Source organism: Lottia gigantea (assembly GCF_000327385.1).
Source record: "Lottia gigantea unplaced genomic scaffold LOTGIsca_10, whole genome shotgun sequence".
NCBI classification, from domain to species: Eukaryota; Metazoa; Mollusca; class Gastropoda; family Lottiidae; genus Lottia; species Lottia gigantea.
In genome coordinates, this window is record NW_008706747.1 from 4656402 (window position 1) to 4728490 (window position 72089).

The 72089-nt window shown below is 35.7% G+C and overlaps 6 protein-coding genes across 6 annotated transcripts in view; 4 read left to right on the top strand and 2 right to left on the bottom strand.

Annotated features, from left to right (window-relative positions):
• The window catches only part of LOTGIDRAFT_185010 (hypothetical protein), a 5744-nt gene extending 2258 nt beyond the window's left edge, over positions 1 to 3486 (top strand). The window contains exons 8-15 of the mRNA XM_009046298.1: positions 99 to 307; positions 600 to 735; positions 888 to 995; positions 1410 to 1560; positions 1867 to 2035; positions 2360 to 2575; positions 2740 to 2854; positions 3095 to 3486. Of these exons, the coding sequence (XP_009044546.1) occupies positions 99 to 307; positions 600 to 735; positions 888 to 995; positions 1410 to 1560; positions 1867 to 2035; positions 2360 to 2575; positions 2740 to 2854; positions 3095 to 3303 (1313 nt within the window). The 3' untranslated portion in view covers positions 3304 to 3486. The remainder of the gene's footprint in view (positions 1 to 98; positions 308 to 599; positions 736 to 887; positions 996 to 1409; positions 1561 to 1866; positions 2036 to 2359; positions 2576 to 2739; positions 2855 to 3094) is intronic.
• A 2116-nt stretch (positions 3487 to 5602) lies between these two features.
• LOTGIDRAFT_109339 (hypothetical protein) lies at positions 5603 to 11985 on the top strand (the record flags this gene model as incomplete). The annotated part of the gene is made up of 13 exons (XM_009046299.1): positions 5603 to 5677; positions 6222 to 6293; positions 6760 to 6864; positions 7066 to 7125; positions 7424 to 7528; positions 8239 to 8344; positions 8666 to 8746; positions 9126 to 9334; positions 9803 to 9938; positions 10229 to 10375; positions 10740 to 10926; positions 11302 to 11470; positions 11734 to 11985. The coding sequence occupies 13 exons, from the start codon at positions 5603 to 5605 to the stop codon at positions 11983 to 11985; spliced, it is 1704 nt and encodes a 567-aa protein (XP_009044547.1).
• Positions 11986 to 14403: 2418 nt separating this feature from the next.
• Positions 14404 to 19318, top strand: LOTGIDRAFT_109602 (hypothetical protein; the record flags this gene model as incomplete). The annotated part of the gene is made up of 12 exons (XM_009046300.1): positions 14404 to 14478; positions 15188 to 15259; positions 15502 to 15606; positions 15947 to 16006; positions 16211 to 16315; positions 16567 to 16672; positions 16878 to 16958; positions 17222 to 17427; positions 17776 to 17911; positions 18126 to 18384; positions 18680 to 18848; positions 19073 to 19318. 12 exons carry the CDS (start codon positions 14404 to 14406, stop codon positions 19316 to 19318), a joined length of 1620 nt encoding a protein of 539 aa, XP_009044548.1.
• Positions 19319 to 31440: 12122 nt separating this feature from the next.
• LOTGIDRAFT_205996 (hypothetical protein) lies at positions 31441 to 46129 on the bottom strand (the record flags this gene model as incomplete). The annotated part of the gene is made up of 12 exons (XM_009046301.1): positions 31441 to 32889; positions 33305 to 33451; positions 33788 to 33952; positions 34256 to 34393; positions 34649 to 34792; positions 35234 to 35426; positions 35714 to 35915; positions 36408 to 36477; positions 36869 to 37021; positions 37410 to 37798; positions 39348 to 39396; positions 46105 to 46129. The coding sequence occupies 12 exons, from the start codon at positions 46127 to 46129 to the stop codon at positions 32735 to 32737; spliced, it is 1830 nt and encodes a 609-aa protein (XP_009044549.1). The 3' UTR covers positions 31441 to 32734.
• A 1855-nt stretch (positions 46130 to 47984) lies between these two features.
• Positions 47985 to 52402, bottom strand: LOTGIDRAFT_211838 (hypothetical protein). The gene is made up of 10 exons (XM_009046302.1): positions 52343 to 52402; positions 51585 to 51722; positions 51123 to 51347; positions 50805 to 50870; positions 50506 to 50564; positions 50125 to 50186; positions 49758 to 49838; positions 49469 to 49534; positions 49057 to 49166; positions 47985 to 48778 (listed from the first exon to the last, which is right to left on the bottom strand). The coding sequence occupies exons 1-10, from the start codon at positions 52360 to 52362 to the stop codon at positions 48670 to 48672; spliced, it is 936 nt and encodes a 311-aa protein (XP_009044550.1). The 5' UTR covers positions 52363 to 52402; the 3' UTR covers positions 47985 to 48669.
• Positions 52403 to 64556: 12154 nt separating this feature from the next.
• LOTGIDRAFT_109468 (hypothetical protein) overlaps positions 64557 to 72089 on the top strand; it is a gene marked incomplete at both ends in the record, with an annotated part of 12103 nt that continues 4570 nt past the window's right edge. Inside the window, 13 exons of the mRNA XM_009046303.1 lie at positions 64557 to 64872; positions 65360 to 65460; positions 65794 to 65968; positions 66782 to 66939; positions 67371 to 67603; positions 68032 to 68177; positions 68548 to 68657; positions 68758 to 68901; positions 69119 to 69194; positions 70066 to 70197; positions 70440 to 70621; positions 71381 to 71440; positions 71628 to 71807. Of these exons, the coding sequence (XP_009044551.1) occupies positions 64557 to 64872; positions 65360 to 65460; positions 65794 to 65968; positions 66782 to 66939; positions 67371 to 67603; positions 68032 to 68177; positions 68548 to 68657; positions 68758 to 68901; positions 69119 to 69194; positions 70066 to 70197; positions 70440 to 70621; positions 71381 to 71440; positions 71628 to 71807 (2013 nt within the window). The remainder of the gene's footprint in view (positions 64873 to 65359; positions 65461 to 65793; positions 65969 to 66781; positions 66940 to 67370; positions 67604 to 68031; positions 68178 to 68547; positions 68658 to 68757; positions 68902 to 69118; positions 69195 to 70065; positions 70198 to 70439; positions 70622 to 71380; positions 71441 to 71627; positions 71808 to 72089) is intronic.

A 72089-nucleotide genomic window follows, 5' to 3' on the forward strand; every position in this document is an offset into this window, starting at 1 on the left:
TCAGGAGGAACAATGGTGTATGATGTTTAGTCGCATTAATAGAATTTGGCTATTTCGTCATTCCAATTCGTCCTCGATACACTGTTGTATTTTTTCAGCTTTTATTAAAGTCGGTGGAATGGAAGCATTATTCGAAAAGTACATGAATTCAGCTCCGAATGTTACTACGTGCCGAAACGTTACTATGGGTTACCCGCGTGAGGATGCTCTACACATATTCCGAGATCCCATTACTGGCGACATCCCGTGGACTGGGGCTATATTCGGGCTGACACCTATGGCCATTTTAGCTTGGTGTACTGATCAGGTACTTGTTCTTTCTTCAACATAAAAGCTTTAAAAAGATTTCGAAGAGGTCATTATCATAAAAGCTGCTAATAAAATAAATCTGAGGTCCTGTGCGACAGTGACGTCATAACGATTTAATGGAATTGCAGGAACCACAGACGTCTGACTGAAAAAAAAAATGGTGCTATAAGTGTCCCAAATACGCATAAAAAGTTTAGAAAACCTCTTTACAATCCCTTTAAGCTCTTCAGAAGACTGACTGAAAACTGGAATTGGAATTGGAAATTTTGAAATATGGTCAACACTTTCAGGTGATGGTTCAAAGAGTTCTGGCAGCTAAAACTCATTCCCATGCTAAAGGTGGTGTTATTTTTGCTGCGTGGTTAAAAATTACTCCATTTTTCTTGGTGATTCTTCCTGGTATGATAGGACGAGTTCTCTTTCCTGGTGAGTAGTCTCAGCAATAAAATTATGCAGTCATCAGGGACTATACCTCTTTTTCTAGGGGAACATATGAAAAGTTAAGAAACCTTTTTACAATCCCTTTAATGTTTCTAACCTTAGTATATGTATATATATCAATGCCTTTCTTTTATCAGATGAAATAGGTTGTGTAGATCCTGATATTTGTATGAAAGTCTGTGAGAATCCCAATGGTTGTTCCAATATAGTTTATCCAAAATTAGTCGTAGAAGTACTTCCCTCTGGTATGTAGAAATGTATCCGGTAACCGGGTAACACAGGCTCGTCCATAGCTTACCGATTCTTACAATGAGAGCACACTGCATTTGATGATTTGGCAAAATTGCAATGATTTTGGACTTTCTAACCTTTGCATTTTGTGAATGTTCGTCCATTAAATTATGCCGTACGATCTTCATAAACTGTACACTTAATGGTTTACTCGAGGACGTCTATATTTGTAAATGATTCTGTCCTGGCAAAAAATTCCCTCATTGCACACTGCATATAAAACTTCGAAAAAGCCCTGCCATTTCTATTAATGCCTATGATCTGAAGCTTTTCCATCCCTGTATTTGCCGTTTGCATTGATTTACGTAAAGACCCAGTTTCATGTTTGAATTTACAATGTACTATTTTAATATTTTGTCCCCCACCAGGTGTACGAGGGTTGATGTTAGCGTGTATGTTATCAGCTCTAATGAGTACCCTGACGTCAGTATTTAACAGTTCTAGTAGTATGTTCACTCTAGATCTCTGGACCAGATTCAGACGGAAAGCTTCAGAAAGAGAACTTATGATTGTTGGACGGTAAGTCTACAGTCTTTCTGTCGAGAGCCCTTATTGGCTGTATTCCATGATACAAAAAGGTGGATATTAGAGTCAAGGTATAAGACGATGTTGGTAATAGCTTGGCATTGAATTGAATTGATATTGTTCGAGGCTTGTTCTGTTGTGGCCAGGCCCGTAGCTAGCCCAATATTTTGAAGGGGTCTCATCTATAGCAACTCAACAATACATAATTTTCTTGTTATTGAGTTTAAATGCCTGGTGCCTGGTGAGCCCTCGCGACAATTCTGTGTCCCTAACGTCACTATGATACTATGTTACTTTCAGGGTATTCATCGTTGTTTTAGTGGGTATCAGCATTCTCTGGGTACCGATATTAACAGCTAATCAAGGGGGACAACTGTGGAACTACCTTCAAGCCATGCAGGCGTATCTTGCTCCACCATGGGTCGTGGTTTTTATCATGGGTTTGGCTTGGAAGAGGACTACAGAAAAGGTAGGCATGGTCCGATTCTTTTTAGAATTAGATTACACTTTCGTTTTTATTTCTAATATTTTCGTCTCCACTGTAATCTAACATGTTTTCTAACACAGTTCCGTTCGAATTATGTTACTTTAACTAATCAAAGCGTGTCTTAAGGAGCCCCTTTCTTGTTAACGTTGACGGATTCTGAGATAACGAAACCCAATGTAGAGCAATACGACGGCCTCTTTTGGTTCATAACAGTAGGATGTAAAAATCCCTTTTTCGTTAGCACAATACAGAAAAGTAAGGCGTAAAACATCAAATGATTTCATTTCAATCTGTTAATTGTTCCAGGGAGCGTTTTGGAGTCTAATGGCGGGTCTAGCTGTCGGTGGTTCTCGTCTAGTGATAGATTTAGCCTATCAGAAGCCATCTTGTGGAGATGATGAAACCAGGCCGGCAATTCTCTATAAAGTACATTTTCTCCATTTTGCTGTAATTCTAACTGGAGTGGTGTTTATTGTTTGTGTCGTCGTCAGTTTGTTTACCCAACCACGGGACGAGATTAAGGTAAAGCAAGTTTTGCTTTGTTTTTGTCTGAAAAGTCGTTTTTGCTTGATCATAGAGTATCCCCTGGTGTATCTTCACAATGTCAAGGTATTGCAATTAATGCAAACATCATGGCTTCGCGTGAAGCATAGCTAGTTTGTCATGTAACCTTTGATGAATTTCAGCTTCGAAGAGTCACGTGGGCGACCAGACGATCAGAACCAAGGGAGGTAAGTGATGATGAAGATGATTTTGATCATGCTGGAGACGAAGACGTCGAGGAGAAGGAACAGGAAGTGGGTAAGTATGGAAAATCACATGCTTGTGAATTGTTCAAATAAAAAAGGGCGGGTGGGGAGAGGAGTGTTTCTGAAACATTATTTAAGGGTCCCAAGTAGAGGCCATAGAATTGTTGTGGGGTGGGCGAGGACGTGGAGGAGAACTCTCCAGGCAATTGATCATTATAAGAAATTCGAGACCATTAAAATTTAGAACTGCAGACGTCAATTCTAATTCATTTGGCCCTGAATTCTATTTCAGAACCCAAACTGACTGTAAGGCAGCGTATTTACAATATTCTGTGCTGTTACTCGAGTTTTAAAGGAAAAGCTCCGACCAAAGCAATGGAAGAGGAAGCCACGAAGCAGTACAGAGGAGTCCACGAACCAATGTGGATTAGGCGTTTCTTGGATTTTAATGCCTTGCTCGTCATGGCGTGGACAGTATTTCTGATCGCATTGTTTGCCTAATGTCTTCGCAATACCAAGCTATAACCTACTTGGTCCTATACCTTGACTCCAATAGTCGCCTTCCATGCTTTTGTAAACGATTTGATTGGATGGTACGCTACCAAATACAGCCAATCAGTGCCCTTGATTACACGCGTAACTAAACTGTTCACAGGCTTGATAATAAAGTTTATTTACAACGAATAGACCATAAACATCAAAACCATTCCGATAACCAAAAATCTCGTCCAAAGTATGACAAAATCGGGAGCAATAATTGTATAGTGGTGGACTCTCAAGTGAGAAGTACCACGAGGTGTTTCAAAAAGAGTAGGCACTAAACCATAGGTCTAAATCATGAGATACGTTTTCTCACAGAGTTGTCGGTCCTGTAGTCTCTTTCCATTATGTATAGGTTAACGTAAAGCCAAAAATTGACGAGGTACGTACGGTATAGGATAATCGAGACAGTACGGGATCCGGGCTCTATGCAGAAACGAGCCGCTTCTACTATTTTCTGTAAAAACCTCGTCTATTCCCACTTTTTTTTATTCGGACAGAATAGAATTAATTTTATAGGCCATTATGTCCCAATATATCGAAGTATACTTATTGTTTTTTTTGGTTTTTTTTATCAATATATCCGTCTTCATTAGCCCACCTGGTGCAGAAAAGTAGATGTAAAACTCAATTCATTTAATTTTTTATCAGTATTTGTTTTTGTAACGAACTAACGCCATTGTTGAACATAGTGAAACAATTGTTTAAATTGAATTTCATGTTTCATAAAAGTTCCAATACATTTCATTAAGCGATTATAACCTTGCATCTGATCGTCTATTTATAAGGGATACGGTCCACAAATTCGGTCATAAATGGGATTGTAAAGAGTTTTTTCTAAATTTGATAACTGATAGCATCTATTTCACAATTCCACATTTCAATCAGATATCTGATATTTTTCTGAAGATTCAGTGATCTTTAATGAGTCATCTTTTTTGAATATTCCAGTCGACCCAGCTGTACATCGATAGGGATAATCTGGGAAAAACTAATGCTATGAGGTTTGACAGCAAGTAGAAAGGATCCTTGTGAACCTAAGTTGTTATCCTTGTAAAATCAATACCAATATGTTTGACCAAGGAACAGCTGGTAGAAAGGATCCTCGTGAACCTAAGTTGTTATCCTCAAGGACCATTACTACTACGCTTGCTCGCTACCCTGAATCGTAGATCTCGCCATGAGATAACACTTATTTTTTTCCGGTTTCCACCTGTCAGTTATATAAGTAAGACATGGAAAAAGCGTCTAGTCGTTTTGATGGGACAATAATGCGAGGCCCTGTGCTACAGGCTGTGTAGGCTACTGTGTACCTGTGTCCCTCGACCGCTGAAAATCGAAACAGATTTGACTATCCTGTACACCGCATGAGTCATGTGAAATAACTGCCGGCGTAAACTTTATAATTGGGTTATTCAATTCGATTAATTTTGCTCGACATTTTTTATATGTTATTTGACTTATTATGAAATGCGTCAGTTTGAAGTTGGCCTTTATTGTGTAATTTGAAATAATCAAATATGCGCATTTCACATTCTGAAAGTTAAAGAGAAACAAAAACGAAGTATTACAATTTTCTCCACAGTTGGAAAGCGAATATGCCCTAGGCTATTGCTGCTGTCGTGGTAAAATTGTCCTCTTAGCACACTGCATGTAATGGTGATGCGAGTGAGGGTGCAGGGGGCTTGCACCCCCAATTGTACCCCCGCTGCGTTTTTAACAAATTTGAAAGTATGTCAAACTCAAAGTGCACCAAAAAATTCAATTTTTCAGAATCTTTTACAGACTCTCCATGAATGACTTGCGACTTTGACGCTTCCAGAGAGTTGTCGCGTTTTGAATCCAGTCTCAACAGTTGTCCCCCTACTGAGTCAATCTGCGCCGACATTGACTGCATGGAATCTCCCTCGACTGTAATCGAATCAGATGCTGCTAACAGGCGTAAACCATTATTTAACAAAAACACACTTAAAGCTTGTTTTAAGATTTCAGAACATTCGTTGTCGTTACCGTATATTTCCGGCAAATATGTAGACAGCGGCCTTGGTGCGTCTACAGAGCTTTTGGTGGAAACGCCAAGCTGCCGGTCACAACTCTCTCTAGCCATGTCGATGTCGGTATTTCGGACTATCTAATGAACATAAATTACATACACGATGTACATGTGCCGGAAAGTAATTGCCTTTAATTAATTCATTAATTTGAAAACTCGGAAGTTTACTGTAAGTTTTGAGGATACGGAAATAAAAGTTCAGCAAAAATGACGGAGCTTCATTGGGGTGATTTGGTTGTGATTCTGGGATATTTTGTGCTATGTATACTGGTCGGTTTATGGGTGAGTGGCATTGATGTTTTTTTTTTCACAACCACCCAGGGGAACTTGGACAACAGGTTCATATCTGGTCCCGTTATTTTTTACGTTTACGCTAATCTACGATATTTTGAGAGACGAGGTCCGGTACTTTTTGTCGTGTTCATAAAACGCAAAAGTTCGTAGTAAAATTTCTGTCATATGAATGGTATACCATTGCTAGTGGCTCAGCTACCATATGGACTGGTTACACCAAGGCCACGGGCCCCCGTCTGGAAATAATATTAACTAGACTGAAAATCTTTAATTCTTCCATTACCAGGCATTACATTGACTTACAGGGTGTCTCAGAATGCAATTGTCAAAAATAAATTTCCCGGGGGAAGGGCCCCAATCCACTGAAATCCACTCATTTAGTTGAGCCACAGATCATTGCATTACAGACTTCCTTAGCCAATCAGATCACTAGATATTGTTTTGAATTGAAGTGAAGTTCTCCCATCCCATCACAGATGTACACGCACAAGTCCTGCATTCTTTATCGAATTATATTTTTTTTGTGTTTCAGTCGTCATTTAAAGAAAACACCGGAAGTGTTAAAGGCTATTTTTTGGCGGGAAGAAATATGATATGGGCTCCAGTGAGTAATTATTTCATTCCTTCCTTCCTTCATCCATCGATTCTTTCGTTCATTTGTTGGTTCATTCTGCCATTCATTCATTGAATCCTTTTACCATTCATTCATTCCTTCCTTCCTTCATCCATCGATTCTTTCGTTCATTTGTTGGTTCATTCTGCCATTCATTCAATGAATCCTTTTACCATTCATTCATTCCTTCCTTCCTTCATCCATCGATTCTTTCGTTCATTTGTTGGTTCATTCTGCCATTCATTCAATGAATCCTTTTACCATTCATTCATTCCTTCCTTCCTTCATCCATCGATTCTTTCGTTCATTTGTTGGTTCATTCTGCCATTCATTCATTGAATCCTTTTACCATTCATTCATTCATTCATCATCATCATTTAATAGTATTCAGATCATTCTTTCATTCATTTGCCAATTAATTTAGCGGTGCATTTTTTTTAATCATTCATTCTTTCAGATCGGTGCCTCGATGTTTGCCACCAATTTTGGAAGTCATTTCTTTGTGGGAATGGCGGGTACAGCTGCCGCAAGTGGATTGGGCGTGGTTATATATGAATGGCATGTGAGTATTTAAATTCTTTGGTCGACATCACCAATGCCAATTCTAATCGGGAGCCAAAATGTTCATGCATGAGTATAAAAGGACCAATGATATAAAATAAGACGATATGGAGTTTGTAAATTATCTTTGAAAAGATTGTAAGCCAAACTAGAGGATGTAAAAGAGTCCTTTTTATATTACTTATTTATATATCTATTGTAGGCAATATTCATGTTAATTTTATTAGGCTGGGTTTTTGTACCAGTGTATGTCGCCAGTGGAGTAAGTATTCTTCAATTGAACATTTCTTTAAAAGGTCTTCTAAAGATGGTTTTATTAACGTTATCTGCCTGCAGAACTAAGGGAAAGAGCCTTAATTTTATTGGAGAAGTGATGTCGATATGCTTATATAAAGAGCCTATATAAAGAGCTTAAAAAAAGACAAAAAAGATAAGCTAAGTCTTCTGAAAAGATTTATTGGTGATTTTTATTTTTAATTTTTGTCGCCAATCCCAAGGGTTTTGGTCACCCCACCCGACAACCCCGGAATTTACGGGTCATCTGTTAATTCTATTTACAGGTATATACAATGCCCGAGTTTTTGAAGAAGCGGTTTGGAGGCAAGAGACTTAGAATAACTCTGTCGGTGATGTCCATCTTCTTCTTAATAGTACAGAGAATCTCTGTAAGTTCTCTCTTTGATATGCACAATGTAATTAAAATTAGACCAAACTTTCGTTCCCCTTTTATTAGCTCTTATTTTTAATATAGCCAAACAGTTGGAGTCTAACGACAGCCCTCTTGAACGTTAAACTTATAAAAACCGCGTCACAAAATACCTGAAGTGACTTTAGCTAAACTTTGCTGGTTTTATAAAAGAATTGGAGAGTTATTTAGATTAATTTCGCCGTTAAATAGTTATTCGCATACAGATGTTACCAAATTTAATATGCATAGGTATTGATTTTTAAAGGCGTATTATAGTGGAGATCCTGATACAGGCCAACAGTTATCAACACTACAATCAGACTATTCATATTCCATTCGGGTTACCATTTTTGATAACTACGGTGGTAGCCATATGGGTCATTTCAGGGCAACTAGACATCAAATTGCTCCTCGCCATTGCTGCTGTCAAATTGCCATTGCCATCAGTACACTAGAGAGAATGGGATTCTATTGAGACGTTGTGCTGGGTGGGGGAAGGTACAGAGGTCAAGCGAGTCTTACTACCTCCCTCCTGTCAAAATAGCGACGATGCCATTATGTGGGAGTTGGGGAAACATAACCTTTTAAATTCTTAACGTATCAGTGTCATTGTCCATTCAATTAGTCGCCAAAAAGTAGAATGAAAATCTCCCTTGTATTGCATTTTATTCTAATCTCCATTTCTAGGTGAGTATGTATGCTGGAGCTATCTTTATTCAACAATCTCTAGGATGGAATATGTATTTATCAATCGTCAGTGTAACTCTTATCACAGCCGTTTATACTATTATAGGTAAGATTCTACGTCATCAGCGGGATAGCCCAATCGGTAGCGCATTGAAGATTAGTTGCTGTGGGTTCGAATCTCTCTCAACAAATGCCTCGTTCGTCTCAGAAGTGTTTATTATTTGCATTGTCATTGTTCGATTCAGTGGAGATTTGCCTTGCCCTTTTGGTGTGTATCAGACAATTTTAGCATCTTTTAACACCATTCCAATTTCCAGTCATAATATGTCTGTGGTTCCTGAATTTCTAGAAGACTCTGCGATATTATGACGTCGCTTTTTAGCGGGTGGAACAACACAGTTTGTAATCTTTTGTTTTTTCCCCACAGGAGGACTGACTGCAGTAATATGGACCGATACTCTACAAACAGTTATTATGATCATTGGTTCAACATACCTTACTATAGCCTGTAAGTATTGTCAGGGTTAGCGGCGGTCTAGGGTAGTGGATCTGGGACTAGGGGTGAACTCTGGATAGGTGATGGGTCTCTTGCTTAGATATTGGTGTCCGATCATTATCGTATTGTCAATCAATCGTCCGTCTACGGAGGGGATCTGGGATACGGGTGAGATCAAGATTCTTCTGATGGTCCCCTGGTCCCTTGAAATGGTACTTGAAATTGGAGCCTGTTTCAGGCATTAGTCTCTGGGATGTTAGTCTCTGATTGGGTTTCAATCCGTTTAGGTCCACTCCTGTAATGAGCTACATGTATATACCAAATGAAGATTCAATACTCAACTTGCCGCTATTTGTTCAGGAAAGTTATCGCCCTTGATGTTTAATTTCAGCCTTTATAAAAGTCGGAGGAATAGAAGCACTGTTTGAGAAATACATGAATGCCGTACCGAATGTTACCACGTGCGGAAACGTTACTATGGGCTACCCACGCGACGATGCTCTTCATATATTCCGAGATCCCGCGACGAGTGACATCCCGTGGACTGGGGCCATACTGGGACTGACTCCCATGGCTATTTTAGCTTGGTGTACCGATCAGGTATTTGCTTTATGTGATACAATGTGACCTTTTTCCTGAAATACAAAATAACAGAAAAAAAACATAATTGAAAAAAATATAGGTTACTTACAATTTAAGCATTAAGGTGATTATGGTAGTTATTTAATTGTCATCATTTATTTTTTCATGTCAAATTAACCTTCGTCGTAATTTACCTACCAAGGTTAATTTGGCATGAAAAAAATACAATGATGACAGTAAAATAATTACAACTTAAAAGTGCCCACAGTGGAGTTTCTCTAAAAGCATTAGGTGGAGGGGTCGAGGAAGGGGGATGGGGGTGGGGTGGGGTGGGGACGGGTGTGGTGGATAGCACCAGATATTTAAGAACTCAATGGTTTGAAATGTAAACAACCATGAGTTGTGTTCGAAACTTATTGCCACATCGCCTTGCTCATTTTCAAAATTAGCTTATTGTGCTCTTTCTACTTTAACTTGGTGTTTCAGGTGATGGTTCAAAGAGTGCTGGCAGCTAAAACTCATTCCCATGCTAAAGGTGGTGTTATTTTTGCTGCGTGGTTAAAAATTACTCCATTTTTCCTGGTGATTCTTCCTGGTATGATAGGACGAGTTCTCTTTCCTGGTGAGTAGTTGTGACGTCATCATCTTCTTCATCATCATTCATCATCACAAGCATAATTGCCTTCATCATCATAATCGTTAATTGAACTGAAAGCCTAATAGCTCTGTGAACAATCTGTTATGTCGGATGTGTAAACACCAAATTTACAATGTAGACTTTGAAAATGTCCGCAGTGTGTCCCAGAATAGCGAGCATTACCTAAAGGTTCCCTAAGCGAGTGTTGAATGAACCTGGAGGCTGTAGAGGGGCAGATTCTTTTGGGAATAAAATCGATTAAAATTGTCTTTCAGATGAAATTGGTTGTGTAGATCCTGATATTTGCATGAAAGTCTGCGAGAATCCCAATGGTTGTTCCAATATAGTTTATCCCAAATTAGTCATTGAAATTCTACCAGCGGGTAAGGTATCCCAAATATTTTATGAAATTTTAGCTCCAGGTTTTCAAGGTGACCAAGGTGTTTTTGCTATATCTCATGTCCCGACTACATCGGCCCTACCCCGTTCCCCAGACGTGATATCATAGTAAACGAGTAAGGTGGTAGGACTTGTGTAGTAATATATCGTCCGAATTCAAAATTCTACACGACTATGTTCGTTTTTATTGGTTTCATAAACTTACGGGTTTGAAATCTGAGTTATGGCCCTTTGATTGTTCATATAGGCCAAATGTCATAATTGAAACTGATCGTCTCACTATCTTAACTTGCATTATGTATATTCCCCTTGTGTACAGAAAGACAACACTAATTGTAAGCCTACATTGTATGGTGCAGATTTGCTAAAAATGGAGGATTAACTTAGGATATGAAACTTCAGTTATTCCCTTTTCCCCACCAGGTGTACGAGGGTTGATGTTAGCGTGTATGTTATCAGCTCTAATGAGTACACTGACGTCAGTATTTAACAGTTCTAGTAGTATGTTCACTCTAGATCTCTGGACCAGATTCAGACGAAAAGCTTCAGAAAGAGAACTTATGATCGTTGGACGGTAAGTCTACAGTCTTTCTGTCGAGAGCTCTTATTGCTGTAGCGGCTGGCATACTATCCAATCAAATCGCCACTATAATACTATGTTACTTCCAGGGTATTCATCGTTGTTTTTTGACATTGAGTAAGTGTTTCCTTATTATACCCAGCTGTAAATGGGTGTGGATGTTCCAGGAAAGATCAATGCCAAGAGGATTCGCCAAGGACCAGCTGGTAGAAAGGAACCTTAAGGACCTAAGTTGTTATCCTTGTAAAAATGCATTTTTCTTTCCTTTGTTTTTCCTGTAAAGCATTGTAAGCCTATTATTTCATTAACCAACTCAGTTGCAGAAATACTGTACGTAAAACTCTATTCCATTCCGTTTCTCTCCTTCAGAGCGTTCATCTTAGTTTTGGTGGTAATAAGCATCCTCTGGATACCTATACTAACAGCTAATCAAGGGGGACAACTCTGGAACTATCTACAGGCCATGATGGCTTACCTGGCACCGCCGTGGGTCGTTATTTTTATTCTAGGCATAGCTTGGAAGAGAACCACAGAAAAGGTATGATATTCTGATATTTTGGGCAGATATTCAAGCTAACAAGGCAGATTGAGCATGAGATATTGTGAATCCTAACCTTTCGATAAGCGACATGGTGCATTGGGGTCGAATCCTCAAGGTAAAAAAAATATTGATTCCACAACAGTGATTCCGAATGTCGGCTCGATGTCGTCTTTTAAACCGTCTATCTTTGATTCATGTAATGGTGCGTCTAAACACTCGTTTCGACTCAATTGTAACGAATGTGCTCTACCGTTTTCCAGGGAGCGTTTTGGAGTCTAATGGCGGGTCTAGCTGTCGGTGGGTCTCGTCTAGTGATAGATTTAGTCTATCAGAAGCCAACTTGTGGAGAGGAGGAAACCAGGCCGGCCATTCTATATAAAGTACATTTTCTCCATTTTGCTATAATTCTAACTGGAGTGGTGTTTATTGTTTGTGTTGTGGTCAGTTTGTTTACCCAACCCAGAGACGAGGTCAAGGTAAGCTTGCTTACTCTTCTGAATAGCTTTAACTAAAACCAATGTTATGCATCTTCGCGAACCAGTCTAGATCCTACTTCTTGTCACATTGCGCTACTGTGGTTTTCTATCCCATTATCATTCTGAAGCTGAATCTGTTGTAAAGCGCTAGCGGAACTTTCATTGTAGGCCTTTTGTGGTTCTATATTACACGCGTTGATTGGCTAACGATAACGTCATAAGAGCGCGATTGTGTGTGATAGAAAACTAGATTACAATTGAGACGAAAACTATCTGACAGATTGAACTCATGCTTCAATTAGATTGATAGTTCAACTACAGTCGTCTGCCCAGACTGCACTCAGTTTAGACTCTTAAATTTCAGCTTCGAAGAGTCACGTGGGCGACCAGACATTCTGATGCAAGGGAGATAAGCGATGATGAAGACGTCGAGCCTGATACCGTGGGAGAAACTCTGAATTCCACAAATTTGAAAATGGAGGGTGGGAATGACGTACCTTCAGGTGAGATCAGGAGAAATTTTCAGTTGACAAGATGAAAATGGCTGAGGTCGGGCCTTTTCCAAGTTTCAGAACTACGAGGGTTAAACAATTTAAAACTTCCAAAATTATGAAAGTCGATTGAAAAGTGGTCATTTTGAGATATCTTAGGTATGAAGACACCCTACATTGTAAAACTTTGAAACGCCCACTTACGCCAGTATACTTCATGTGTCGTTTCTTCGTATAATTTATCAAGCACTCTACTCCTTACCTTTTCAGTGACGCTTAAAAAGAGAGTGTACAATATTTTATACTGCTACTCCAGTTTTAAATCCAAACCGAAAACAAAGGCCATGGAGGAAGCCGAATTGAAGAAATTTGTCGGTGTGCAGGAAGCATCGTGGGTGCGATGGGTGTTGAATGTTAACGCCCTGCTGGTGATGGCGGGTGCTGTAGCCCTCTTTATATATTTCGGATAATGGGATGAAGTGATGATTTGGATAATGGGATGGTTTGGATAATGGGATAATGAAATGATCGGTTGATTTGGATAATGAGGTTTGAATAATGGGATGATTTGGATAATGGGATGGTTTGGATAATGCTATGTTTCGGACTATGGGATAATGGGAGGTTTAGGATAACAGGATGATTTGGATAATGGGTGAAAATTGTTTGAGTAATGATGCGCAAGTGTCTTAGTTGAGAGTACGATATGGGATAATCAATTCAGTAAAACTAAAATAAAGGAACTCCGACCCTGAGTCCGGACCCGTACCTCGTGCGTGTTGTCACTACTAATAATATCCGTACATGCAAGACAATCCCGTCAATCAAACATCCCTTCCAAAGTATGTCAAAACCGAGAGTAAAAGTTGTATAGTAGTGGACACTTCCAACGAGAAGTACCATCAGGTGTTTCTAAACGAATAAGCATGGTCTGCTTCGAACCATAATAGTCAGAATCATGAAATACAACCAGATCAATATAGTCATCCAAATATTTACTATATAACTTGAAAATGCTTTTACAGCTATCTTAATCACTTTTCAGGATTAAGATCTGTCGGCCTGTTCTCCTACAATTCATATAAAAACACACTTCACTTGTTTAATTTGTTGATATTATTAACCCGTTTGGCGTGCTGTCATTACCCAAATATGATGTAATTAAACATAATTGCCGCCATTATTATTTTATCAAAGCATGATCTGCTTCGAGCGCGACGCAGATGGTGAAAATCACGAGATAACCAGATAACCAATTCTGTTTTGCCTCTGACAATTATGTCTGAAACACATGACGGAAGCATGCAATCAGCTATCAGCCAATAAGCTAAAATTAACCAGCTGTCCTGATGAGGATTATGTAGGCTTTGGCACCATGAGATGAACTCTAGTAAACAGACAACGCAGAACAGCGATTGTTTAACACGGTGGGGATTTTAATTTCATTACCCCAGAAGAGCGGTGAACCGAAAGACGCAAAAGTCCAATTAATTTCATCAGGGCATCTGGCATTGAAGCGAGGAACCATAACTCCTACTAAAACAATTAGTAGATCGTATAGTTAAGAATCAATAATCGTTATCCTTCATGCCTCGTTGTTTATAAAATTTATTCATTTTGAAAATCAATTTTGTTTTCGAATAATTTTTTGAAATACGTCTTTTTTTTCGCGGCGTATTTTATTCACGGTACAGTCGAGTTTATTGTGTAATTTGTCGAAACGTGATCGGACATAGTCGTGTAAATAACTGAAACCTTGAAGAAGTTGAATGAACCGATCCATTGATTGTTTTCAACGTACAAAATATAGGTATGTAATTCGTCGAAACGTTGTTAGAAATCCGAAATTGTGACGAATATTGAATGTATATTTATGTATTTAACCGCAATGAAATTCTTGACATTTTGTTTGAATTATTTATTTAATATTATCTAGTAACTGAGTTGAAGTTAAACCGCTGTGATGGGGGAACTCGGCTGGGCCGATGTAGGTATTGTTATTGGGTATTTTACATTGCTGTCTGTTTTGGCATTTTGGGTAAGTAAATTCAATAACCCGACCCCCCTCCCCTCCCCTTTCTCTTCTCTTGTAAAATAATTTTCAAGAGATAAGTCAAACGACCAGGTGGTAGAAAGGCTCTTTTTCAAACTTAGTTGTTGTTCTTGTAAAATCATCGTCAAGAGGCTTGATCAAGCTGGTAGACAGGATCCTTGAAAACCTTCGTGCTATCCGAGGACCATGTGGTGTATAGGATACGAGAACCTTCGTGCTATCCGAGGACCATGTGGTGGATAGGATCCTTGAGAACCTAAGTTATCCAAGAAAAATAATTACCAAGGAAATAACTAAGGATCAGTTGGTAGATAGGATCGCCAAGATCCCCAGCTGTTTATCGAACTTCTATTTTTTTTTTTTAAAATATAAGTCGACGAGAGTTGTTCACCAAGCTGGTAGCCTATATAGATAGATTGATAGATTGCCGAACATCAGATGCTTTATAAATATTGTTATTGATACACATCTACATTGTTAAATTAACATGAAAATAAATTAATGGAAACTTACATACCCAGAGTCCGACTTTTAATTAAAACCACCCTACAAACCGCCACAGTGTGCTACAGTCTACAAACGTTAGAGATCCCTCGACAATTGGACATCGAAAAAGAGAAGGATGTCGTTATCATAGAACAATATCTCTCGCTGTATTTATAATTCAAACTTAGTTTTGGCTTCATATTTTCAGGCGTCATGTCGAGGCAAGGCAAACGGAGTAAAAGACTATTTTTTGGCGGGAAGAAATATGCTTTGGGTGCAGGTGAGTTTATGACGTCATAAAATTGTATGATTTAGAAAGCTGCTTAGCGATGAGGCAGGGCAGAACACCCCCTTCTCTCGAATGAGTCTGTTTTGAGCAGCAAGAGCTAAATTGCTGCCAAAACGGTCAAATTTCGGGGAAATCTTAGGCCATTTTGGCTTAGCATTTTAATGGAAATACAACCCCGTTTTCCGAACCGGTTGAGGAATTTGATGATTCGACGGTGAATTTGTTTTCTTCAGATTGGGGCTTCTCTGTTCGCCACTAATTTTGGTTTGAATTTTTTCATTGGAATGTCGGGGTCGGCTGCAGCTAGTGGACTCGGTGTTACAGTTTACGAATGGCACGTAGGTATATTTATAAAATATCAATCGTTGGTGGGTTGCCCACCTTTCTCAAGCACTGGCAGGCATTAGAATTTTTCTTGAGAAGGATTTTAGCCCACGGCACCTAATCGCCTAACAGACGACAATCCAACTGATAGGATTATCTTCGAAATATAGAATGCGCCATCAATTCTAATTTCGAAATTTCCTTGATAAGAACTCTCTCAAACACTTCAACCAATCGCTCTTCCACAGAGCTGCTGCATTTTAAATTTCATCCTCGACAGTTGTCCCCCATTGACTCACTCAATTTTCGCCCCAGATGAAAGTGCAATTGACATGGCTTTGTTTTTCTTTACAGGCAATATTTATTTTGATTTTATTAGGGTGGTTTTTCGTTCCTGTTTATGTGTCGTCAGGGGTGAGTAGCCATTGTTTCCTCTCCCCTTGGATCTTCGTACTTTTACAGACTGGTTTTTGCATCAGAATTTTTTTTATCCAACTGATATAACGTATTATAGACATGACTTTGAATAGTGAAATCGGTCATTATAGTTGCCGTGTCGGACATGTCTGGCAAAAAGATTTATATCTACAGCGCTGTAATATAGAAATGTAATTGTAGGCCTATACGATGCCCCAGTATTTAAAGAAGAGGTTTGGTGGCAAAAGATTGCGGACCTACTTATCCTTGCTGTCAATATTTCTGTTGGTGGTCCAAAGGATATCGGTAAGATTTTAATTGTAATATTGTTCGTTCTAAATATCTATTAGGTCCAAACTTAATTCAAGTAGGTAAACTTCTATTCAGTAACTTTGTGTCAAGGGCAATAACTCGAGAGTGCGATGTTTGTACAACAAGGTATGGACTATATGTCAAGGGCAATAGCTCACCCGCTATTATTTCACGCTGTATGTATCCAAGCTCTATGTCAAGGGCAATAACTCGTCCAATATTAATTTAATCATTCTGTGTTCCAGGTAAATATGTATTCGGGAGCGCTGTTTGTACAACAAGCCATGGGCTGGAATATGTATATCTCCATTATCAGCGTCACAGCTTTCACGACACTCTTTACTATATTAGGTAAGACTTGGGGACCCAGGAGCTTCGTCCATTACCTTGACATCAATATGAACTTGTATCACTAAAGTTTGTTCATTGATTGGATTGTACGCTTGTGAATACAGCCAATCAGAGGACTCGGCAGAAAAAACATAGACATAGCTACGTGCCTGTCAGGGACGAGCTAGTACAGAGGATCATGATGTTTCTTTTTTTCTATTTACAGGTGGTCTGTCGGCTATCGTTTGGGCACACTGTTTTCAAATTGTCGCCATTTTGATTTGTTCCACCTACCTCACAGTGTTGGGTGAGTGAATTATTTTTTAATATTTGCACGTCCTCAAAGCAAGAAAAATTTAGACAATAAACCAAGGTCACGCCGATAAGATTATTGGCCAAGGGAGCACAAACTCGACAAAGCAGGTTGCAGAACCAATGGTGTTTTCTACGGCTTTCTTATCATTGGGCTTTTATATACCCGGTGGATCCCCCCCTCCCCCTTCCTCTTCTAGACCCACACCTAAAAAACCACTATGCATGGTCTCACCTATCAAACCTTTGATGTTTCAGCATTCATTAGAGTAGGTGGTATGGAGGCCTTGTTTGAAAAATATATGATGTCTGCTGCTAATATGACGTCATGTGATCCTAGAATGGGATTGCCCCGCGAGGATTCCCTTCACATATTTCGCGACCCAGTGACGTCAGACGTACCATGGACAGGAGCTGTGTTTGGGTTAACTCCAATGGCGATTTTAGCCTTCTGTACAGATCAAGTAGGTTTTTGTTTTCTTTAGTTCTACTTATTTTGAAAAGGGATACAGATGGCTCAAAATGAGCTTTAACAGTTGAGAAGACGATTGGCCTATCTCTTCCAAGTTCGGAGAGCAAGATTGTCTGAGATTTTCTACTTCTAGTAATCTTTGATTAGATCTCGGACCCGGTTTCACAAAAACCAAAGATAATCCCCAAATTGTAAGACATACAGTAATCTTATAAGATTAAATTTTAAATCGAGTTCAGTGATTGACCAATCAAATTGCTGGAACAATAAAATCATCGTAAGTTTTATTAGAAAAAAATAGAACGATATTGGCATTACACAGATTCCATGTCACTTTCAGGTGATGGTTCAAAGAGTTCTGGCAGCTAAAACCCATTCCCATGCTAAAGGTGGTGTTATTTTTGCTGCGTGGTTAAAAATTACTCCATTTTTCTTGGTGATTCTTCCTGGTATGATAGGACGAGTTCTCTTTCCTGGTGAGTAGTCCATCTTGAAGTCGTCATCTTCTTCATTATCATTATCATCATTTGCAAAAGAGGCAAAATCATTAGATGCAACAGAAGTTATAGCAAGAAACATCATTGCCAACGCCATCGCCAACATCTTCATCATCATTGGTAAGCGTTTGGTTCCTCACTGAACCTCCCCCTTCCTAGATATTTAATGCGATCGACCTGGTCTTTATTCCAGATGAAATCGGATGCGTGGAACCGGAACTGTGTATGGAGGTTTGTGAGAATCCACATGGATGTTCTAACTTGGTGTATCCCAAATTGATCGTGGAACTTTTGCCGAACTTTGTGCGAGGTTTAATGACGGCTGGTATGCTCTCAGCTCTAATGGGAACCTTAACTTCGATCTTTAACAGTGCCAGTAGCATGTTCACTTTAGATCTGTGGCCACGATGCAGACCTAAAGCTTCAGAGAGGGAGCTCATGGTTGTTAGCAAGTAAGTCAACGGAAATTTTGTCTGCCATTTTTAGCGTGATAGCATTTTAACTGGAAGGCAAATTCCGCTTGAAATCTTTGCATTTTAAGGCTTCATTTTGTTGGTTGTTTTAGGACTTTAGTCGCTGCATATAAATCAGATGACCACATTACCTTAATTGTCCCAGTTGTAAATGATAACCGATAATCCAGGACGGAGCAATACCTTGGCAAGATGTTTGGTCAAAGACTTCTTTTTTGATTCTTGAGATCTCCTTGTTAAATACAATGGTTATTTTTCTATTCTTGCCTTTCAGGGTGTTTATCGTAGGCTTGATGTGTACCAGTTTGCTTTGGATGCCAATTTTAGAGAATAATCAAGGGGGACAACTGTGGAATTATATACAAGCAATGGCCGCCTACATTGCACCACCATTTCCGGTTGTATTTTTACTGGGTGTTGCTTGGCAACGAACTACTGAGCAGGTAGTAAATCTGAATAATTTTGTAAAAGATGTTTATGCTTAGGCTGACTTAGAAACTTGCTGGCTTGCAAGGATACACGACATGCTCAACATATAAGTTCAACTTGAGAACTCTTTCAGAGAGTCGACATAGTAGGCCTAACAATGTTATTGGGTAATGGGTATATTAGCGTTTCTTAGAAAACAAACAATGTTCAATGCTTTTAACAAATTTTTTATCCGTAGGGGGCGTTCTGGAGTTTGATATCTGGGCTCTTGGTCGGACTAACACGGTTGGTACTGGATATTTCATACCAGAAACCTGCCTGTGGTGAGACAGATACCAGACCAACACTTCTGTCTAGCGTCCATTTTCTTCATTTTGCCGCCATTATTACAGTTATATCGTTTGTTGTTTGTGTGGTCGTTAGTTTATGTACACAGCCACGTTCTGAAGTTCAGGTGAGTTGTCTGTCCTTGCTGACTGATTGACAAAATTTTGTAGAAAATGGCTGCCTCTGATTTGTGCGCCAAAATTTGATTTGCAACAGAAAGTGTTAATAAAGTCCAGCTTAATGAATTTAATTGTTGTAACTGAAGTAAATTCGACATTTCTTTGCCCAATTTAAGTGTCATCTTTTAAAATTTTTTTTTTTTACATATTACATAGCTTCGGAGAGTCACGTGGGCAACGAGAAAATCTGCGCCAAGGGAGGTAAGCGATGATGAAAATGAAGACTACGACCACAACGAAGATATTCTTTATGCTAAACTAAAGGAAGACGTCAAGAACAAAGCCGAAGGTTCGTTACTAAGGAGTATTTTCACTATATTTTGCTCTTCACGTTAAAAAGCCTCAATCGACTCATTCCACTGCCTGGGCAAAATTTACCTCATTGGAAACTGATTGGCGTTGTATTTCATCATAAGCAAAGAACTGGAAAATTAACTAGTGGCTTCCTCCGACCCTAATCTTACTGTAACCTTATATCATGGTTTTTCAGAGACCCACAGTTCGTGCCCATGTGTATGTCCCAGTGTATGTCTCAGCTCATCGTCCCACAGCCTTGACCCCGAAGAGGAACTCGTGGGTGACGAAGATACCTTTTCTAAATTCTATAAAACCGACAAGAATAAATGGATGCAATGGTTTCTGGACGGGAATGCGGTATTTGTCATGGCAGTAACGGTCGCTTTGTTTGCATACTATGCTTAAAAACTGAAACTGAATATTTGGTTATGATATAGATAAGCTTACTCTTTTCGAAACACCTGATGGTATTTCAATTCAGTCATTTTTAGTTTGAAAATGGTTCCGGTAACAGTGTTATCGATGATAAATCCCCTTTCTCCCATAAGAAATATAAAAATGCCCATCTAATAAAACACGTTCAGAGATGTCCATTGCATGTGCGTTGACGTTTTGTTGAAATCAATTGAAAGAGATCCTGTTGTCCTTTTAAGACGCTTCTCTGTCCAATTGACAACCTTTGCCTTTGTCATCGTTTGACGTCATTATCGCAAGTACCATTTAACCTAAATCGTACAAATCAAGGCTATAGGTGTCTACTCTTTCAAATTTCATTGACATGAAATCGATTTTGTTTTTTGAATACGATGTCAATTACCACCATTTACCCCAAAACATAGTGGACTCTACTAAATGAAAACACCCCGGATGTGCATTTCAACCTTTGACCTACTTAAATTCACGTGAGCGTATTTTGTTTTGATACAAACATGAAGCGTTGTGGTTTTATTGAACGAGTCGTGCGTGTTTTATCTGTAAGCAACTGAAAGGAAGAAGAAACAATGCATGAAAAATGCTTATCAACTGAAGTCAACTCGGCGCAGGACGGTTGAAGTTGGGTAAGTCATTCAAAATTTAATCTTTTGAACTCTACCGTTCTGTACAATTTACAAATCGCTGCAATCCAAGGATAGTGGCTATTGTAGTCAAGGTATAAGTACGAAGTTTGTAATAGTTTGACACTGTGAAGATGAGTCCGCTTGTGCTATTCTGTGCACATTAAAGGACCTTTCGACAATTAGTCGAACTTGATTTTAGTTGAATAAAAATAAACCAGCTGGTCCGAGTTTCTGTAAGGCGAACATTTGTCTCATCATATCGTTTCCGGAAAACAATCTACAACCAAAAAAAAAAAAACATTAATAGATGAAAAAAAAATGATATGGATTTTATGTCCTACTTTGAGAATCAAGAGTCATTTGCCATGTCCCCTCCCCCTTCCCTTACTGACTAGTGGATATATCGTGTTGCAGTTTAACTATGTGAACTCTCTGAAAGATATGCCCAGTTGACGGGAGTTGCAGATGGGCGTCGAATAAGATATACTTACAAGAAATAGTTAGCAAGATTGTTGTTGGACTCTGAAAAATAGATACAATAGTTTATTGTTAAATCAATTTTTTCTCTTAATTTGATTTCCTTCACCAAGACTAATTCAGAAATTTAAAAAAAAAATGCCAAAATCAAATTTATTTTTTCAAACTTTCTGAGAGGAGATTCCATCGAGGCTACTGAATATCGTTAACATGCATAGCCAACTTGTTCACAATCTTTCCGTCGAGGGTTCTGATTAGTTGTATTCGATAGCGTACAACCCAATCAAATCGCTTCATTTACAAACTTCCATGATAGAAGAGGGTTGGCTATTGCTGTTAATGAATAAGATAAAGACCGTAATAACTTGATATTGTGAAGATGATATCGCCCAGCCTGAGATACTTTGACTATATTAATCCGATAAATCTGGCCCTACCCAGTTCCTCTGGCGTGAAATTCTGGGTAAAAGAACTGGGTAGGTCTACATTTGTCGGACAGTGAGTATAAAAGGGTACTTACGGTTTGGTTGGCCTGTGGCACCTGGGTTTGTTCCTTGGTTACCTGAGTTCAGCCAAAATGCCTGTGATACTGTCACGAGAGCGAAGACCAGTACCTTTAAAATAAAAATAATTCAATACATAAATGAAGGAATAGAACTCAGCTTGAAAGTGTCATGTCGTTCGAGTAGTTTTATTAAAATAAGACCAAACTTTCGTTCTGTTTTCTACTAGCTTTTATTTTTGATATAACCACTTCAGTTAGGGTCTAAAGACGGCCCTCTTGAGAATTTGTCTGTTTGATGACACCACCAGCCAATCAAATTCCTACCTTTTCCAACGCTGGTATTTTGTGACTCAAATAAAAAGACACCGACAATTCGCTAGTAGAAAACGGAATGACAGTTTGGTCTAATTTTAACAAGATTGGTCGTTCGGGTGGGCTCAGAGTCAAAGCCCCAATATTCGGCAATTTTCGGCGGCTTCCGTAATGCTGTATCTGAACCAACCGATCTTTCACGGTGAACCGGTTTAGGTGCTGAGTGCTACAGGCTTTTTACCTTAAAGATCCCCGACAGTTTGCAATTAGAGTAGATAAGTCCTATAATGGCAATACTGGCACACTGCGTGACGTTTTCCGTTTTATAGACCAAATTTGGAGCAGAATGAAAGGCGTAAAACTCCGTTTCATCTTCATTTCAAGCTATATATCTTACTATTTACTGTAATGATGTTTATGAGATTATAAAATTGGTTTTAAAAGATGTTTGGTTGTAAAATTTTACTTCAAATCAAAGTTTGACTGACAGCCGACAGTTAGCTCATTAATATTCATAAAGTATGTTCATGAATATTCATAATTGCTGCTCATTAGTATTCAAAATGGCTGTCAAAATTATAATGACACATATTATGATTTGAAGATTCTAGTTGTTGATTTATGTGTTAATAAAAACGGAGGCGTTTTTAAAAATATATTACGCTGTAAATCAGAAAATTTTCAAGAAATTTCCACGGTCTTGGCAGTTCGCTTTCTATCAAGAAATGGGAGTTTTACGCTCTCCCGCCAAGCATTCAACTTATCAAATGAAATGGAATTTAACGTCAGGTTCTTTGCAAATTGATAGAATTAACGTAAGGGAAGGTAGTATGGGTCCATCTTTTTACTCGACAGGAACATAAGGCTTCAATTATATTTCAAATTCCCTTATTGAACACTACATAGCGTTGTCCGTCCTCTTAGCGAAATCCATAGGACGTAAAACTCTATTTCATTTCATATTTTCTATTGAGAATCATTCCAAGTTTGAGCAGAAATTAAGTTTTAGCCCATTGTACACATTAAGCCTATGAATCATGATAACTTTGATTTCATACGGCGAAAAGATGCAGAACAGTACGATGATGTAAAATTCCATTAATTTCATTAGTACGGTAAAGTGAATAACAAAAGAGCGTAAAACTCAATTCTCGTCTTTATGATGCTGATTTTAAAAACACTGGCATAATCCAAACTAAGCAATCATCTTTATGAGTAAATAAATTTAACAGTAAGGCCATCCTAGAGGATGTAAACGCGTTCATATTAAACTCTGTTAGTTCTTTATACAGGCATGTATTTCCAGTAAATTTAGAAGCAGTTTGATTTATATTTAATAGAAAGGGATTATAAAGTTGGATATTAACAAGTATATGATAAAAAAAACGTTCTTGTTTGTTAGGGGTCAGTACGTGCTGATAAAAAAAAGAATTAAAAAAATATAATTAGATTTAAGAAAAATATTTAAAACAAAAAATCAACGAAAAAAAACTTACTATTGCGGTGAATCGTTGCATTTTGGTTTTGTGTAAAGTTGAGTGTTCCAAATACAAATGAAAAAAGTAAATAAATTAAGTGTTCTATGAGGAATTGGTTCGGGCATTTCTTTTATACTAGTACCTGACAAGAAAACCCCTCCCCCCGTCAACTCGGACTCTACCTGGTTGTTTTGGGTGATTGATGTCTCACTGAACAGTTTCTATGTCACTCACAGTCGAGTAGTTTAATTTGCCCTCTGCCTTTGACTTTTGGTATCGGTACAAAGTTGAACCATTATGGAATTCATCAAGTCATATCCGGATATTCTACAATGCCCCTGTGCCCCACACGGTACCACGATAGAGTCGAGGGGTATATTTGTCCCTACTCCGCATTTCTCCGCAAGTAAATCTAAAGTTTTGTATCGATACCGAAAGTTTTTCCAAATTTCAAATTTCGCTTTTGTCATTGTCAAATTCTTAAAAATAGCGACCCAAAGATGGTTTGAAGCAACTGCCATTAAATGTGACGATACCACTTCCGTATATCACTTCCGAGCAACTAGTAGGATCAGATTTGTCGGAATATATATGAATAAGAGTATAACGGTGGCGGACGAAGGGCAGTTTCCACCCACCGTCAATATAACTGAAAATAGGAATGTAAGAACATTGTGTTACTATGTTAAGGAATTCGTGAGAGAAATTTCTCCGTGTTTCAATTTTCAGGTCGTGATTTGTAACGATGAGGGAGGGGGTAATTCTAAAAATGATATTACTCATGAAAAATGTCACTCGAGGGACTCTTATATCCAGGTTCTAAATATGAAATGAAATGCACCATTTACACCCCTACCATGTTCGTGTCATAGCTGCCAAGTCGTAGGCCGGTTTTAGTTGGGTATAGATGTCTAAAATTAAGACCTACATAAAACCTTATTTTTATTAATTTTTAATGTTGTATTGTTGTAAATTTCTGGACAAAATTGAAGTCTGATTAAAATTAGATCAAACTTTCGTCCAGATATTATATTTTATATGCGTAAAAAGTCTGTACCTAAAAGAGCGTACTGTGCTTAGAATATTTGTGCCTAGATGACATGTCTAACTGACAGAGTGCCTAAATGACCTGTTGTCTTACAGACCTGAGCTTAAAATATATATGCCTTACTGATCAAGTGCCTAAATAACCTATGCCTTACTGATCAAGTGCCTAAATAACCTATGCCTTACTGATCGAGTGCCTAGAGTACTACTTCAAACTGATTTGTGCTTACAATATTTGTACAGAAATGATTGACAGGGATTTGTTTTGCAGGGTATAAGTAATATTTATATTGAATGTTTTTCGAGGTGTATGGGTTGATAAACCTACTCTTTTTAGAGTCGAGCTCTGGGAGGTATTGAGGTGCGAATAGACGAGGTACGGTGTCCGGTGCGGGGAAGGTGCGGGATTATCGATACAGTAGAAAATGGAAGAAACCTCGTGTGTTCACCTCTTTTATATTCGTTTGTATGTATATTCCGCATCGTACATCGGATCGGACTCCGTATCTCGCCTATGCGCGGCTTTAGTCAGCTTTTCATCATGTGACTTTGAATAACCCCAAGATAAGATTTATGAGAAGCGATACCGAAACAGATTCTAATTACTTAAATAACTTAATCCCTTTCAGTGTAAAAGTCGCGGTAAAGATACCAAAAACAATTCAGATGTTTTTAAAACTGGAGAAATTTACGAGGACTGGTGACATACTGTGAAAGTTTACGATCCGTCAACCTATTTAGTAACGTTTTTAATGATTTATTCATCGATGATATCATCGTCAGCATTTAAATTTTGTGCTTCAAATGTACTTATATAATGATAATTAACTGCTTAGTTTCTCGCGTTACTTGTATAACTGGGAAGACTCGAAGTCCGTTCGGCATGGTGCATGCAAAGAGCAGGCCCCCAACAGTATAAGTACATCCCATGTATTTAGACTGCTGGTAGATGACTTGTTAAAATGCTTTAAAATTTTGAAAATTTAATTTCGCTGATATAGAATTTTTTTAGTGCAAATACATAAAATAACGTCTCGCTTTAATGCATCGTTTACGACATATTTATTACCTGTTTGGATTTGTTTTGCTTTTTAGTGCAAATAATATGCAAAAATATCGTATATCAATTTATTATAAAAGATGAAAGACTAATCTTGAGCCAGTTCTTTTTTTGGACCAACCACTAGCCGTACCCAAAAAGATCTCCACTGGAAGATAGTAAACTATTCTTGACTAGGCGGTGGGGTGTTTTAGGGTAAGCCTCAGACCAGAACCCAAAGGAACTGACTGTGCAGAAAATTTGAGCGTAACACTGTCATTTTTTTTTAGAGAATTAGTATACAACAGACCATGGGAACATTTTATGTTACCATTTCTACGATAATGATGGTCTTTATAGGTTAAAAGTTGTTGCCCTTGTTGGGACCTGATTACGTATCGCATTGTTCATACAAAAACAACGTGATCGATCAAAATGAATATATGAATTTGTAAAGAAAAAAAAAAACGTTTGTCGATCAGTGATGACATAATGACTTGATTGAAACGTGATCGATCAAAACATAGAAAAATGAGTAAAAAGTTTTATTTGAAAAAAGCAATGTACGCCAATCATTGCCAATATGATGATATTAATATGTTTGTAGCTTGTGATTTAAATATGTCAGTTTTTGACAGAAATATATGACAGAAGTATGTCAGTATGATATGCCATCTTACAAATCCCACCAAATCGACATTTTTACTAGGATTTCGTGATCTGTGTTCATGATTTCTAAAAGATATTTCCCACAAGTGAGGTAATCCTCCCTTAGTTTCTGAATATCAATACGCAGTTCATCAGCACTATCAGGGCGATTGATATTTTGGATTGGAGGGGTATGGTCGGATGGGGGGGTGGGAGGATCTTAACTTAATATTATTATTATATTGTAATATATATCATATTTCTGACAATTTTCACCCGTTTGGTTTTTTGTTAGGGAAGTTCAAGTGGCGTTAAAATTGACGAGGATGTTATTTGGTGTATTTGTAAATTGGTTAATTCATTGAAAAGGAACACGACCGAAAACTGACACAAAACGAACGTATCAATTTATTACGTCCTTTAATTGACGAGATAACTTTCTCGTTCTCATATTGAATAGATAACGTTAGGTAAATTCGTCTTATTAGTGAGATAACGTCGTCATATTTGTGAGATAACGTCATCATATTAGTGATATTCGTCATCATAGAAGTGAAACCATTTAAGTGACGTTAGTCAGAGTTAGGTCATCATATTGGCAGGTTTACGTCATCATATTTTAGTGATGTCAACGTCATATTTTTGTAATGACGTCATCGGATAACGTCATCGGATGTTGAGAATGAGTCACCTGAAAACTTCTAAATATTAGTGACAAACAGACAATTATATGACAACTTTATAGGTGGGAAATGCCGTCCAGCCAGGTGTGCGTTCTGAGTTTTCGGGTTTCTGATAATGTTATATATATGTAGTGTTATGTTATAATGTTATGTATTTAAACCATCCAGGTGTAAAAACGATAAACTCATCTTAACACCTGACATCGTTTACTTGTCAACATAAAATTATGTTTTTATTCTAGAAAGGTTTTAAAATGATGACCTTAAAATTAGAATAACAAGTCGTAAATCATTTCAAGTCTCTCGTGACTGCGGTGAGTTGTGGTTCCTGAAGTATTGTTGTTTGAAGTCGTTTGAACAGAAGGCTAAATCTAAGTACTTATTGATACGAGTTTGGTTCTTATCGCGTTCCAAACTGTCGGGGATCTTTAACATGCACAGTTTGAAACACAGAGCCTTGGTTCATAGTTTCATCTGAACGAATTGACATTGTTTGCATGTCAGCGCCAGCCCTTCATACCTTTAACCATTGTATCGTCGCCATGAACAATCCAGCGACACCTGTTTCAAGGTGAAAAAATGTATTTTGTAACAATAAGATTGATGGATGGATTGACATTGTCCAAAACACGAGGAAATGTCAAAAATTACTAGTCCAAGGAATTTTGTACCCAAATAAATCCCACCCTATTTTTAGTAATGGAGTTCTTTTTGCTGGTCACAATTGAATTTTGTTGTAGCCTTATGTTTAGGTCAAGGGTGATCGTCTCTGTACAAGAGCCCACCCTTGACCTGTGTTCGAAACATGCACTTTTGGTATGTCATACATCTGTTCTGACTGTTGTCAGTTGATACGGTTGTTTACAGTATAACAAAATTGATTTTTGCTGTACGAGTAATTATTTACTGCAGTTAGTGTCTAGGATAAACCTTTACATGGAAATTGGGAAAATGTAGGGGGAGAGGGCTTCATTAATATGCCCATGTAGGCCTACTTGGGTCGACTTCAGTTTGTGAATTTATATATAGCAGACACCATTACGCGAAGTGACCAACATGTCAAGTCTAGTTGACCGATATTTAACTGTCTGTTGGTCAGTTGGACAGACGATAATCTACATAATTTGTCGCCTGTCATTTTCGCTCCAATTTACGACTCTTTAATTCGAAGCCTGACAAAGGGCGGACTTGTTTGGAATAAATCAAACGATGAAAAAGCACGATTTTGGAGAAATGACGTAAGAGATTGGCCGTCTTTATCATGAAGTTGTCATGGATGTCGAAATCTCTCATGATTTTTTTTAAAGTTTGGAATGATATCCAAGGTCTAAGGTATGGATGAGCGATTGGGAGAAGGTGGGTGGGTTGTTAGAATACGGATTTGTTGATAATGAAAATTTTTGCCTACTGCCCCTTTAAGTGCAAATGAGTCCGAACAAAATATTTCAAGTTTTATTCACCAAAGTTTACATTTAAAATATAATATATCTGTTTGTCGCAAATTTTTCTACAAACTTGTTCTAAGTTAGGTCGAAATTGGGACAGTTTTGGGTCAAAACAAGATAAATTCCATACACTAGGATATTTATGGCCGTGGGCCAGAGTGAGGTGGACAAACTAGGCCTAATTTATGATGGATGGCGGCTTCTCAGATTCTCTTTTCATCTCTCTGGGAATAAGAAAGTCGGGGAAATATTCCGCACTTACTCTGCCAGGCGTACTGTACGTGGATAGGTTTATTTATATTTAGGAAGAGTATTTTTAATGCACGATCGGATTGGGCTATTTCACTGGACTAGATCATTTACATTTAGGGAGAGCAGGTACTGCACGGTTTGTGTGTATGAGTTCATTTATATTAATGGAGAGCACGTACTGCACGGTTTGACTTTTCGTGCGGACGAGTTCATTTATATTAAGGAAGAGCAGGTAATGCACGGTTGGCTATTTCATTGTCATTCATGTGGAAGAGCTCATTTTTTTTTTTATAAATAGAGCACATGTTATGCACGGTTGACCTATTTCAGTTACATAAATCTCTTGTCTGGACATGGATAAAAATTTTGTCAGCAAATTTTTATACGTCACCTACATTGTTTTGAATTATTAGGGTAGTTTCAGTAGTAAATAATCCCGCATAGAGATGATTGGAGTTATGCATGGAGTTATTCATGGGGTTATGCATAAAAAATGAAATATTACAGACGTTATAATTTAAAGTGCAAGCCACTCCCAACAATATTAATTGTTTTAATATATAAATTATGAGGTCTGTGATAAGGTTATACGTGTATACATTACAATTTACATTGTATGTATAAATTTTAGTTGTGTACTTTGTACTAATCTGTTGTTGGTGATTGTTGTAATGTTGTTGTATTTGGGTTGTATCGCAGCAATGATGTTGTAATGTTGTTGTATTGGGGTTGCTGGGAGTTGTATCGCAGCAATGATGTTGTAATGTTGTTGAATTGGGGTTGTTGAGAGTTGTATCGCAGCAATGATGTTGTAATGTTGTTGTATTGGGGTTGTTGAGAGTTGTATCGCAGCAATGATGTTGTAATGTTGTTGTATTGAGGTTGTTGAAAGTTTTATCGCAGCAATGATGTTGTAATGTTGTTGTATTTGGGTTGTTAAGAGTTGTATCGCAGCAATGTTGTAATGTTGTTGTATTGGGGTTGCTGGGAGTTGTATCGCAGCAATGATGTTGTAATGTTGTTGTATTGAGGTTGTTGAGAGTTGTATCGCAGCAATGATGTTGTAATGTTGTTGTATTTGGTTGTTAAGAGTTGTGTCGCAGCAATGTTGTAATGTTGTTGTATTGGGGTTGCTGGGAGTTGTATCGCAGCAATGATGTTGTAATGTTGTTGTATTGAGGTTGCTGGGAGTTGTATCGCAGCAATGATGTTGTAATGTTGTTGTATTGAGGTTGCTGGGAGTTGTATCGCAGAAATGATGTTGTAATGTTGTTGAATTGGAGTTGTTAAGAGTTGTATCGCATCAATGATGTCTCCGTATTGTATTGAATTGCACTTGGTTTTGTTTGTTATTGTTTTGTACTGTGTTTATTCATTGTATTTTTTTTCACCAGTTACAAAATTTTGACGTGTGAAATGGAGTAAGAAAATTAATGAGAAACAACTGTAATTATGACAGTGATGTGTTTTTTATAAAACAGACAGGAAAAAACCTGTAAAATTTAATAGTGTCCACATGTTAACAATGAAGTCATTGTTTTTGGAAGATAAAATGCTGAAAAAGCCAGGTAAACATTATTATGGTTGACTTTAATGTCTGCATAAAATTTTCGAAATTCGTGCTCACCACATTGGAGTCACTCTGATGCAATTCATTTGCATATTTTAGCAAATTCTTCCAACATTCTTATCTTTTAATGCAATTTTAAGTCCAATTTTGATAAAAGGTGTATTTTTTTTATTAAAATCAAATTCTTTCAGATTTTTTTTTTAGTTTTTTTGAAAATAGGATAAAAATGCAAATGTTTATTCTAAAAATACATTTTTGAAAAAAACTGTGTATTTGTGATATATTAGTATTTTTGACAATTTTTTATATGTGCTGTTATGACATTTGACATTTTCAAATAAAGTTTAAAAATTCATCATAATAACATCAGAATATATTTGCATTTTTGACAAAGTTGTATTTGAAAAAAAAGAATATTTATCACTTATGTTTTTCGCTATATTTGCAAATAAATTTCTACATCATTCAAGCACATATAGCAAGGAAAGTATTTGTAATTGACAAGTCCTCATTTTAACATTCAAACATGGATTTGAAAGCTCAAATTTCGATGGTGAGCTGTGGACACTATTACCAATGAGCTTAGCTAAAAGATTCCATTGCTGAGATTAAAGTAAAAAAATGGCACACCTGTCCCTTTAAGCAGGAAATGATATTCAAGCAAGAACATTTGCATTTTTGACATTTTCAAATATGAAATAAGAAAAACACATTACCATAATGAAATCAACAAAATAACACTTTGTTAGTTGTAAATGCCAAATGGACTTTGCATAAAACGACACTAAGTTTTTAGCAAATTCCTAAATTTATGTTCAAGTAAAATTTATAGTTGTTTATATTTTAATAGGAGGGTTTTGACGTCTCAGTAAGTTTGTAGTTTATTGCTGTAATTTATAAAATGAAAACTGTTAACATGGGATACGCCTTTCTTAAATAATGTAAAATATAAACGAATACTAATATAGTGTATAGTGAATTAAATTCAAGATGGAGTCCTCACTAAAAAAGTGTCATTGGACCAACTGCTTGATACATTGAACTAATAGTGGTCATGGGTTATAATCTTGATCAGCAAATGAAGGCGATATTTAAGGAAAGATAAAATAGTTATCTCTTAAATAAAAATAGACACCTGATACCACTTTTCATTATGAAATACTTACTCACTTATGATTCACCAATATGTTGTTTGGATTTTGGTTTTCGTTTTGTGGTTTGGATATCGTTAGTACTTGGTTTATTTATTCAAGTTTTTTGTTTCAATTCCAAAAAAAAACCCCCAGAAATCAGAGCATAGAATATATTTTTAATATTAGCATATACACAATCAACATTAATAACCTTTCATACAGATATACTGTATATTGTAATGGTGGGTAGATCAGGGCCTGTTCCTCAAAAAATCTTAGGATATGAATTTTCATTTTTAAAGGAAGTGTTGAATTTTACATTTAGAAATACCATACTAACCACAATATTGATATTAAAACAGAACCTGAAACATGTTATAACTCAAATTTTTAAGTAATGGAATGATGTTGTTGGTAGCTATGTCCATTTCTTGTTAAACAAGCAACGTATCATTTTTACATCATAAAAACTGAACATAACCTAGAAACATGAAGGTTATCTTCAAAACATGGTTTGCATAGTTACATCTTTAAGTGTTGGTTTAGTAGCAATAATTCATTCAACTAGCCTTGACACACTTAAACCAATCGAGGCCTCGTGTGCTACAGGCCATGCACGTTCAAGATCCCTTGACAGTTGACACACATATACTGAGGTCCCTGTGTGCTACAGGCTGTACACATTAAAGATCCCTGACTCACTGACATGGAAAACCTCTAGTCGTTCGGATAGGGCGTTAAACCGAGGCCCTGTGTGCTACAGATCCCATGAAAGTTGACATCAAATTACAGTAGGCTAATGTTGCTGTCCTGGCAAAATTTCTCTCATTGCTCACTGTATGGTGTCGTCTGTCTTCATTAGCTACGTAAAACTCCATTCATTTCATTGAATTTCACACACTTATAAAAACACACTTTTTTTTAATAAGAAAATAAGCCTGTCACACAATTAATAAAAACACACTAGAAACACACTCTCACACATTTCAGATATTCTGAAAGATGCCCTTATATTAATACTTTTAAACGGTCATTAATGCCAAAAATACCATTTTGTTCAAGAGGCATGTTGGTTGAGTCTACCATAGCAAAGGTTTATAATCTTTATATTATATAGTCTTGAACAAATAGTCCCAATAAGATTTGAACAAACACAAATTGTTAGCTGAGAGGCATGAAGAGAGAGGCTAAATGTTTATAAATAATCTAGAACAACCAGTCATCATGGAGATACATATTTTTAGTTTGAGAAGCATGTAGACAGAGACTATATAAATAACAAATATTCCAAAACAACCAGTATTCAACGAAGCATTTGATTCAAGAGGCATGTTGATGGAGTCTACTGTATAGTCTTGAACAACCAATAATCCCAGCAACATTTGAATATAATTTTAGAGGCATGTAGAGAGAGTCTATATGTATATAAATAGTCTAGAACAACCAGTAATCACAGTCGTATTTTATGCGAACAGATTCCGTGATAAACAGCAGGTGTCACTTGTTCGTATCGCCCCGATTTTGAGTCTAAATAAAATATTTTATCTTTCACTTCCGGGTTAAAGCCCTCTTTCTTTAAATCTACTTTTTTTAATTTAAAGGTACCTGAAAGGAAAATGAGGAAAGTTTGAGATTCCAAAGACAAGAATAAACTTCAGAATAAAAGGGAAATGGTATTTTTTACACATAGAACTTAAAGAATGAGAGGGATTTAAATTGTAATGATAGCGCTGCATGACCCAATTTCTGGCTCAAAATATAAAAGTTTCTCACTCCTCAAATGCCCCTGGAATTTCTTCCAGGTAGTCTCTTACCTGTCATAGATAATGATTTAAAAAAACACTGTTTATAAAAACATTGGCCTAGGTGTATTTTTAAGATTTTATCAGGACCATTTTGCTCATGTCAGTGCATTGGCTTTAATTAAACAATTTGAATAGTTAGTCACCCTAATCCCTTCCCAATTTGCTTAGCCACCGAGGTGCGATACGCAACTATGGACAAAAATATCATCACTTACCTGTCATAGAAACTGATTTAGTTAGCCGTAGAAACACTGGCCGAGCATACGGTGGTAGAGATCGTTTTAATCCTTCAGCTATAACATTTACATCTACCGTATTATTCTCATCTACAATGGCTGCCATTCCTGCTCTACCCTCTATTCCTGAGAGAGAAAATAAAATAAAATGAATGAAGTTTTACCTCCTACTATTCAGCACCTTATGGGCTAATGAAGATGGACAACGCCATGCAGTTAGCAATGAGGGAAATTTTACCAGGACAGCTGCATTAGTCTACTCTTCTTTCAATATCTGTCAGTGCTTCTGTAAGTCTGACCATGTCTGTTTACGACCCTATTAACTGAATCAGTAGCGATCTGCAAGGCGGTAAGGTGCTGTGGGTTTGAATCTTCCTCAAGGCTAGTTTAACTCTTACATGACAAGTGCTCCTAAATGTCGTCCCAATATCGATTTTCAACCTTTCAACCCCTATGACCTACCTGGTATTTCTACTCCGTAGCAGACAGCATCTTGTAATTTGACTATATTATGTATCACAGCTTCAACTTCAGACGTGGACACGTTTTCACCCCTCCAACGGAATGTATCACCTGTCCTGTCTCGGAAATACATGTAACCATATTGATCCATAGACAAGACATCACCTGTAAAGATACATACAAAGGGAAATAACACACTTTACTCACCTTCAGACCACAAACAAATTATACAAATCTTGCAGTGGTGCTCAACTTCAGTGGAAATGTAATACATCAAAAGACATTCAGTTTGCAACGAGGGAAATTTTGTCAAGGAATCTTTCAAATGCACAGCCTGAAGTACACAGGGCCTAGATTGCTTTTTCCATGCAAGTTCTGTACATAATGGATAAAAGAAAATCTGTAACAGCTTTTCACACAGGGTATGTTTATTGTCCCATTCAAAGGACTATATACATTTTCACTTACCTGTCAGAAAGCCACTGTCTCCTCTCCTGTAAACATCATAAACTATTTTTTTCTGTGAGGCTGATTTATTTGCGTAGCCATCAAATTCTCGTAGGGGATTGCCTTTTACTATTTTACCTACCAATTCTCCGGCCTCTCCTGAAAAATATAACCAACAGTTCAGTACAAATTCCCTCTATTCTTCAAGCAGGATTTCCAGCAGGATCTATAATAAAACTTAAAGGAGACATTGCTCAATCTTACTAGCTATGGTGTATTGTTAAAATCTGAGAAACAAACAAGTGATTATTGCAAGATCGAGCCACATTCTTGCTTCTTGTCAAGTTTGTGTTATCATTGGTGGTCCATTGTTTTTTCGGGAGCACAAAAATGAAAAATGTTGACTTCACTAACCTGGTTTAGCGAATATACATAGACCATTTCTATCTCTGAGAGGTTCTCCAGTTTGTTCATTAACTCTGATTAATGTAACAGGATACAGGAATGGTAAAATACGAGTTAAAAATCCTACAGCTCCTACCTTATTCTCAAAATTTACTAAAATATACAAACACATTTCATCTGATGATTAAACAAATAGAACCTGTCTTATTAAATAAGTAACCTTCATAAGGTTCCATTGTTGCAGCTGTAAATTGTTTATTCACTTTGAGTTAAGTTTTCTGAAAGCTGATAGCAAAGATAGGGGGTGGGGGGATTCAGATAACTAATTTGCTGTTTGGAAGGGGGCAGGGTTGGAATTCAGTTAACCGAATAACTGTTTGTAGTACCAGGCAGGGAATGCTTACTCTTCTAGACACCTGATATCGCTTTCCATTATGAAATACTTTCTCATTTATGATTGATATACTTCCTCATATGAATAGTTCATTTGCTGCTACTAATGTTTTGCCAAACTGTTATTTTACGAGATTCTTTCTGCGGTTCCCATCGTGACTTTAAAATTTTCTTAAACACTAATTTGTATCAAAAACTTACTTATATTACAATTGCCTTCTGTAGCACCATAAAATTCTCCCATTACTTCCACACCAAATCGTTCCTGGAATTCTCGCCAGATTTGAGGACGTAGTCCATTTCCGAACATTAGACGTACTTTATGATGGAGATCTGTCTGTTTCTCAGGCTGGGCCAATAAATAACGACATATTTCTCCTATATACTGTGCTACCTGGAAAAATAGGAATTAAATGTCAAAAATATGTCATTGAATTGAATAATGTCCTACTTACCCAAATGAAATGGAGTTTTCACACCCTCCTTTATTGAACCTCATTAGGCTAACCACCACGAGCAACATCTTAAGGTATCATCCTTCACTTTTTTCCGACTGACTCTAACATCTGGGTCTCAGAGAGGAGTAATATATCCATTATTGTTCTGTTTTATCCAATGTATAATTTCTACTTTTTGATTTCCATTATTTGTGGTTTCAAATATTTTGCAAAGACTACTTACAGTGCAGTTATATTTGATACAATCGTTCCAAAACTGACTGGCAGAGAACTTCTTCCTGATGACGAGGGTAGTTCCTCCGAGTACTGCCTGCCCTGTGCCCAGTATACCCCCAGCTGTATGGTAAAGAGGGAGGGTATCATATAACACATCCTCACCGGTTATTTTGAAGAAAAATCTCACACCCATCGTCATGTAGTAATATCTGAAGAGAAACGGAAGTTTCACCCTACTGTTCTGTACCTTAGTATTCTAGTGATGATGGTACGGCCAAGCAGTTTGCAATGAGGGAAATTTTGGCTGTCTTGCCTATTTTCTTTATCCAACTGTACTGATCTTTATGTCCTATTTTCTGTGTTTGATGGTGTTAACGAAGACAGGCAAAGTCATGCAGTGGGAAATGAGTGTAATTTTGCCTCGACAGCTGTATTAGCCTACTCTTTTTTATGTCCAAATGTAGAGGGGTCTTTGAAGCACAGGGACCTTAGTTTATTGCCCAAAGTATTTGACGCTTTTTGTATGTCAGCCCTTCCCAAACTGTTGAAAAATCCCCATGTCGGGATTGAACCCTGGACCTTCAGGGTTGTGAGTACGCTTCTAACTCACTGAGTTACTGTGGCTGCACAGAATGCCTGCTCCTATGATTGGTGTAAATCCACTGATTGAGTCAATGCCTTTATGAGATTTTAACTCTTACCTGGTATGAGAAACCACTGCTGCCTTGGGTAACCCTGTTGTACCAGATGTATAGATATAGAATAAACAATCTGAAAATAACAAATCATAGTCAAGATATTTCTCATATATCAAATGGCTTCTTCTGAGAGTTATGTTTTATTGATGCAGTCCTGTGCAGTGTGCATGAGGAAATTGCCATAATAGATGCTAAACAATAAATAGACTATATGACTTTTCTTTATAAAATTCTTGGAATTGTCCATATTTGTCATCTTCACAATGACAAGCTATAATGAACTGATCCTATACCTTGACTGCATTAGCCACCTTTCTTGTATCACATCTTCCCAATGTCAAGTTATTACAAACTACTTCTTGACTGTATCACAACTTCACCTTTCTTGTATTACTAAATACAGCTATTTGATTGGATTGTACTAGCTAATTTAAGTGTATGTTTTCTTTCAGATTCAGACCTACCTTTGAAAGATTGCTGAACTTTGGGAGGAGGGAAGGAGGAAGTACGAACTAAGGCTGCGTCAAGATCTACTGGCGTGATATCATTGGTATTGAGAGGTCCCGAATGGTACAGTTGAATTGTTTTAGATAACTGAGGTAACACATCTTTAATTGCTGCAAAAAAAAGGAAGAAAAATTAAAGATGGATACTCCTTGAAGAAATAAACTATGGATTTTGTGATGCATGTTAATGAAGGTGCTGTCAAGGTTACCAGAACTGGAAACAACAGATGATGGAGTAAATAGGTATGTGGAAAAACACATCTTTAACCGTTATAAAACTAGCAGCTGCTCTATCAGCAACAGAATCGTCAAGGGAAGCTCCCAGCACCATGTGCATTCCCAATATTAACTAATAAAAAAATTTGATCTTTCCTCTTCAAACCATATTTTGGGGGAATTTCAACCAGTGATGTGTCTACGGGTGGAGAAGGGGGTTTTCATAAGTAAAATAAGGGAAGGGGAATCAAACCTGGCCCCTTACTAAAAATAACCAACAAACCTTGAGAGAGTTCTCCACCGAATATCACCGCCCTGGCGTTACTGACATTGATAGAATGAACTAATGCCATGTCACGTTGGTTGAAATTAATTAACGCAGCAGACACGCCAATCTTCGACAGTCCTAACCATATGCACACATATTCCGGACGGTTTTCCATAAACAAGGCCACCATATCACCTTTACGATATCCGGCTTCGTAAAAATAGTTTCCGATACGGTTCGTAATGTTGTCAACATCTTGGTACGTCCATGTTGTGTCTTCACAAATAAAACATGGTTTTGCTGGATGTTTTTTGACTAAACTCTCGAAGATTTTTCCAATGGTAAAATTTGATTTGTTGTAATGACTGATGTCTAGCTTCATCTTGATTAAAAACATCAGGCCCCTGAAAAATAGGAAATACAGATGTTTTAGTATTCGAGGTTGAAAGCTGACACTGGGCTGACTCTCAGAAGCACTAGCACAGGCATCAGAATTTTTCTCATCTTGAGGAGGATTCTCAGTGTCAGTATGTAAATCTTTTCAAAAGATTTTGATTAAAATTTCAATGAACTTGCCAGACATAAGGCTTTGTTTGAAGTTGTACAGATGTCTGAAGTTTTTGGTGAATATTGAGTTGTGAACTAGTCTATTTAAATATATGCTGATATGATATCTGAGAACTGATATAGCGCTACGCATAAGCTTATTATATTGCTTGGTTGTGTAGATACTTTAAGACACCAGGCATACAAGCCAAATATGTATTCATTAAAATGCTTTCTAAATGAAAATGAAATGAATGGAGTTTAACGTCCTACTCTTATGTATCTAATTTGTGTCATGAAGATGTTTTTCAAATGCAGAAATTGTGAACATATTCAACACAGTATTACGCCTATCAACACAACAATTGATAGCATGTTTTTCTTATCTGGTACTGGTATTACAAATTTATTGACACTTTGGAGATAGGGTTACTATTAACGTTTTATTTATTACCAACCCCATATTGTATTATCGGTACCTATCATAACACTTCAACTGTGATATGTATCATATATCTTTTAAATCGTGAAACTCTCTTACACATGGCCCTAGTTTTGCAAGACCTTTCTGGATAAAAAAAATGGTGCACTCACTGCACTGTAAAAACTAACTCATGGTACTTATATTTTTTGCTGAAATATGTCTTGTTAGGTTACACAGCCTGAACCTCTGATAACAACATGTTTCAGGTTCTGTTTTAATATTTATAAAGGTTATTGCTGTACAAATGATGAGAACTACAGTGAAAATACAATATTCTGATTGATCTATAAATGTAACATGTTTTATGATATCAGTCAGTATTCAAGGACTAATTATAGAAGTTTATCATTAACCTAGGGGTCACTGTTGATTACAGGCTTGTCTGACCTTCTCTTTACATCATTATTGTCTAGTTGATAACCTTGATTAATACTCATTGATAGTCTTGGACGAAAAAGAGTAAATGGTGGGGGGGTTGCTGGGGTTACAGGGGTACTACCCCTTGATTTATCTAAATTTGTATTTCAAGGCCATACTATAAGCTTAGGCCTACCGGTGAGCATCAGCTAAGCTACTATACCACAATGGAGTGCTAAATACATTGTTACCATAACAATATTGATGTTGGCACAATGACAGAAATTTAAATGTAGGACTATTTAGATTTGTTGTTTGTTTTCCATGATTTTATATTTTTCTAACCTTACACAAGTTACAGAGTTAATGGACTTTGTCCCCATTCAAAAACCCCTAATGCATCTACCTACAGTTTGTGAGAATTCATTAAATAATAGCCATATATTTTTTCTCTAGCCCTTGGCCTTAGGCTACAGTAACAGCCATTAGCCATGGACATTTTCCCCATTCATAAAACCCTTATCTGCTAGAAAGGGCAATGTCACTGCTTGTGGGCCCTATCTTACCTGAAATCCCTGGGTAGGGTCTTTAAAACAATCCATGTGAACTGCCAGCCTCCAGTGACAAGGTAAATTAAAAACACAATTCCAACAGTAGGCAGGGCTGATACTCCCAGATACAGAGACAAAAATATCCCCAGAACCACGAACAGTCCTAGTTTCACTAGAGAGTTGTTGGCCATCATCCCTCGGCAAATCCGACTGATTTGTCGACAAGCTGTTGCTTCTGTCACGTTTGGTGGTGAACTCATTTAGGTGCAAGGTTCAAAGTTTACTATTTCAAAAGTTTTGTAACCAAATGAAGTCACTAAGCCGGTCAATGGACCGTAAATAAAGTAACTTCCGTTCAAGGCGTTGACCCAGTTTTTCGAGCCGTTATCACCAAGCCACTTCTGCAACGTGTTTCGACTTGTCAAACAGAATTACTAAATTTTCTCGGCTTGCTAACTTTGTGTAAGCCCTCTTCAGTTCAAATATTTCAGTTTTCACAAAGATCGGTTCAAATCTGTAGGTTTTGAAAGGAAAAGTTTGAAAATTATAAAATTTCGGTTTGTTTTTGTGAAGGGACGTAACTCTTGATTTGACCTCATTGTTCTTGATTATCCAGACACTATTAATGAAACACCAAGTTTATGATGTCTGTAGTAAATCATTTTCTATAGCACTTTATATGGGTTTGGAATTGACTATAGCTCATCCATTAATGCCGATACATGTTTCAGATACACAATCCTCATCAGGGCGGCTAGTTTTAGAAATGGAGGGACTTTGCTTTGATAAGAGGTATAGGGAAGGGGTTGAATTAATGATTGATGCTTAAATAAAAAAACAAAACAAAGATACAAAAATGTTATGTACATATTTACAACATTAACAAACAATTACCCATATTTGTGATTTTGAAAAATTCTCCTCAAATTGAATTTTCTGATTATTTTCATGCAAATATGGAATATCAACTCCAAAAAAAGTACTGATAATCTTAGACATGGTGTTGGTAAAAATATAAAAAAATTCTGAGATATTAAAATATATCTCCATCATCATATGATAATATATCACGCTTGTCTTTATGTCCACTTCCTTTCTGAGAATTACTGGCAGCTAGAAATAGAAAATAAATCAAAGGGAAATAATAAGTGACAAATGTTTTTGAACCTATGACATGGTATAGTCAGAACCTAAGATGGCTTCTTTCAATTTACACAAGTAAAAAACAGCTTTTGAGCCCCTTTAAGACAATTCTGTTGCCCTTTCTGTGCAGAAAAGTAGGACATAAAACTCCATTCATTTCATTTTATTTCCTTCTCAGCCGTCAACTAATAATTCATAAATACAAATCTGTACAAGCAAGGCAATTAAAGTTAGTAGAAGACTCCTTCAAAGAGTGGTGCCATCTGAGACATCTCAATTTGCTAGTTAGTTAGACTTATGATTAAGAACAACTAAGTACAGTACATACCAATAGTGGTCCAGGAACTAGACGACTGATCTTGAACGGTTTCAAACGCAGGTTGACGTCGAGCCATTGAGACATGTAGAGTTACATTATCTATCATAATCTTGTTCATCTACAATACATACAAATATTCTTTAACTCTATTCCTCAATACTCTTCATAGAGTTCTGTACAACTCATACAAAATTATATACTCAAATATTCTTAAATTCCTCACTCCTGGCAGACATGAGATTTTTCTGTTGTATTTGATAGGGAAATAATATATATTATAATTATATGCTCATCGGAGTCCATCAACATGAATTTATAAAGTATTCTCACCTCAGCAATAGCTTGATCAGCAGATTCCATTTTCTCAAAAGTTACAAAACCACAACTGTAAAAGAGAACGTACACTAAATGTGAAATATATTCAGTAAGGCAGTGAGATTCAGAGAAAACATTTTTTATGTTCCTATTTAGGCAAATTGATAACACCATTGAAAGTGAAATAAGGGAAATTCTGCCAAGACAGCATTGGTTGGATGTTAAAAGTAACACAGAGCCATTTGAATGAGCCCATGTGTACCCATTTGACTTGCATAACTGACAGAATGAAAAATTAGCTTACTTTCTGTCTGTTTCCATAGAAACATTAACAATGGTGCCAATGTTGGAGAAAGCCTTTTTCAGGATGGATTCTGTGATACCATTTCCATTGACATAGATTGTGTTACCCTTTTTAGGGAGGTCCTGTTCTCTTTCTCTATTATTTCTATCTCGTCTGTCATCTCTTTCTCTTCGTTCTTCTCTCCGCTCTTCACGAAATTCTGTCAATAAACACAAGAAAATTGAGGAAATTGACAAACTGAGGCAAAGAACTAGATGAGAATATTGTTCTCAAATCAAAAATGAAAGAACTGGTGGGGCAAAGTGTTCTAATACGTGGGTTAAAAGGCTTGAAATGCAATGAATAGAATTATATATCTCACTTTTCCACACCTTATTGGACTAATGAGGACAGGCTATGCCATGTAGTGTGCAATGAAGGAAATTTTGCAAGGACCAAATCATGTGCCTAGTCTTTTTCTATTTCCAACTGTCAAGGGATCTTCAATCTGCACAGCCTGAAGCACAAAGAGCCTAACAAATTAATAAGATCCTGTATCAAATGTTATGAAATCAATTAGTACTTACTGGATCCTGAAGAAACAAAACTATCGTATAAACTTTTCCCTCGTGGTCGCGCACTTGGCTGTAAAAAAAAAACATGCAGCTACTTATATCTAAAAGCTTTTGCGATAGTGAAAATCATAATACGCTAGGTTTTAACTGAAAATTGGAATGGTGCAAATTGATTATATCAGTATCCCTGATACACATAAAAGAAAACCTCTTTACAATCCCCTTAATGATCCCAAGTCTACTTCTATTATCCAATCAGATCACATCTTAGTCAAGGGGAACAACTCTTACCTCCTGTCTGTCTTCTGGTTCTTCCTGTGTGGCTGAGAAAGGTTGAAATCCAACTGTGGAATCCTGAAACAGTGACAGATTTTTTTTTTTAAATTTCTTCACAGTTGTCTGTCCTTGGTAGATTATATATAAACAAATAAACCATAAACCATTCTACTTTTCTGCACACGATTCTGCTAGAGAAGACCTGCTACGCCATGCAGTGATTAATTAGGGAAATTTTGCCAGGACAGTGGCATCAGCCTTTTTTTTTTCAATTTCTAACTGTTGAGGGATCTTATATTAAGAGAAGCTTGAGATGTTTTAACTGCTACTTAAATTCTATTTGCTTTTAGCTTCTGATGTTTACCTTCATTTTCTTTTCAAAGTTATTAGATCTTTTAAACCCTAGTTTCTCCCTTTTACCAGTGTCTATTTTGATGGCCTGTAAGAAAAGAAAACATTAGAAAATATCATTCAATCCAATCATTAACAAAACTGGCAAAATTCAGAAGGAAAATGACCGAAATAAAAAACTTTATAGAGACTTACCCCAGACTGTACCAGTTTCTTAGCTTGAACCATGGCATCTTCTGCATTTTCAGATGCTGAAATTAACATAAAAAAAATATTGAATGACTACGTCATTTATTCAGTTTGTCACATGCTCAACTGCGTTTACACACCAATAGCTAGTGAGACCAACGTTTAATTCTTAAATATATTCACATATGAGTTTGTTTGTGAAATGATTTAAAATCACCAATTTGCCTTTAGGTTCTATGTACAATCCTATAAATGTATCATACCAAATTGAAAAGGCTTGTGCCCTTTGATATGAAATGGAAGATTACATGCACTTTATAAAGACATTAAAAAATGCTATTGAATAAAGAAGAAGCTTTTAAACTTACGTCGTTTAGTTGGTTGTGTTGTTTCGGGTTTGGGTTCTGGTTTAGCTGTTCTCATAGCTTGTAACATCTTCTTCTACAAATTAAATTATTATTTACAAATATTAAAATGTTATTCAGTCCATAACAAATATGGCATAGCAAATTCTAGTATGACTAATTTCATAAAACAAGTTCAGTCAAGTACTCCAATAAACTTGCTTACATAAGCATAAGGCAACACCTTGATCTTAATTCTTTAACAATAGAATTTGCCCCCAACACACCCATCTATTGTCAACTCCTTTGACTTTTGAGTTTATACCTATAGGCTTCTCGTGATATGGTCTGATAAAATTGGTTAAGTTCCATTAGCTAGCCTTCTTACCTTTTTTCTAAGTTTTGCATATTTAAGTTTGAGCTGCTCTTCTTCCTCTGTCAGAGCAGCGGGAAATGTGATATAAACCATCTTGATTCTGTTCCAAAATTATCAGAAATAGTGACTTTTCTTTAACAAAAAACATACAAATAAAATTTTATAAATCTTTTATTAACTCCCTTTGTTTGCTCTCTAATGCTGAAAACCGCAAAAGGCTTCAATGGGGAAATTATTGAAAGAACAATTTTTAACTTCTGCTACAACTTGATTAGAATTGTATGCACTGAAAATTTTGATTAAATTTGCATTGTTAATTTTGCACTGATTGTGACTTTCTTAGTTATTTTTGCAGATTTGTGGTAAAATTATTTCACAGAGAAATAACTACTCCCTAACCGGAAACACGTGAGTTTGTTTACAAAATGAAACTAGAGCAGAAGACAAGCATTTGTATAGAATTGTCCAAATTTGAGTGTTGTCTCCATTGAAAGATTATGTTAGTTTTATGAAAGTAAGCCAGACAAATTGTACTTTGTTTTCTTCATGATTAAATCGACTTTTATTTGAAAATTGTAAAAAAAAAAAGTCCCACAAATTGCCACAAATCTCTCAACAAATTCAGTCAATGACGATTGCATTTGATCTCATACGAAGACATAATTGCTCTTATCATAAGCCTCATTGACAGTTACGGAGCCGACAGAGGGGTTTAGATCACAATTAATCAATGCCAAAATGACATACAATTTTGTGGTTTCTAATGCCAACACATATTAACAAGGTTATTCGATATGTTTATTATAGATCTTGTCTACTTCCAGAGTAAAGTGTATTAGTGTAATGATGAGGTTTGTTATTAAGAATATAAAGAATGGTTGTAGACAAGGTGTTTTAACAGAGTTCACGAACCACCCTGATAGACTGATAGAGACACCATTCTGTATGCTGTATACTAGAGCAGGTAATATAACATAGCAGAGCACTTCTAGTTCTACCTAGAACCAGATATACAGATGAAATATTGTCATTGTTTAAGGAGAGACATAGACCTTATTGTACTAGTTATATTGTACTGACAACATGGTCTTTTTAACTTGCCTAAAACTATTCCATACTTCTACTGTGTTTCACTGAAACAGGTATTGGGTAAAAATCGTATTAGGGACTGAGATAGTATCAACATGCTTGTACATAGGCATTTTCAGTGTTTGTTTTGTAAAAATATAAAAGTGTCAATGTATATGACTACAGGTAACCACTTTTTATGTGAAAAAGGTCCCTGTTTTCTCAGACTTCAAGGTCTGTGTAGAATTTTGTTTATATTTCAGGCAATGCTCCCCATGTAGCTAGAGATGTTTTAAAGAGAATAGAATCAGTACCTGCCGTTGCTGATATGCCTTTAAATTTACTGTAAGTATTAACTCTTTAAGCAGGGCTGCTGATTCTTTTGTATTTGCCAGTCATGTTTGACTATAGCTCATGACTGTTGATTTTTCTGTATCTACAGTATCTGAGTTGAGAGGATTTAACTAGAATTTACCTTCTGTTGCTGACATGCCTTTAAATCTATTTATAAAGCTATTATATTTTTCAGGGCAGAAAATCATGAAACAGTTGAAAAATTTCAACATGGTGTGGGGAAATTTTCATCCATGCAGGTGACTTAAACTATCTTTCTTCTAGTTTTTCTTCAAGCATTTCTAAATCAAAAGTTACTATTGAGGGGGTCCAAACAAGTAGAAAAATATCTCAGAAAACAGTTTGAATTGAATGATACTTTTTATTGGAAAGTATTTATAGGAAAGGTGATAAGTTGTCTGCTAAGGTGACCCTCAATAACTGTTCTGAGATCTTGTTTTTGATTTTTTCTTTCAGGATTTTGTGATATATTCCAGTTTACATGACCCATCAACTGTGGTAAAATCAGGATTTAATGATAAACATGGAATCGCTGTTTGGGGGAGGGGCGGAAAACTCAAGGTATGATAATTACCCTGTATCGCATATTTGACAAATAGAATTTTATATGTTTCAACACGGTCGAAAGTCTTAATATTTGTACATGTTTCACTTTAGCAGGTAAACCTCAAATTTGAGACTGAGATACTAGCAAACTGGCCAATCAAAATGCTTCCATGTAACCATAATTCCATTTTTTATTAGTAACAATCCAATGAGGAGAAGTAAGCAGTTGTGGCACATTTAGTTCTGCATTTTTCAACAGTATTTTTTACTTTGAAGTGATCAGTATGACATTGTGATTAAAACCTCTATTTCAGCTGGACACTGAGTTATTTATGAAGATACAGGAGGCGTTTCAACCTGATTTTTACCAGGCTCTGTGTGACGGGGACACAGATAGTAACACAACTAAAAAACGCTGTCGGAAAGCTGTAGATAGAACTCTGGGATTTCTAGATGATATTTTAGACAAACATAAAAAATCACAGGTAGGGCTCTAAGGGATATTTGTAGACTTATTTGTCTTAAAGTTTACAATTAATTTGTGAACTCTTCAAAATTTATATACAAGAAATGTGGAAAACTTATTTTGTCTAGTCAAGATTATGAACTTTGGTTTTGAATTTATTAAATTACTCCATAAATATTGATTAGAATACATGCAAGGTCCAGGGTAATTTAAATAGAAGAAGGCAATCAGTTTGATAATGTTTTGGTAGGAGTAAAAGAAAATGGTGCTTTTTGTTTCAGAGATTAAAAAACACAGCTATATTTGGAGCTCTTGTAGGAGGGTTTGATCCAAGGGAGAGAATTAGGTGTGCTAAAGAAACCGCAGCAAGATCTGTAGATGGTAGGTTAAAAATAATAATATTATTTCAATTATTTTATAATGGCCTAGACAATATCAAGTTGGGTTTATGAAGAATATTTTTGTGCTTATTTGTGCTTTGATTCTTCAATCATATGTACACAAAGCAAATAACAGCCCTCTCTAGTCGCTTATTAAAGTTTTAGAAATTATTCATATATTAAATTCCGGTAATAAAGCATATTCTTGAAATATATTTCGAGTTTTGACAGTTGAACCTGAATATACCATGGTCGATTTTTTTCCAGGTTTTATGTTTGAGGGATTTTTTACCCCAGGCCCAGAATCTGAAAAATTCCAACTCTCGGAGAATCAAGATCTATGGAACAAAATAATGGTAAGTTAATAACCAAGATCAAAGTAAATTCACCTCCAAAACACGAGTTTCAGATACACTTTCTTAATCATAATAGATAGATTTTGGACTTGGGGTTAACTTCATACATTTAAATTGTTGAACATAACATTTGAAAACATAGAAAACAAAAAATAAAAAATTCTCCATTCTCAAGATTAATTTTTTGTGTTTTTTTAAAGTCCTAATGATGACATTTTTTAACTATTTTAGGAAAATCTACCAGAAGACAAACCAAGATTAATGCAGTGTATTTGGAGCCCTGATAAAGTTATACATGGTGTTGAAATGGGACTAGATATCTTTGACAGCTCGTATCTTTTTGGTTATTTACATATTTTTTGCGTTTGATAGCCGACTGGCCTGTACCATATTGGACTAATAAACGAGAGCAACATCATGCAGTGTGCAATGAGGGAAATAGGAAAACAGCTTTAATAAGTCTACTTTCTTTAGATCTCTGATCATACAAGGATCTTTGATATGCACAGTCTATAGCACACAATACCTCAGACTTTCTTGACCCCTTTCAGTTAATGGATGCCTTTTGATGTCAGCTAATCTATCTTGTATCACCCATATTAACCATTGTACATTTTCATAGCAGTCTAATTGATACCTTCATTCAAAATCCCAATTCCTTAACCAAGTTGTAAGATATCCCTATGTTGTAACAGAAAGATTCTCTGCGTTATGTTTTAACCACACCATACCATCTCTAGAAACAGAGGATAATATTCTACCCAATTCATATGAGATAGACCTTACTCAGAAAAAGTAAAACCATTAACCTATCTATTCATTTGGTCATCCATTCATTCATTTATCTATCCATTCATTCATTGCATTGGTTACAATTTTAATGGATATTTTATATAACTATGGGCATGATTTTTAATGTAAGTAAAATTTATTGTTTTTTTTCCAGATACTTTGACGATTTAGGTCCAGTTTTAAAAGACTGTGAATGTTATTGTTGTCGCAACTATAGCCGATCGTACATCCATCATCTATTAAACACCACTGAACTACTAGCTAGAATCTTGTTACAAATGTAAGTAGCTTTGATTTTCCTCTATAGGTAGCCTTGATATTGCTTAAGTGAAAATGATATCAATATTTCATTAGTTGACTAAAGTGGATCTTTGCTTTTCAAATTTTGATAATTAGAATATTTGATACCATATTTTTGTGGAATTTACATTATTTATATATTTACTTTAATTTTATTTTCAGACATAATTTCCACCATTATTTCAAGTTGTTTGAAAGTTTAAGAAGATCTCTAGCAGATGATAAATGGGATGAATTGAAAAATTTAATTTTAAAACAGAAACCACAAGAATCAGTCGAAAGATGATGGAACCAAGTAAAATATTAAATTTATATTTGTATGTGGAATAAGTTTTTTTATAAGCTATATGGACTGTTTGATTGACAAGATAACCGTGCACCAGTAATCAATACGGCAGCCAGCGGCTGATTTCATTCTGGGCAAAATTAATAGGATTGACGCTGTGTGGACTCTCTGAAGCTAAGCTGCTCTTATATTGGTTCAAGTTTCTCATGAAATGAAAATTTGTATATGGTATATAAGTTAAAGCTGACCAAGATATTTGCTTTATGTTTTTGTTTTCTTATAAGAGATAAAGATTGGCTATGCGACCTGTCATCCCTGATTATCAGTGACTAGTTTCGTTGTGTTTGATTAGACTCATCTTCCTCTTTCAATGATAACATTCTTATTCCTGAGCTGAACACAAATTAAAATAAAACATTAACAAAATATATCTTTAATAAAATGGTTACTGTTATACTATGAACTATAACTAACAAAACAAAGTATTATTTCTGAAACCTGCAGAATTATTGAATAAATTGTAATAAATTTGGTAAAAAATTTCTGTCACAAAAAAGATGAATCTTTACTGAAAGTTAATAGAAAATAGTTAACCATTTTCTAAATTGTCGTCCCCCATTAATTAGTTTTCTGTCGTTTTGAAGATGGTTCCTCGTTAGATTTATTTTCTGTTTTCTTTCCCAACCAACTCATCATAAAATTACTGCTGGCAGATTTCTTGGGTTTCCTGAAAATAGATAAAAAAAAATCACTCAATCTGCATGCCAGGAACTTTCAACAAGAACATATTGGGAAAGTCACTGTAGGCAAGTGAAAGGGCAATTGTGCCATCAAAATCTGGTCTCAGAATTCCAGGACCACACACAAAAGTCCTTCATATGGAAACAAAGATTTTTAAAACCATTTAGATTCTCTTTTACATGATACTAAGTGTTTGACAGGGGATTGAAGTGGTAAAAGAAGCTATGTGTGTCCCTGAACATACAGTTTACTAAGATGACTTACTGAGGGTCTATCTGCAGTACACAATCAGGTGATTTATTTCTAGAATTATTGACGATAGATGATACAGGATGCATTGTGACACTCTCAGTTGGTCTGATTAGCTTACATGCCTACAATGAAGTGAAATTGAGTTTTACATTCTACAATCCACACCTACATGGAGTAATGCTGCATTTAATAATTCTATCAACATGTTGATCGTTTCCAAACTTGTGTGTACTCATGAGATGACGAGGAAATAAACCCATAAAATGAATAAGGTCAATGACTGAAATAGATTCTGTTTACATGCAAGGACAGCAGCAATAAATAACATGCAATTCCAAACTCTGCATTATACTTGCGGTTTTTCCTCCTTTAAGAGCAGAAAGTTATGATCTAAAAAAATTCTAGTTTTCTAGTTCAAGCTTACCTTCTTTAAAGGAACATTACCAAAATCTAACCACTCATTAATTTCTTCATCTGTAGACAATATCGCCTGTAAAACAAACAGTGATTATATTATATAGATCATCATTTGATAGGGGTGGGGGGGATGCTACAGGCATTCATGTATCCATGGTAACAATACTGTAGGATTGTTTGAGGGAGAATAAGGGAAGGGGTATTTGTTACAAGCCATAACAGGACGTATCCAGTACCATTATCTGGGGGGTAGATTAAGGGGTAGGGTGGCAGAGGATGGGGGGAATGTAACTTACAGGCATTCTATGATGTATCCAGGCCATAGCAGGAGAGGAATCTACTGTGATAATACTGTAGGAATAAATTTCATCAGAACCCTACAAAATATTAGTCTCTTATATTAAAGGGATTGTAAAGAGGTTTCCTAAATTTAGATAGCTGATAGCCTTGTACTAATATGTTTATTGACATCACAGAATCTGCTAACAATATCTAAGAGCCTTTGCGATAGTTGCTTTTGCATTGCATGACCTATAGACCTACAGACATCTGTGCACCGCTATTCTCACATTTGAATGATACACATTTTAGTTAATATATTATTTAATAAGAGTAGATTAGACAGGTCATTTGTGATTTCGAAGAATGCACCTTTAAACTTACATCGGGTGGTTTCCAAATTTCAAAAACACCAGCCATAGTTAACAATTTATTTCCCTTCCATTCTGAAATAGATATTGAAAATTATTTGTGGACTCTCTGAAGGCGATATTGCAATATCAAGTTGACACTTCTTTATACTCAATAAACATTATTAGCTATGTGAACTCTCTGAAAGCAGAATTGTCAAACCTGTATACCAAATAAACATTGTTAGCTATGTGGACTCTCTGGAAGTGATGTCCAGTTGACAAGCCTAGTCTTGGAGAGTCACCAAGTGTTTCAAATGGTCAAAATGCCCTGTCTAGCTAACCACACTAATTGCTTCAAGAAACCCACCTTCATCTTCAGAGCAAAAATCTGTATCTGATTTTGTAGAATCACCATTTTCATTTTTAATTTCTGAACTATCTGAGGATGAATTTGGCTCTATTTTGACTATACTAACATTCTCATGTTCCTGTTTAATATCATTTTTTTCATCATCTACTTCTTGTTTTATATTTCTTTCAGTTTTAATGTTATCTTCGTCAAATTCTTGTTTAATATTTTCCACTTTCACTTTATCTTGGTCAAATTCCTGCTTCACTTCTGTTTTCATATTTTCTACTTTCAATTTATCCTCTTCCAATTCTTGTTTTATTTCTGTTTTAATGTTTTTGACATCCTTGCTATCTGAAAACTTATCTTTAGGAAAATAGATAAAATATGGTTGTTTGTTCTTTTCTGATCTTTTCCACTCAAAAAATCTGAAAGATAAATATTAAACCAATAAGTAATCTAAATGGACAGTTAATCTTGCTCAGTTATATTTCTTTATACCATTTATAACTTAAAGGGAAAGTAAAGGGGTTTTGTGTATCGAAGACTGATAGCATCAATTTGCACCATTCTAATTTTCCATCAGATGTCTGTGGTTCCTGCACTTCAACTGAAACTTAGTGTTTGATGACTTCACTAATTGCAAAATGTCCATCAAGTCCGGATATATATTTTCTTACCCCTCAGCTAATATGACGCATCTCTGCCCCTTCTCTAGAGGAACTTTATACGTTCGTTTAGTTAGCATGCCCTCGGAACGACAGTTGTTAGTCTCATACTCTAATTTATACGGGTCTCCTTTATGCCAAGACGGGACTAAACCCCATTTCATAGGCTGTATAACTCTTTCTACCCCTTCTTCTATTTCTCCTGGTCGATAGTGTCTACTTGATAACATTACTGGTCTGGAAAAACAAGACATAAATAAAACCTTTGCTGTACTATGAGTGATTGACTGTCTAAGGAACATAATCCTCTGTGGTCTGACACATATAAAAGACTAGAACTTTAGCAGTTACCTTTCCTTCTGTGTGAAATGTCATGCTGTATTTTTCATAAGATAGATTGGACCAAGCAACAGACAATCCCTTGTGGTCTGACATACACTTTAAAGTGAACAAATAGAAGTTATCTTTCCTTACGTGTGAGAGGCAGGAGCAATATTGTGTGAAGGATAATACTTTTTGCCTCCTGGAGCATCTTTCCATGCTGGTTTCTGTCTTCCACCATTTCTACTGTTATATCTTGTAGCTTTACATATATCATCAGGTGCTAGGGCACTGGAATAAATTATAATTCAAAATGTCTTTAAACTAATAAACCTAATATAGTCTGCAATATCAGGAAGCAGAGCTTAATATGTCATCTACCAAACAACCGACCGTTTAACTGTTTTTATTGAGCCATGAAAGCACTGACTTAAGTTAGACACAAAGCAATACATTTTTTTAGAAAAGAGGCAATTGTCAGCCAAAAAGATCGGGAATGTACTCAACCATTAGTATAAATTTGATTGGAAATGTGCGTGTTCAACATAGAGTTGAGGGGTGTCAGATACATAACATGGCACATTTTAGATTTATAGATTTGATAATAGTCACTAACAAATAAGGCCATCATAATCAAGCAAAAAGATGCATTTGATGGTGAATTATAAAGGGATGAGTATGAGATAAAATGGTTACATTTGGGGAGTATAACACGTGCGTTATTAAGTCAATAATTGAAAGCACGTGTCAATGTTGACTATTTACATCATGACGTAATGAAATAAGGTCACGCCCTTTCTAAAGAGAGTGACGTGTGAAAGAATGTCGGAAAAAATGTTGACCCTTGCCCTTCCTTCCGAGCCAAATTCAGGAATCCCTGAAAATGTGTACAAGTTTTAAACGATGCCTACCAAGCCGTTCGACCACACATTGCGAAAATATTAGACTGTCATTGGATCGTAAAGTTCAGAAGATGAAAAAATCGGTGAAAATCTCATAAAATGTAAACAACACTTTCCCGCGGTTTTGGTTTTCTAAAATTTGTGATTTTCTACTCACATATCTCGAATGGAAAAATGGAATATGTATGAATTATGTTCATTTTGTTGTGCTGAAATTCCTGGAAAAGTTTTAATGGACAAAATTACTTTCATTTTCATTTTCCCTCGCATTGTAAGCTCAAAAATGTTTAAAACTAACATAGTTCAAGTTTTTTCGTTTTCATTTTGCGGTGATATTTTTTAACTAGCCTCTGAATTCCACAACAACCAATGAAATGTGTTGTTTTGAGATGTTTAACGTCTGCTCAGCTCAAATGTTACGCGCGTTCCGATTTGTGCAGTACTCTCACGTGATCTTTCTAATGTCAGCGGAGTGTAGGTCAGCCGATCGCGGTCAAATAAAGTTTATTCATCCGTTACTAACGGATATTTAGCCCTTCAGACTTTTGGATTTAGTTACATAAGAAGACGATGTCTTTGGTTTAGTTACAGATGAATTAATTCAGTTCACAGACTTAAAAAAAAACGGCGACAAATTTCGTGAAGTTGCAAACTTAAAATCCAAGATGGCGGCTGAAAGTGGTACCTCCTATTATCAGGTTTGTAATGTTTATGTTTGTGTCTTTGGCAAATATTGTTCGATTTTTGTTTAATTAATGAAGTGATCGTTACAATGATTGATTAATTATCCCAAAAGGTGTGTAATTTGTGAAATTACGTCATTATTAATAATAGCTTTGATCTTTTGATTTCCTTTCAAAAATCAAAATTTGATGAATGTGTCAAAATGACAGATGAAGAGTGAGATGAGTCAGAGGGGGAAACTTTATATTTTTGTCTCACTTCTCTGTCAGACAAGTTGGCACTCTCTCAAGTAGGAATGTCTATTTCACTTCCTTCTGTCAGCTAATGATTTCCGTTCGTGTGGCTAACTGCTCAGATCAAAGGTTTATTTTAGAGAATTTAAAATAAATATGATGTATTGTGTGATAAGATTTTGAGATTTTGTCATAGATATTATCATTGTTATGTCCTCGATTCGATCATGAGTTTATTTTTTTTATGTATATGAGGTCATAAATGTGTCATTGATCTTCTTTCACCAAACATGTAGTATTGCTTACACCATGGAATAATAGAACATGAATTTTTGCTCAAAGGCCTTGTATTTGAAATTGGGTTATCCCCATTTCCTAATTCTTATTGTCCTGACTTGATATTTTGTACCAGAAGTATGTGTTTGAAGCATGCTATGGTCTTCTGTTAAATATATCGTCTGTAAGAGTGCTCTTTGAATGTTGACAAGTAACCAATTGCTATCTTTCTGTAATTACCTGATTGAGACTTCGAGAAAAAGAAATCAAAACGATCTGTATCAGTTCTCAATTGACTCAGCTGTAATGGATAATCTCACAGATAACCCAGAAAGATAATTGCCAAGCAGTTTAGCTAAGAACCAGCTGGTAGACAGGATCTAAGTTGTTATCCTTATAAATTAGGGTTGTTTCTTTCTTGTGGGGTAAAATGCTCTATCCACTAATGTCTTAAACATTCACAGAATGCCAGGCAATGTTTTTATACCAAGTACAGTCCCAAAACATTTCCTATGGAAGCTTACTTCCGACAATTTGACGTATAATAGCACACCCAGACCTTACATCAATCTTGAAATCAAACAGAGAGAGGGAGGGTTTATAAAGAGATTATGTATCTCTGTTTGTTTATCTGTTTAACTCTGATACTCAATATTGACAGTTTATAGATTGATATAGAATATAAACAAACATAAACTTGTCCTTGTTGAACTTCATGATCCACTCAGGGATAGATTTATGTTTCACATTGCTTGCACTAAGCAGTGGTCAAATCAAGTTAGCTTATAATAATTTTAAAAGTCTGACCTAAGTTGCAGTTCATTTCATCTTTGAACTGTTACAATGCTGGCCTTAGGTGATGGTCAAATCATGAATATTGTTAAAAGCTTTGACTTTTTCAACTTTATGGTGCACTCAGTGTTATTTTCACGTTTAATTGCTTGCCTTAAGCAGTGGTTTCTGGTTTTGAGCCTTAAACATTCAAGTCCAAAATGAGGGTAAAGTTCCTGCATTCTCCAATTTTTATCTCTTTAGTTATACGTGCAGTGCAAAGTTATATCTATTTTTTGATTCAAAAATATAATTTCATAGTTAAATTTGTCCCCAAATTTGCTGTTTGAGTCACTTATTTCCCAGGAAGTGAGTTCTTCATTTGTAAATCTTGGCTATGAAATTTGATATATAGAAAATAATCCTGAGATGTTGTAACAAGATAGGAAGTTTTATAGTTTGAATGACCAACTCTTTTATAACAATAACAAGTGAGCCATAAAACTCACAATAATCTAGTTTATAAACAGTGTTTGAACTTGCTGACTGAATTGTAAACAGATTTATTAGAAGGTTAATTAGTTTAGGATCATGTTTACATGTTGACTGTATCGTTTACACGTTTATTGAGTTTTTATTATTGGTCATTGACAGGCTAGGATTTATGCTTGTCTAACTATGTGAAAATTGGTTTCTGCTTTCTGTCACAAAAAGTATACATCTTGAAGGGAATATCAAGAGGTTTTTCTAAGATATTTTGTGTATCGTGACACTGATTTGGATCTATTTTGTCATGTCTTAGGGTCTTCCAATTAAACTAAGAGTTTTATGACATAACTTTCACAAAAGCTGTTAATGATATCTAATAGCCTTTGCAATAGTGATGTTTTAGACAGAAAATTGCAACAGTGCAAATTGATGAAATCGGTATCTCTGAAACACAATTGTTAGGATATAAGAATCAATAAGTGATAATTGCTAATAGACCTGTTATTATGATTGAAACAAATTGACAGTAATTCCACAATTGCCTGGTAATCCAAGAATTCCTGATTGCTAATAATGACCTTGCCTGGTCAATCAAGGAAAATCTTGTAGAATGGCTTTGATAATTAGATTTAGTTTTCGTCATCTCATCAACACATCCGAAACTGTTACTCATATTGACTGTATTATATTTCACTTTAGCATGAAAAACCTCACATTGGAGATCTAAATGTTCACACCAGCCAATCAGCATGCTTCCTATACAGTTTGTTTTGTATATATGAACATGTTTTCCTTAAGATCTCTCTGAAACACTTAATGCCATTCCAAGATTTGTATTCTAATTTCAGTCGAGTATGGTGTTTGTCTTTCAACCCCTATCACAAATATCTCTGAAACCCTTGATGCCATTCCAAGATTGGTATTTTTACTTCAGTTGAGATGCCATTATCATTTATATATCACTCACTTGATGCACACATAAAAACCAGAATGTTTTGATGTTGCTTGCCAAGAGAAAAGATATCATTCTGTTTTTTCTGCAGTAAAACATTCTTCTTGAAAGATTAGACATCTATATATTTTGACATTAATGCATGTTAAATGCAATTCTTTTTTTTTGTATCAAAACTCGTCTGAAACCTTTATCATTATTTATTTGTTAGATTTGAGTTAGGTAGATTATTAGTTTGATATATTACTAATTATTAGGTGCACTTTCAGAACAGGAGCCTGGATTCAATGTGATATAATTCTAGATTTGATTTTAAACTGTATGGTACATCTGAAGGCTTTATGAATTTAAGACAGATTAGTTTTTTAGTTTTATTACCTTGAGCATTTCAAGATTATTACTAATTATTTGATGCATTTTCAGAACAGGAGTTAGGTCACAATGGCTTTCCTAGTTTGCGCTGTCAACTTGTCGTTGAGCGTCGATATTCATTGAATATATTCAGTCATTATTACAATGGAATAAGAACATAGTAGGGAGTAATAAAGACTGGAAACCAGTTTAGAATAATAATAAAATAAACTCATTATTGGAGATCGGTAATAAAAGAAAATCTATTCCATGTTATTTTACTATTAGGCAATAACTCATTATAGATTCGGAAATGAATTTCTAGTACCAGAGCTAGCTGAACGGAATATATCGGAAATTATTACTTTAATGAAGTTGTATTAATGAATGGAAAATTGATTTTGAGGCACCAGGACTAGCCAGACAAAAATGCGAGAAAAATTTATTGTGGAATTTTTTATACATCCACATGAAATTGTAAAAAATTCCAATCAAGTATAATCACAAAACAGTACGAGTATGAATGGAGAAAATAATTCGAAGCACCAGAACTAACTAGAAAAACAGTATTTTGTGAGGGCTTTTTGATTCTAATCAAGTATAATGAGAAAAAAATCAAATTCTGGAAAGAACAGAAAAAGTTTCCGGTATTTTATTAGATTCCTTGATAATTGATCATTTGGTATCTGTTGATAAAAAAAAAATTCCCTGCAGCAAATTCCCTGAGAATTAACAATTAGTAAAAACAGTCAACTGATAATTATTGTTATATTATCTTTTGATTTGATGATAATTATTTTGATTGGGTTATGGCAGGAGATAATTATTCCAACTTTTAGTTAGAGCTTGTATTTTCAACATGGAAGCAAGATGGAGAAAAGTAGGACCTTATATTGTTATTCTTTTATCTGTGCTCTGTTTTTTGCTTTTTGGATTTGATTTTGAGATAATTATTTTAACTCAGGACTTGTACTGTTTGAGTCATCAGAAAAAGATTGAAAATATCCCTAAAAAATTCTGTTTTATACTATGCTTTGGACTTTGTCTCCCCTGCCAATGGTGTAGGTCAGAGGGGCTAACAGAAAATTCTTTCCGATAGGACAATAATCTGCGAACTTGTGTGTTACAGACTGTGCACATTTGTTGTAATTTGGAAATTGAAAAAGAGTAGGTTTTGCTTCTATCCTGACAAAATTTCCCCATTGAACACTGCATGACATGTTCATATTCTTAATAGAAAAGTAGCAAGAAAAACTCCTTCTCATTCTCTTTTCTACATTCATCTGAATTAACTCTCAGAAATGTCCAGCTGTGAATAAAGAAAGAATAAAATGCCTGATTAAGATTATAACTTCCTGTATAATAAAATATTTAACATATTTCATCTTGGTTTATTTATATACTGACTTTAATACTTCCCAAGATAAAAGAAATATATTTGAAATTAATCATGTTTGAGGTACAATGAACCATTCAGAAGAGAAACCACCTTGAATGAACTTGATGCACGTTAAAGATCCCTCGACAGTTGGAAATCGAAAAAGAGTAGGTTAATGTCACTGTCCTGTCCCATTGCACCCTGCATTGTGTTGCCTTTCTTCATTAGTCCAATGAGCTGCAGAAGTGTAAGATTCATTTCATTTAAATGAACTTGATGTAAATTTAGCTTAAAGTTCAAACAACCACCATGAAAGTTCTGATAGCACTCTGCAATATATCGTGATATTTATTGGCTGCCATTTTATTGTCCACTAGTTAAAACATCAGAGGCTGGTCGTTCAGGACGTCAAGCATGTGTGAATTCTTATAAAATAAAATCCATTAATTTAAACCAAGCGCTATCTTTAATTCAAACTGAAACAACAATCCATGTGAATCGAATTGTTATTAATATGAGGTAATAAAACTCACTGAGAGTCAGTAAAGTTAATATTTTATTTAATCAGTTAAAAATTTCATTGACAGTTTGAAAAAGGAGTATTGTTGTCTTGGCAAATATTTCTTCATTGCACACTATCATGCATTGCCAGTTTAGAAAGGAAAAAACATTTAGATTTTTGAACCAGGAAGTTATCAGTGATGCATGTCAGAGGAGTTTACATGTGAGAATAGTCTAGTCTTGGGATGAAACAATAAATCCAGATCCTGTGTGAAACTGACTGTTAATTATGCCTCGACAGTTGAAAATGGAAAGTGGTAATCCAATGCCACTCTCTTTGCAAATTTTTCTTGCATTGCCAGTCTTAATAATATCAGATTTGGAAATAAGCTTATAGGACGTAAAAACCTCATAAAAGTGCATCCCGTATACATGTTCACATGTTGGAAAACCTTCTTTGAATCCCTCTATCATGATAGTCTCAGTCCAGAATGGTTTGAATACAAACTATAACTGTTTCTGATGCATATAAAGGCTAGTAAACCATAAGAATTTGATATATGATATATATATATATATATATATATGCATGCAGTGTAAGATTAAAATATGTCTGTCTCAGTTAAATTATATCTTCTTATTGTCCAAATAGATCTAGGTCAAACTTGATATCATGATATATAGTAAATTTATATTATACACCCTAAAGCTAAGATCTTCTTATTATATCTCTACACCTTTTGACCTACTTTTACTCAAATCTTGTATCTAAAAATTCAGCTAATTTTTCTTTTAGGATAGTGACAGTTATTTATATTGTTATGCATTTTAGTGGTGTATAAACTCACTTGTGAATTAATTTCTGGTGCAATGGCTGGTGACAGTCATACAATCTACTACCTAGTTGGACACAATATTGATACCTTCACACTGTAGCTACCAGCTGACCATTTGGTAGAAAGATTATTGTTATCTGGTTCTTATCCTAGCGATCAATGATTGTATAACCATGACATTGTAGCATATTGGTAGATTAAAGATTATCTGATTAGCTATGATGAATTATTAAAGATTAACAGCCAGGGGTGGAAGATGGAAGAGCTAGGGGGGATGTTGGGGGGTTAATTATTAATTGTTTTTCTCAATCACAGTGTAGAGATCAAAGGAATAAAATGTGTTTGATAGAAACTGAGAGGCTTTGCTAATTTTTGGTCTTGTGAAAGGAGAATACCACTGTCCTTGCACAAGTTTCCTTCATTGCACACTGCATGGTGTTGCCCTTCTTCATATATTTTATATGTGCAAGTATGCAACTACCTCTACCTAATAGATCAAAATGGACCCCCCATAGACTTTGGCAATATTGTATATTATAGACACAATATCACTTGAGAAAAATTATAATCCAAAATTTGAATGGTTCAAGGTTGAGACCACCCAAGCAAATAAAAAACACAAATTGATAATGTAGGGGGGCACCTTTTAATGTTTTAAGGATAGATGGGCCGTGAAATAGAGAGGTGAAATCAGAGACTTTATTTCAATGATTACCTGTCTTGATTACAGGTAGAGCCTCTTTGATCTTTTCTTAATGAATGGTTAATTAAGTATTTCAACTATTTCCCTGTGTAATTCAATCTTACTGGGAAGAATATATTGAATGTAAACAATCGACAATCAGTCTGTGAAATAAAACTGTAATACAATGTATGATTGTATTAGAAATGATCAATTAAAATGGAGTTTTATGTCTTGTCTGAAATACAAATTGGGGTTTGTGCCTATTCATAAGCAACAATTATTCAATTATTTTATTGCAAAGAGGACAATTTTATCTGACAAAATATAATTTCAATTTTGACGTGATTTTGATATTTCATAATATAGACTGAAAGTTGTTTTTCAACTAAACACAGGGGCTTTTTCCAGGGACCTTTCCCAAAAAATTCATCGAAGATGAAATTGAGATCTTAGAATTGATTATAATGATTGACCAATCAGATGACAGGAATTAAGAATGAGAATACCTACATCTAACAGGCTAGCCTCCAGCCAGCCCCTAATTTACATAATTAATCTTACATATTAATTATCTTGTTACCTGAAGTTATCAACCTTAACGAGTTTTCTACAGGTAACCCCTATGACCTCAGATTAAGCAGATTAATGTAATCACAGGTAGCTGTAGGGGGAGGGATAATCTCTCTGTAAACCTTACTGTCTTCCTGGTGTAGTTTAAACATGTATCATGTTTTACCTGGAGTTTACCTGGTGGTCTACCTGTTATTAGCTAATTATTCATTAAGGTCAGAGTTCAGTGGTCAGTGAAACTTAGTTGTCCACAAAGTCAGATTGAAATTTTATTTGTGTTCTTTTCTTTTTTGATTTGTGTTACTTGGAAAGCTGGATGTAAACCTCTCTTAATACTTTTGCTGAAAACAAAATGAAAATTGCTTTGAGCAATCTATGCTTATTGTTGAAAGTTTGGATTTAATGCGATAGATTCTTATGAAAACTTCTGAAAAAGTTTGTTAAATTATGATTTCTCTTGATATTGTGTAATTTAGTAAAATCGTAAGGTTTGAAAATCTACATCAGCCACGTCATTGTTCTCTGCAAGTTTGATTTTGGAAATTTTGTGGAAGATGTTTTAAATGATATAATTCTATGGATATTTTAAGATTTAAATCTGGATTTGGAAAGTTGAAATTAGCCTGAACTCGAAGCAAAAAATACCTGTAAAGACAGATTCCAAATCGTCTTGGTCAACGAGCAGATTGTCTTGGTCAACGAGCAAATTGTCTTGGTCAACGAGCAGATTGGATAGATTCTGATTTAATTAACACTTCCGATGGTTGTCAGGTGAAACAATTATCACCTTTATATGATTAGACCATTTTTATCATTGTTACTATTTCCTTTAGATCATTCCTTTACCTGTTAATTGCAATCTGATGCCATGTTGGAACTTGTGTCAGGGAATTCTTGAACATTTCAAAACCTTAACTAGAAGAGAAGATTTGCAGGCTTTTTAGAGACTTTGTGGAATTTGACACTGGAATCTAAAAAAACATTTGGAAATATACTATTGTTGTGCCACACCCTTCTGGAACAGGTTTCATAGAATTTTTTGAACTTTTCCTAAGTATTTTGAAGTTTTGACAATAGATTCCAAAGAACATTTTGGAAATATTCTAAGCCTGTTACTTATATTATGTAATTGGATATGATAGAAAGTTAACATGGAATATTCAAAGAAATAAGCAGAATGTTAAAAAAACAATACAAGAAACTAGTGAATAGTTTAAATTCCAAATTTAAACAAATGGTAAATGATTCCAATTCATTCATTCATTCTATTGTGATAGATCATTTATTCATGTAATCATCTTTCATTCATTCATTCATTCATTCATTCGTTCATTTTTATTTGAAGGTAATAAGTTAATTGTAGCCACAAGCCTTGCTAGAGGATGTGAAGGGTAATGAACTATGGTTATTAATAATGAAATTAAACCATTGGTAATACTGTTTGAGATTCACATCTAGACTTGTAATTCTTATACTTTGATGTCAGATTACTCAAGATGAGATTATTTAAATGCGTAATTAATTTAGAAAGGTTAATAATGAAATAATTCAGTAATTTATCAACAATATATCTGGTGTTTCTCAAACATCTTAGATTATATTTTTTTTAATTAGAAACTAGACAATTGCCAAGTTTGATATCATCTATGAACAGACTGACTTAGTCTTGTTTATCATTTAGACTCAGAACAGTATAGCCTTGTATTTCACTAAATAAACGAGATTATAATATAATAAAGAACAGAGGTCACTATGAGGTGTAAATATTTTATAAAATGAAAGTAGGTCAAAGTGCATTATGAGTGGTATAATAACATATTTGTTTGTTGACACAAAAGATAAAACAACAAATCAACAGAATTATCATCAGTGATGGCGCCAGCCTCCTAGAACTGGGTTACAAATAGGGGAGCACCTTGACTAAAAGGGGGTTGGGGAAGGGCACATACACAAGATTCCATTGAAGGTTCTGAGAGGGTTCTCCCTTAAAATAGATTTTATTTGATTCATTCTGACCATGTTTTGGGGCAAAAGGCCTACGAATTATGTTTTAAAACTTCTTCAAAATGAGGTGGGGGTAAATAGTTCTTTAGACAAGTTTAACATAGTTTGTCTACATAACCTTCAACTAAAGGCTTATTGAATCAAATGATTGAACTCTAGTGATAAAATATCAACAGATAAAGAGTCAATTATGTATGAATGAATCTATTGTATTGTGTTCAGGTTTGATAAAGTCTTGGTAAATTAATCATACCTAGTTTAATACTATAAATAGATTCAGGTAGGAGGTGGGTGTGTCTAATGACTGCAATCTGACTAAACAGTCAATAACAACCCATAGTCTTTCATAATCATTGATATCCTTAGTCTCCCTATAGTTTTAGAGAGATTGTCTGTAGTTTGATTGTGAATTTGTATTTAAAGGATTAAAAATTGGGAAGTGGAATTTTGGATCCAGGCCTGTAAAAATGGCCTGTCTTGTTTCTCCTACATCGGTAAGAAAATCTACTTTAAAGACAATGTTTACACTAAGCCAATCTGTAGGATGTAAAGGGTACAGTAGGATTGTATCAACTATAATGTTTAAATGTTAAAACTTCCTTATCCTAGTGTTTGATAGTTGTTAAGTTATAAAAGATTAGCCGTGTCTTCCTGTATGTTAACAACACACCTTTCAACTTTTATTATGAATATTATAGTCTTTTAAACCTCACTCTTTATACAGTTTTTAATATTTAAAATTCTTTCTTGTTTATAAACAACTTTCCCCACCTTTATCCCCCGCAATACTCTATATAATGTTATTAATATTTTATAATCATTTCAAGTGTTTATAACTCACATGTACTCAAGCATTCAGTATGATTAATATATTGTGTAAAGTATTATAGTTGGTTATACTAATATGAACTATATAAACAATCTTGATGTACCTTAGATTGATGGAAAAATAGCAAAAATTTAGAAAGTATTATCACATGACTGAGAAAAATTTAGTTATTTTCAATATGTTGTTGAATGACTCATAATAATAAAATTTGGTAATATTATTAAATTTTAATTGATAGTTCTATTAATTAGGTAATTAGAACGAGTTTTTAACGAGGGGAAATATCAGGTGTCTTAAGTTATCTTGAAAATTATCTTGAAGTTACAAGTACCACAATCTTACAGACAGAGAGTTGACAGTGGCCTAGTTTGATTGTTAAAAATAACTGACAACTAGCCAACTAGGACAGTGACTGATGTCCAGACGGTGATCTTGTTTACTCTGAACTTATGCTAGGGTTGTCTTATAAAATGAAATGGAGCTTTACACCCAATCAGTAAGATTCAATGTCATAATCTCAGTTATATTGGTTGACTATGAAATAATGAATTGAAATAGAGTTTTAGCTGTCTTCTCTTGTTGTAGTAGAATTGCAAAAACCACAAATATCTGAATGAAAATTGTTATGGTGTAAATCAATTCTAATTGTATGCAGTGTTTCAACAATTTACATTGTCATCATGAAGTGAAATGTTAGCTGAAATAGTCCCAAGTGACCATGTAAAGGCAGACAGTTTGAATGGAAGCCAAGTGACCCCTGGTCAGTCCAGACTGTAGTTATATTGACAGTTTGTAGTCTATGTTTACAATATAACATTGGACAATCACCTATTAACTAGTCTATTGTTGACTCTTATTAGTCTTATTGACTGGCTTTTTGGCAACTTTTCTTTCCTTCTTTATTCTTTTGTTGATCTCCATTTCCTTACATAGCTGTCCTGATGATGATTGTGTGTCTAAAACACATACAATTACAGGCATATAGGGTAGAGATTTGATGCACAATGTCCAAAATGGGCAATGGCAAAAGTTTGACCAACTATTCTGACAGATACTTTCAATAGATTAATCATTGTCACATGAGTCAGAAATTGTTTCTGGTTATAGATTGTTTACTGTGATACTTGCTTGATTTTAAATATATTATTATATATTTAATGTTATTATTGACTTAAAAAAAAGACAATGTAATATAAATAAGAGTGTACCTGTTGACCTCTGTGATATACCAACTCACCTGTACACCTGCTAGTAGTGTTTACCTGGTGCTTATTGACTATAATAGTATTTATATTGCTAGTCTTTATTAGACTGATATTGACTTGTGTTTATAGTTATGTAACAAATAATGAGCATTGCCCTTAAATATTGAGAAAAATATGACACATATTGTCTAATTGGACCATGATTCACTTTATCCAAATAGCTTTGTCATGTGACATCATGAATATATGACCTTGATCCCTTATTCAAGGTTCACCTGTTACAGTGAGACACTATAGAAATTGTAATAGTTTCTGGTTTCACAATATAAGATACAGGTATATACAATTATAACTATGAAGTTAGCAACTGTGAACAATTTTAAACCAATGATGACTGTGAAATTTTCACAGCTACATTGTGGTCCATTATGAATTACGAACTTTTATTGAATATCATTGATGTTGTCATTTCAGGGAGGTGCCATAAGCACTTACGCCGATCTTGGTCAAATTTATACTGACCTTTCGACCTCTGAGATTCAGGCTCAACTAGAAGAGAAACGTGAATATATTAAAAAAGAAATCCGACGCGAGATGAAGATTAAGGAAGGAGCAGAGAAACTTCGTGAAGCCACGTCGGACAAGAAAAGTTTGTCTAATGTTCACAGTATGGTGAAGAAAGCAAACACCAAGTTACAAGATTTACATCGAGAGCTTCAAGACATCAACGCTATTTTACTTGTTGCTAATTGTTCTACTCCTGATGCAGGCCCTGGTGAGTTGTTTCCCTTTTTTAATGCTACTAGCCCCGTTAATATACAAGATGCACTTTTCAGGGGGCATCTTCACAATGTCAAGTTAGGTAGGTAGGTAGATGACAAGTTAACGTTCGCTTCCAGAGGATGCTGATATCGCAAAATGTCAAGTTACTATGAACTTCGTACTTATACCTTGTCTGCAATAGTCACATTTCTTGTATAACAGAATGCAGCGATTTGATTAGATTGTACACCAGCGAATACAGCCAATCAGAGCCCTCGACAGATAGACTTGTAAACATCATGGCTTTGTGTTCATAAACTTTCTGTCGAGGCTTCTGATTGACTGTATTCGCTAGCATACAAATCATTTATTCATTTACAAACTTCTGTGATACAAAAAAGGTGTTAATTGAAGTCATTTCGTCAATGAAAACATAAAATGAAACAGACAATGGACATCTGGTTGGGCCTAATCCCACTGTAATATAATTTGTATTCCAGATTTATTGAAAACACCAGAGAAAGCTGGTGACCAGACGGACAGTCCATCTGTTAACCCTAGAATAGTCAGTTTACAAAAACAAATTACGATAGAACTTAAGGTACGACAATTTTTTCTATGAAATTTGAGGGAGTCGTTGTGGCTCAGTGAGTTAGATGCTTGTTTGCTAACCTGAAGGTTACTGGGGAGGACTGGACTGAAAAAAACGTTTGCCTTTGTATGTCTGTGAATGTTAAAGATTCCTGAACAGTTGGAAATAAAAGAAACAGTAAGCATATGTCGCTGTCATTGAATTTTTTTTTCCCTCATTGAAAACTGCATGGCATTGTCTATCCTATTCATGAGTTCAGTTAGGTGTAGAACAGTAGAAAATAAATTTCATTTCGAAGTTCGAAGCCTTTTGTATATATGAAGACCAATCCCTCTATTTTAGGTAAAACAAGGTGCAGAGAATATGATAGCTATGTATAAATCAGGTTCATCCCGTGATAAAAAACTACTAGCTGAAGCTCAACTTATGTTAAGTGATGCTAAAACTAAAATAGAAATGATAAGAATGCAGATATTAAAAGTTACACAAGATACATCTTCTTCAGAGTCTGGTGAAGGTATGTATAGGGTTTACATCTTCTTCAGAGTCTGGTGAAGGTATGTATAGGGTTTACATCATCTTCAGAGTCTGGTGAAGGTATGTATAGGGTTTACATCTTCTTCAGAGTCTGGTGAAGGTATGTATAGGGTTTACATCTTCTTCAGAGTCTGGTGAAGGTATGTATAGGGTTTACATCTTCTTCAGAGTCTGGTGAAGGTATGTATAGGGTTTACATCATCTTCAGAGTCTGGTGAAGGTATGTATAGGGTTTACATCTTCTTCAGAGTCTGGTCTGGTGAAGGTATGTATAGGGTTTACATCTTCTTCAGAGTCTGGTGAAGGTATGTATAGGGTTTACATCTTCTTCAGAGTCTGGTCTGGTGAAGGTATGTATAGGGTTTACATCTTCTTCAGAGTCTGGTCTGGTGAAGGTATGTATAGGGTTTACATCTTCTTCAGAGTCTGGTGAAGGTATGTATAGGGTTTACATCTTCTTCAGAGTCTGGTGAAGGTATGTATAGGGTTTAGTGACAAATAAGCTACAAGGACTAAGGGTGTGTTGATAGTGTTGATAATCTATACCTGTCTATTAGGGGATCTCTCTGTGGAATCAGGAGGATTCGAACCCACAGCACTTAATCGCCTAGCCGACTACAATACAACTTGCTACTAACTAAACTATTCCAATGCGTCACAAATAAGGACTCTGAGTAATATTCATCAGATCATGTTCAATCAACAAAATTAATTATCATTGCCATTCTTAGACTTGATTGTTTGGAGTTTTTTCTAGTGTTTTCTATGTGTATCTATTTTTCTCTAATTTCAGGAGGTAAAAAAATTAACGATCACCTATCACCTACAGATCAGCGTATAGAAGAATTACGACACCATCTAAAAATAGAATCGGCAGTAGCTGTCGGAGCTAATAATGTTATAAAGTTATTACAGGCTAATAAAGCTGATGATAAAAAGGCCATAAAGGAGGTAGGACATTTTTTTTTCTGTGGAAGTTTGGCCTGGGTGACTTGGCAAGTTTGTGGCTTGCCCGAGAACAAGAGCTTAGTTTAAGATAGTACCGGTACAATATTTTTTTCTGTCAAAGTTTGGCCTCGCGACTTTGTGGCTTGTTTGAGAACAAGATAAGAGCTTAGTTTGAGCCTCATGTTTAAGTCTTAGATTAGGCCAATGCAGCTGTTCTTGAAAAATTTCCTCATTGTACACTGCATGATATTGCCAGTACTCGTTAGCCCTGTTCAAAGAGCTCATTCCAAAAGTGCTCAGGTTTGAATTTTAGAAAGCAGAAAAGTAGGAGGTAAAACTCAATTCATTTCATTTCATTTGAATTTTTTTAGCAAATGTCCAAATTGAGTCAAAATAGGTCTTAGAAATAAAATGGCATCCTCTTTTCTTTCCAGGCACATTCAAGTTTGAGTGAATCCAGTCAAAAAATGGATTTATTACGAATTTCATTAGAAAAACGATTATGTGAACTCGAACCCAAATCTCCTAAAATTGAACTGTTAAAAGAAGAACTGAATGAATTAATGAGTCCACAGATAACTTCTCACAGACATTCTATAACTGCTCAAACTCAAAATACGTCCACATTACCTAAACCAGCTGCCATGACTGGTAAACTGGAAGTTCGGTAAGTTTTTTTCATATATTCTTCCAACACATGCAAGGTCAATTTTGCCAGGTTTTTGGTGTTGACATAAAAAAATGTTAGTGGTATAGATAGGACTATTAACTCAAGGTTCTATGTGTGACAAACTTTTTGTGCCAAAGATCGCTTGACATGCGATTGGAAATCAAATAGATAGATAGAAATATATCAAATATCTGATAGAATTTCCCTAATTGCATAATTCATTGTGTTTCATTAGACAAGTATGTGCTTCGTAGGAGGTAGGAGATAAAATTTCACTCATTTCTCACTGCATGGTGTCTTCATTTACCCAATCAAGGGCAGGGAGTTAAGTAAACTTAGTCCAATTAATGCGCTCAAAAGTAGAATGAAGATCCAATTCCAAATGAATAAATTGTTTAACAAATTTGACCTGTAACTATTTTCAGGCTGGTAGGTGTACAGGATCTATTAGAAGATATACCAACTAGAAGGAAAGATAGCACCCAGCTACTGCTCTCTAGCCCCGGGGAGAGTAAGAGTTTATTACGAAGAGGCAGTAGTAAGGTGTATAATATAAAAGATGATTTAAGCAGTAAGTATTTAACTTTGAAGACAACCCCCAAGAGAATCAAAAATTGTGTTTCCTTGCAAGAGTTTCTGGAATAGTCAACAGAGTGCAAGGGACTGACATGGAAAAAGACTCTAGCCTTTCGGATTGGACATTTTCCCTAAAACTAAGTTTTATGACGTCACTATCACTGAAGCTGCTGTTTTTAGAAATTAACCCAAAACACATGAAAAATTTAGAAAACCTCTTTACAATCACTTTAAGACAAAGCAAAAGTAAGTACTGCTTGACTGAAATTGTGGGAGACGTAAGGGATTAGCTACTTAGTATAAGTTTAGAGACTAAAGGGGTTCAGATTTGTATATGTAGTTGAGTGATATGTTTTATATTGTAGATGAAGTAATGGCAGTATTAAAGTTAGATAATCAACAAGTTGTACAGACAGCTTGGAAATCTAATAGTCAACAATGCTGGGATCATAGATCTTCTATAGACTTAGATAGGGTATGTATACCTTTAATTTCCCCAAATTCTGATTTCTGATATCTTAAGATACTAGCTTTCACTTACAACTTGCCACTCATATACAATTTATATTTTCCAGTCTCGAGAATTAGAGATCTGTATATACTGGAGAGATTGGCGTCAGATGTGTGCCGTGAAATTTCTCCGTCTGGAAGACTTCCTTGACAACCAACGTCATGGTATTACGATACATTTAGAACCAAAGGGTATACTCTTTGCCGAGGTAAGTTCTTGTAATTTCATTGAGGCAAGTCTTTGATAAATTTAAGATGTATGATACATTCTCCAGAAAGATTTGCTGATTCTACGACAATTTTTTTTGAGGCAACACATCAATAAATTTGGTAACAATCAATTGGTATTTGCTGAAGATGGGCGTATGCCCCGATTCGACAAGCTAAGAGCATAGAATTTGATGTGTTTGGCTTCTATATTTGTAGATCAAATTCTTAAATCCAACGTTAATACGAAAACCTAAATTACGCAGACAGAGAAAAATATTTCCAAAACATAAAGGTTTGTAGAATTTTGTATTTAAGGACTATGAGCTCTAGCCAGACATGCCTGGTAAATACAGTCTAGAGTTCTAGCCAGACATGACTGGTAAATACAGAGCTCTAGCCAGACATGACTGGTAAATACAGTCTAGAGCTCTAGCCAGACATGACTGGTAAATACAGAGCTCTAGCCAGACATGACTGGTAAATACAATCTAGAGCTTTAGCCAGACATGACTGGTAAATACAGAGCTCTAGACAGACATGACTGGTAAATACAGAGCTCTAGCCAGACATGTCTGGTAAATACAGTCTAGAGCTCTAGTCAGACATGACTGGTAAATACAGAGCTCTAGTCAGACATGACTGGTAGATACAGCCAAATCAGCATTTTAGATTTAGTCAGACATGACTAGTAAAAACTGTCTAATCAACATTCCTTACTTGTTTGGTTATTTTTAATATGAATATAAAAATATAAATGTGTAGGTGGTCAAATAGAAATATTTCATGCAATTAAAGGTCACTTAGTAGCTTAAAATGCAGAAAAACCTTTTCAAAATGTCAAAAATTCCATCTAGAATTTTAAAAGGCTTTTTTTTGTGCACTTTAAAGAAATGTTTGTATAACAATTGACTTGGAAGAAATTCGTGTGGCACCCACCAGGTTTTTCTATTATGGTGGTTATGGGTTCTGATCTAGGTTAGCTCGTGAACCTATGTTGTTATCCTTGTAAGATCAAGGTCCAGTCGACAGAGCTGTGAATTGGTAAGGATATTGGTTAAAGATCAATGCCAAGAGGTTTGTCCAAGGACCTGCTGGTAGAAAGGATCTTCCTGAACCTAAATGTATCTTCTTTGACAATAAACTTTTTAAATTTTGAATTTCAGGAAAGAATTTTCTGCGTCCAGGTCAGATGAATATTAACGTAGCAACATGGGGTAGATTGATGAAACGAGCCTTACCCCCAAACTGTGCTGATAGTAATATAGCTAGCCCTCCCTCTCAGATCATGTCACCAGGTAACTCTTTCATTACTAGGGGTGGTGGGGGACTGGAATAGGTGAGGAGGGTGACTGATGGTGCTATGCTTTCAGATTCCTGTTTGTGCTGCAGTCTCATTAGAGATGGGCCATCCCTACTTAACCCTAACAAAGTCACTAAATTTTATTCAATCTTGACAATCAAAGAGGCTTCACTCTTCTAGAAAAAAGAAACTAGCCTGCCCTTTGTCCCTCACAGATGGATAAGATGTAAAACAAAGACATGTTTCTCAATATTTTAATCCTAATTGCAGGTATCATGGCGTCAGATCGAGGGCCACCAGTTCATGAGATTAATTTCTCCCCTCCCAGCAGTGAAGAAGAGCTGGGATCAAGGGAGAAAACTGAGACAAACAACCTTCACCCTGATGTCATTAAATCTATCACCACGTCTGCTTCTTCTGTCACTAATGAAGAACAGGTAGGCAGAATTTGGCTTTTTTTGTAAATGGATTTTAAAGAAGTTTTCTAAATTTTGTATGTGTATTGGAGTCACTGATAGCATCTATGTACACCATTTTAAATTTCAATCAGACATATGTGGTTCTATTTATATGCTAATGATATGTAGATGACATCTAAGGGCCTTTGTGAAAGTGAAAATGTAAAACGCCTAAAGTTGAAGAAATACAAAGAATGCTAGTTGAAGTTTTTGGAAAAAATGTTTTTTGTCTTCATTGTTCCAAATAAGACTGGTATCTTTGCAGGTGGCGATGTCTAATTTTGATTTCCTTGCCGATGATACAGGAAGTTTAGATAATTCATTAGTTGATTTAGATGATGAACAAAAAATTAAAAGTACAGACACGCCTTCTTTACCTGAAGCTCCACCCCCTCGAGTTCCGTCAATCCCACCCACAAGACCTGCCGTTGCTCCGCGCAAACCTGTGGTTAAAGAACCAGAGTAAGTGTGATGTTATTCTATTATTTGATTTTTCAATTAAAAATAGTGGATGTCCTATGTCTTACATTGTAAATTGTTTATTTTATCTTGTGATGCCATTATTATCAAAGAACCAGAATAAGTCAACTGAGTCTCTATGTGTTACAGTGTTAAGATTCTTGTCAGGTTTCCGTATGACATTGACTGCCTTCATTATCCCAATTTTAAATGCATCGATAATTGATAGTGCAAATTTTTACTTTCAGTTTCTCGAATCAGCCATGTAGAATGGAAGATTTTAGATGTATCAGTGTATTAGGTAGAGGACATTTTGGAAAGGTAAGCCCTCGCTCTCAACCCCAAGCGGTCTTGAATTGGCAAAGTTTACCTTATTGCACATGGCATGATACTTGTAGTAAATAGGTTATTTAGGCTTAGAAAGTTCCATTTAAGAAATGTCTAATACATACAGTATTTACATCAGCTTATGGATGTACAAATTATTTATTAAATTTCTGTATTCTAGGTATTACTTGCTGAATATCGTAAAACAGGAGAATGTTTTGCCATCAAGGCGTTAAAGAAAGCTGATATCATAGCACGAGATGAAGTGGAAAGTTTAATGTCTGAAAAACGTATTTTTGAAGTCATCAATTCAATGAGGCATCCATTTTTAGTGAATCTATTTTCCTGCTACCAAACTGCAGTAAGTTGAAGTATTTTTGTGTCTTGTTATTTGGAGGGTGGACAGGGAGGGTCTGTCTGTGTCCACCCTTAGCTTGTCAAGAGTTGACTGTGTTGCAGAGTGGTATCGTGTATTGTGATGATACTAGAGTGGCGCTCACTCGGGATTCATGGAAATGACCTATAGCTTATTTAAAGCAAGTTGGAACAGAGTTCAGAATGTGTTCCACTTGTGCTGAAAAGTTAAAAATGGTGGAGAAAGAAATAGAAGGGTCATTTGAATATGATATTTCTAGTTCTACAC

Excerpts from the sequence above, each read along its gene's own strand:
- LOTGIDRAFT_211838 (XM_009046302.1), bottom strand. The coding sequence starts at position 52,362 with ATGTGTGGTCGAACGGCTTG. Across the intron at positions 50,871-51,122 it reads TGCGTCATATTAGCTGAGGG|ATTTTTTGAGTGGAAAAGAT; the intron begins GTAAGAAAATAT and ends TTTATCTTTCAG. Across the intron at positions 49,839-50,124 it reads AAATTTGGAAACCACCCGAT|GGTTCTGATGAAATTTATTC; the intron begins GTAAGTTTAAAG and ends AATATTTTGTAG.